Source organism: Onychomys torridus, chromosome 14 (genome assembly GCF_903995425.1).
Source record: "Onychomys torridus chromosome 14, mOncTor1.1, whole genome shotgun sequence".
NCBI classification, from domain to species: Eukaryota; Metazoa; Chordata; class Mammalia; order Rodentia; family Cricetidae; genus Onychomys; species Onychomys torridus.
The window spans coordinates 23,155,827-23,227,645 of record NC_050456.1 but is presented as its reverse complement, the minus strand read 5'-3'; the positions used below and the strand labels follow the sequence as shown (position 1 = coordinate 23,227,645).

The 71,819-nt window shown below is 46.8% G+C and overlaps 1 protein-coding gene across 1 annotated transcript; it reads left to right on the top strand.

The window, feature by feature from the left end:
* The first annotated feature begins 22,821 nt into the window (after positions 1–22,821).
* Positions 22,822–49,640, top strand: Egln3 (egl-9 family hypoxia inducible factor 3). Its single transcript, XM_036206012.1, is given in 6 exon segments — positions 22,822–23,076; positions 23,079–23,531; positions 43,962–44,081; positions 45,525–45,661; positions 47,621–47,694; positions 48,782–49,640. Coding segments are annotated over 6 exon segments (1,056 nt in total). The 3' UTR covers positions 48,799–49,640.
* The last annotated feature ends 22,179 nt before the right edge of the window (positions 49,641–71,819 follow it).

Below are 71,819 nucleotides of genomic sequence, written 5' to 3'. Positions count from 1 at the left end.
CTAACCAAACACTCAACAGAGGTTAGAAAACAGAAAAACCAGTGGGGAGGGCTTTGTAATGAAACCCAGACTCACAGGTAAGTAGGCTGACACACAACCTGTGACTTCAGAAACAAGGCCACCAATGCGCGGTTAATGACCCCGTTCAGCCAGCTTCCCAGTCTTCTATCTTTCCCACTCTCGCTTTCAAGAGAACCCAGACAGAAATTTGTAAAAGAAAGATGTACTGATTATGGATTGGAATCCCAATCGCAGAATGTGTTAGCATAAGAATATTTCATTCCACACTTCTCAAATACGCCATAATGTATTCACCCAAAGCAATAAATCCTGCGCTGCACGAGCGAATTATAAACAAATGATAGATGCCGGTGCTTGGCTCTCTAAAGAGGCAAAGAGCAGATAATTCAAAAAGAACAGATTTTATTGGAATGTCAATAGTTTTCATGACACAGATACTTAAACTACTCATTTCCAACATACCCATATAAAGAAAGTGATGAAAAGTTTTGTTTTTTAAGGAAAAGATAATTTGACAGATGGAGTCTTTTTATGGGATCAGTAGAAGTGATAAAATTGAATAAATTACCAAGATTTTATCTCCATTCCTGTAATTCTCCCCCAAGATTTAGTGATGGCAGATTGAATCAACTAGGAAATAAATTTTCAAGTTTATAATGTATCTAAAACAGAAATTAAAGACCAACTTCTAGCCTTTTCCAGAGTGTCTCACCTTTCAGAGACCCTCCAGAGTTCATCAGAGGGCCTCACACCACGGTCACCAGGGATGTTGCAGAAATCCTGCAGATGGCTCACTGTCTATGTTATCATTGGTGTCGACGAATAATTACAAATGATTGTGGACTTTAAAAACAGGACAACTTAAAAAACGAAGACCCAAACTCTAGATGATTTTCACATGAAATGATTTATCATAAGGCTGGATTAGATTTTTAATCAAATTGAGCCACAGTCTTCTGGTTAACAACATGACTTTTTGTTTGTTTGTTTGTTTGTTTGTTTGTTTGTTTGTTTTTTGAGACAGGGTTTCTCTGTGTAGCTTTGCACCTTTCCTGGAACTCACTTGGTAGCCCAGGCTGGCCTCGAACTCACAAAGATCAGCCTGCCTCTGCCTCCCAAGTGCTGGGATTAAAGGTGTGCGCCACCATCGCCCAGCACAACATGACTTTTATGATATTAACAGATCTTGTTCCATGGCAGTGTTTGTGCTGGTGAGGTGAAGGACGGGAGTTAGAGACTTCTTGATAGGCAGACAGCTGTGGGGTCAAGCTGTGTAATCAAGATGGTGAACCCCCACTGACACTGGCTCCTGCCTCATCCTCAGACTCCAGACAAAAGCCAGGCAGCTTAAGACAAAGGCTTTGTATGTTTTCCCAGCAATGGGCCTGATGGACTCACAAGTTGAAGGTAGGACCAGAACATGTCACACAACAGTGTGGGCCCGTCAGCCATCCTGTCTTTCTTGAAACCGACCAACCCTAAATGATGGAGAAGACCCTTCAGTGACTTTAGAAAGGGCCAACCTTAGCCCCCGCTGAGTCCTGCTCTGCTTATTGGCGGGTCTTTATCCCTGTGTGTCTGCAGCATGCATGTGTTTGCTTAAAACAAACAAACAAACAAACAAACAAACAAATAAATAAAAAGCCTTTCTTCAATTGCTGACTCGGTCTGCTCCTGCGTGCTGTTTGCAATTCCTCTGGCTGTTACCTGTGTCCTCAAGATTGGGCGACAGTGGACTATCTTATTGGCAGGGCATGTGTGCCTTACTTTGAGAGAAAGCACCAAGAGAACAGTTGTACTTTCTTACATACAATATTGTAGCCCTGCCACCTCAGTCCATTTTCTGTTGCCGTAACAAAGTGCTGGAAGCTGGGGATCTTATGAAGGAAAGAGTATTTCACTCACAGTTTTGGAGGTTAAATGTCGAAGGCTGGGGAGCCCCATTTAGCTTCTGGTGAGGACCTCATTGGCAGGTTGAATCACAATAGCTGGGGTGCATATCAAGAGGGCATATGATGAGACAGGAAGCCCGAGAGACGGAAGGGGAAGGCCGTCTCTTTATACAGTGATGCTTGAGGGCTCTAACTTGAGTTCTCGAGAACATTAGCACTTCAAAGGCAGCTTCTGCCATAATCTCCCACTGTACGTCACGTCTTCAAGCTTCTATTACCTCCACACTGCCGCACTGAGAACCGAACTTCCAGCCTGTGAGACTTTGATAAGACATCTACATCGAAATAGCTACGCTCAGCAGAAACGGGGCAGGGTGGGGGTGAGGCGGGGTGTAAAATTTGCAAAGAACCACCAGCAGTATTAGACAGATCCTGTACCCAGAATCACAGAGAGGAGAAATGATGTCACACTGTGCTCACCAAACTGAGTGGCAGGGCTGGAGTCACATTGATTAGCAGGGAATGAACAAAGGCTGGCATTCAAAACTGTAGAAAACAGAACCTTCAAGGGCTGGGCACAAGTCAGCCTGCACTGCTGTTTCTATATTGGCTTTCACTGTGCTCTAAATTCAGATTTATGCAGGGCATGGAGGCGCATGCCTTTAATCCCAGCACTCGGGAGGCAGAGGCTGGTGGATCTCTGCGAGTTTGAAACCAGCCTGGTCTACAGAGCGAGTTCCAGGCAAGATCCTGTGTTGAAAAGAAAAGGGGGAAAATAGATTTACATTGGCAATGTTTACTATGCTGTGTGATTTTTCTCTTGTGTTAGATCATGTTCAACAGCCACAGCTTTGTATGTCTGCTCCACTGATACTGTACCTGTTGATAAACATGATGAGCGGAGGTATAAAATGAGAGTCAGCTGCTGTGTGGAATGAATGCATCCATTTTTTTAAAATAAAAGAAAAACCAACGTTTGTTCCCTGCTATAATTTTTTTTAATAAGTTTTGGTTGTTAGCCTCTCTCCTCATTTGCAAATGTTTCTCTTTGTTCGTATATGCAAACTATATAATTGGTGAGAAAATCATGAGATTAAGCTTCTTGAATTGTGCAGCCGTGTATTTGAAGCAGGTCCACTTTCATCTCTAAATTGCCGTAGATTATTGTTATGCACAGATCTCGAGGACCCCCAAATGACCACCATAGAGACTGAGTCCCATGTAAAAGCAAAGAGCCTTTATTCTCAAGCTCTGAGCTTGGTCTCTCTGTCTGTCCGACACAGCGGTGAGAGCAGAGAGCCCTGAGCTCAGGTGGGGTAGAGTTTTTATCATAGCAGAGGTTGGGGTGAGGGGATTTCCAGGGTTCAGGACCCTGATTGGCTGACATTTGTCTAGGGGTATCTGTAAAACAGAAATAAGTGTGTGCTAGACTCAGGGACATCTGGCCACCTTACCTAACCTTATCTAATAGTTGGAATGTTTGGGATGTCAGGTACTTCCCCTTAGACGCAGGCATCCCTGGGCGGGGTCAGTTTATGGCTTTTCCTGGGTCCAGGTGTTGCCTGTCACAGAAGCTGTGTCTGGGCCTCTAAGCCTGTCATGGCAGCTGTGTAGTCAAGCTATTTTGGCCTGCCCTCCCACACACAATTATGTTGTGATTACTGTTATTGTTGTTGGTGGTGTTTTTGTTTTTTGTTTTTTGTTTTATTTTTTTATTTTTTATTTTTTGGCTTTTTGAGACAGGGTTTCTCTGTAGCTTTGGAGCCTGTCCTGGACTAGCTCTGTAGCCCAGGCTGGCCTCGAACTCACAGAGATCCACCTGCCTCTGCTTTCTGAGTGCTGGGATTATAGGCGTGCGCCACCCCTGCCTGACGTTTTGTTTCTTTATGAGATAGGGCTTCACTGTGTAGCCTTGGCTAACCCAGAACTCAATATTTAACCCAGGCTGGCCTCTGATTTACAACAATCCTCCTGCCTCTACCTTCTAAGCTGTCCTAGTTAGTTTTTTTGTCAACTTGACACAAGCTAGAGTCGTCTGAAAAAAAGGACCCTCCATTGAGAAAATGCCTCTACCAAACTGGTCTGTACGCAAGTCTTTGGAGGCATTTTCTCGGATTAATGATTGATGTGGGAAGGCCTAGACTACTGGGGTTGGTGCTCACCCTGGGAAGGTGGTCCTGGGTGTTATAAGAAAGCAGGCTGGGTTGGGGATTTAGCTCAGTGGTAGAGCACTTGCCTAGCAAGTGCAAGGCTCTGGGTTTGATCCTCAGCTCAAAAAAGAGAAAGAAAGGAAGGAAGGAAGGAAGGAAGGAAGGAAGGAAGGAAGGAAGGAAGGAAGGAAGGAAGGAAGGAAGGAAGGAAGGAAAGAAAGAAAGAAAGAAAGAGAGAAGGAGAGAAAGAAAGAAAAGGCTGAGCAGCCATGAGGAGTAAGCCAGTAAGCACCATGGTCTCTGCATCCACCCCTGCTTTTGGGTTCCTGTCTTGAGTGCCTGCCCTGAGTTTCTGATGGATTACAGAGTGGTGGGAGCTGAAGTAAGTCCTCTCTTCCTCAGGTTGCTTTTGGTCAGGGACACAGGTGCTGGGCAAACTGACATGTACCACCACGGCCTTATGGTAGGCCTTGTGTAGGATTTCAGATCCCTGAGTGAGAACAGTTTTGTATAGAAGAGACATAGCTGCAGATAATTAGGAAATTGCAAAGACATTGCATGTCAATAACTTCCTTCGAGGAACCCAGGAGATCACAGGATAAATTATGACGTTAGAACAAGCAACTCACCTTGGCTAGGGGCCGGGAGAGCGGAGAAGCTGTCGTGAGTACGGTTTTCCTTCCTTCTTTCTGAGTGCGGAGCATCTTTCCTGATGCAGTTCGTGTGCCTGAGACCACACTGTCCAGGACATCCCAGGCTCTCTGTGCTGCCAGCCAGTGGTTTGTGATAACGGGGACACTTCTTTTCTTTTCTGAGGAAGCAGAGGAGTGATACTGTGGAGTCAGATGGGCCTAAATCCCAGTTCTGTTATGCCTTAGAAGCCACTTGAATTCACAGCTGTAAAACTAGGATGATAACTGTATGTATGTATGTACATATGTATGTATATGTATGGTATATGTATACATGTGTACAGAGGCATGCACCTATAGGCAAGCATGTGAAGACCAGAGGAGGCCATCGTGTGCCCTGATCCATTACTCTGTCTACCTTATTCCCTTAAGACGCTGTTTTCACTGAATCAGGCTCAGCAAGCCTGGGAAATCTTTGTCTCTCCATCTCCCATAGTGCTGGGTTACAGGGTTATGCAGTCATGCCTAGCTTTTATTTTTATTTTTATTTATTTTTTTTTTCAGAGCTGGGGACCAAACCCAGGGCCTTGTGCTTGCTAGGCAAGCACTCTACCATTGAGCTAAATCCCCAACCCCCCATGGCTAGCTTTTAATGTAAGAACTGGGAATAGAACCCAGGTGTGTTCATGCTTGTCAATTGTGAGAAAACCCCCCCCCTTTTTTTTTTTTCTAATCAAAGGTGGTTATCCACCAAGAATCAATATTCTGTATCTCTCTCACATCTTGTGAAACTTTTGTTTATGCAAAGACTCTGCTGCATTTCGAGAATTCAACAGCCAGTAGGCAGACTGACCCCTCTTGGCTTCCTCCTTAGCCAATCCTGAGTAGACTATAAGGTTGCAACTCAGTTAAGGAGGAGCAGCCAAGCTCCCCTTGTGTAGCTGGGGTCATAGTGTAACCTTTTAACAAAAAGAAATTGCCTGGCCAGGTTGCTTTTGTTTTGTTCATATGTTTCTTTGTACAACATCAAGAATATTCTTTCCCAACAGTAGCTAGTGCTCTTACCCACTGAGCCATTTCACTAGCCCCTGGGATCATTTCTTACCTTGCAGGGGTGCTTTCAAATGAAATGAGACAAACGTGTGTAACACTCTTGGTTCTGGCCTTGGAAAGGTGCTCTGTGCATGTCTCCCCTTTGCTACCTCTTGCCCCAAGTCCTTGACTTGACTGCTTCAGCTCCAGTCCACAGCTCTGTCAGTGGTCTGTCCTGACCTCTTTTTCTTCTTTCCATTCTTCTTCCCACCTCAGTGTCAGATCCTACCTGATTTCTCCCTAACTCTGGTAATAGGTGACGGTTTTTCAGCGTTCCTAAGCTAACGACTGCACAGACATCGTATTTTCATGGCCCTTAACACCATCCCTGCTGCACTCGGCCTTCAAGATCCCACTGATAAATATGGATTTAACTTGCTGAGAGGAGAGGCTCCCAAATAATTCTGATTTTGAGCAGACTGGTCTTTTGCTCCATCTAGACCACAACTGACGATTAGCCATTAGTCTTGCCTGTATATGAGGGCCTTACAGATCTGTGGCTGTGTATCAAGATATAGTCCATGAGGGAAAAGAGGTAGCCCATGTCCTCAAAAATTTTTCTAGGTCAAAGAGAGCTCATGGTCAGGTGCATGTAAGTGCTAGGTAGAAACAGGAAACATATATTACGCAAACACTATGTAGCTAATGTCTCTAATGCAATCAGTGGAACCAAGAATAAATCATTGGCAGAGTTGTCAAATTCAGAAATCCCAGTCTGGGTCCCTGCCAAGTTTGGCACCCACACTCCATAAACCAATTAAAGGAGCCAAATTAATAGTGAAAAGCAGGGAAAAAAAATGAGATTTACGTGTGGCCTCACTAGGAAGAGGAAGAGAGAAAGCCAGCAACTTCCAATCCATCTCGGGGTGGGGCAGGTGAGGATGAAAGGTTGAGGGTCCAAATAGAAGGCAAGAAACCTGAGCAACCAAACAGTCAGGCAAGCGGGGTCTCCTGCCCACCACTGTACAAGCTCCTAGCTCCTCATCCAAGGGCAGTCTGTCCTGCAAGGCCATCTAACACGTCGTAGGTCTTTGTCCGGGAGACAGTCTCCTCGTGTGGCCCGGTTTTCCTGCTGGCATTTAGCTTTGGCCATTTCCTCTTCCCAGAGGAGATTCCTGGGGAAATTCTAATTTCTTGGGGTTCATCCTTTTGAGAGGCTGGTAGCCAAGAGAGAGCACACGCCTGTCGGAATGAATATATTCATTTCTGCTAGACGGGCCCAGTGACAGCACACCAGCGAGTGGGAGAGGATGGGGGGAGAGAGAGAGAGAGAGAGAGAGAGAGAGAGAGAGAGAGAGAGAGAGAGAGAGAGGAGAATACTTGAGAACAGAGAAGGGAGGCCCCGTGAGAAAAGCAAGACTCAGAATCTTGATATGCCAGAAGGGTGATGGATGTCAGCCCAACCCTCACTGACGGTTTAGTCTCCTGTCGGTGTCTGCCCAAGCTGTGTGGCGCATCTGTCTGGAAACACCAGAGCTCATTCCTGCCCTGGACTAGGAACAACCACTATACTAATATTTAAAATCTCCAAAGGCTTTCTTTTTTAGAGCCTGGTCTTCCAAGCCCTTCCTGATGTGGCCTGTCTAGACCCATGGCCTTTTCTTTTGGGTTTGCACCAAGGGCTTCTTTGAACGCCTCCCATACATCCGGCACATCCCAGCCTTGCACCTTCTGAATACAGTGTTTGTTTCTGCTCTTTGCATGAAATTCAGGTTTCCATGGCAGAGAAGTTTCTTTAGAGGAACTTTCATGGATGACCATAGGGACAGCAGCCCATTCTTTTTTTTTTTTTTTTTCTTTCAGAGATCAGAGAGCAGTAGCCAAGAGCTGAGACCACCTTCTTACCACAGCAGCAGCCCATTCTTAAAAGAGTAAAATTTGATGCAATTTAAAGCTTGCATCAGCCAGGCAGTGGTGGCACATGCCTTTAATCCCAGTACTTGGGAGGCAGAGGCAGGCGGATCTCTGTGAGTTCGAGGCCAGCCTGGTCTACAGAGTGAGTTCCAGGACAGCCAGGGCTACACAGAGAAACTGTCTCGGGGAAAAAAAGCTTGTGTCTACATGGGAAAGTCTCCCTGTTTTCGTCAGCCCAGTTCTTATATTTTTGGTTGTGAGCCTAGCCTTTAACGGCTGAGCTATCCCTCCAGCCCCACCAGGCCGGTTCTTAATGTGGGGAGAAGCAAGGCTAGCCAGCCTAGCCCCTGCCTCAGTTTCTCTCCCTTGCTTCTGACCTCTCATGGGCCCATGGCCACTTCTCATCTTACCAAGATGGCAGCTGTATTTGGAACACATGCCCGAGTCCTTCCCTAAGCTCCCAGGTCTACTTAGAGTCTAACAGTGGGTCTCAGCTTTTAAAAATTACCTGAGTCTGAACTTCTGGTATGCTTCTTTTTTTACCATTTGCCAGACAAAGCCAACGCTGTTGCTGGGGAGGTTCGAGGAGATTTCTGAGGAGGCTGAGGAGACAGCTGGACCAGAAGTAAAGATTGTGAGCATGCAAATCAAGGGAGGTTAGGGGTGTCTGTTTGAATTGTTTTCCTTGTTTTTCTTTTTTAAAGGAGCCAGGGAGCCAGGTCTTGTGGCCCACACTCTGGAAGGAGAGTGAGAGTTAAAAGCCAGTCTAGATTACTTGAGACTTTTTCTCCACAACAATCATCCATGCATACACACATACATACATATATGTGTGCACACATACTACATGCATGCAAACATGCATAGATATGCACATACATGCATGCATAAATATGTGGATACATAAATACTTGGAGGCAGAACATTTGAGAAACAGAGGAGCAGGCTCAGGAGAGGCAGCTATCCATATAAAACATGATTCTAGCTACTTCCCTAATCTCCCCTCCTGTATCCTTCCCTCCTCTCCTTTGAACAAAGATCATTAAAAATACTCCATAAAATTTTGCCTTGTCTTACTAATATCATCTCGTGGTACCTAGTCTCTGCCTCCATCTATTTGCCTGCAGACTTACAAAGTGGTAAGATTCCTTGTACCTTACTTTGTACCTTGTTCATAATTTCAACCCAAATCCATTATGACAGGGGGGGGGGCAACTTATTGTTGTTATTAATTGGTTCCTTTTTTAAAAAAAGGATTTATTTATTTATTATGTATAGTGTTATGCCTGCATGTATGTCTGCAGGCCAGAAGAGGGCACCAGATCTCATTACAGGTGGTTGTGAGCCACCATATGGTTGCTGGGAATTGAACTCAGGACCTGTGGATAAGCAGTCAGTGCTCTTAACCTCTGAGCCATCTCTCCAGCCCCCTGGATTGGTTCTTGAACACTACTAGCAAACAGGGACAGGAAAGCAGAAAGAGTAAGCAGCAGAAACGGGAGCTGCTGGAAGGATACACCATGTGGCATGGGTTCAAGTGAGAGCCTGGGCTATGCTCTTGTGGGTCTCAAAAAGGGAGCAACTTGCCCTGGACCAACCTATGGTTCTTAGTGCAGTGCTGACTGAGCCAGGGCCAAGAGACTGAGCTCCTGTACCCTGGCATGAGGAGCATGGGACAGAAGGAAGGCCTGACCTGAGTACCACTGAGTTTAGCCTTATGGTGATATTTTATTTGTGCTGAAATGTGATTTTGTTTGTATCTTAATAAATAAAAGTGCCTGGGGCTCAGAGCTAATAGCAAGCCATTTAGCAGAAGTCTGGCAGTGGTAGCACATGCCCTTAATCCGATCACATGGCAGGCAGATCTCTGTGTGTTCAAGGATACCACCAGCATGGAGACACACGCCTTTCATTTCAATACCAACCATAGAGACCTGGAAGTCTGTATAGGCGGCAGTCATGGAGGTCATGTGGTTGGGTTTACAAACAATGAGAAGGCAGAACAGAAAGTCAATAAAAAGACAGACACACAGGAAGTAGGTCTCTTTCTCAGGGGAAGGACGGCAGCAGCAGCAGGTGGTAAGAAGATGGTCTTGGTTTCAGGTCTCAGCTACTGCTCTCTGACCTCTTGGTCTTTTAACTCTGCATTTGGCTCTGTGTTTCTTATTTAATAAAACCATTCAGAATTACATCTACATAGTGTCCCAGGGTTTTCATCAGTTTGCTCCTAGCAGAAGCTGTGGGCTCCCAGCAGCCTGGCTTGTGACAGACAGAGGTCCAGGTGTGGTAGGCAGCCAGGTGTACAGGAAGTTTCCAAATCTTGATTGTGCAGGGCCTCTGGAGACGTCCCAGGTAAGTAATTCACCGGCAGAGACAAGGCATATGGTGGTTGGAATGAGAATGGCCTCCATAGGTTCATATGTTTGGACGCTTATTCCCCATTGGTGGAACTGTTTGGGGAGGATTTGGAGGTGTGGCCTTGTTGGAAGAGGTGTGTCCCTAGGGGTGTGCTTTGAGGTTTCAAAGATTCTGGCCATTCCCACATTCCCTGTCACACCTCTCTCTCTCTCTCTCTCTCTCACTCTCTCTCTCTCTCTCTCTCTCACTCTCTCTCTCTCTCTCTGTGTGTGTGTCTGTCTGTCTGTCTCCCTCTCCCTGCCTCATGGTTATGTCTCAAGATGTGAGCTCTCAGATACTGCTCCAACCCCATGCCACTCTGCCTGCTGCCACGCTCCCTGCCATGATGATTACAGACTCTCACCCCCTGAAACCATGAGACTCGAATAAACTCTTCAGTTTATGAGGTGCCTGGGTCATGGTGTTTTATCACGGCAAGAGAGAAGTCACTAGGACAGTGCAGTAGGTTTGGTCTTTGTTCCTGGTTTCTGTCATCAGCTTCTTAAACCCTGGGAATGTCTGTTGTCACTCCCAAGAAGTCCATCGGCTGACACTTGAATTTATGCTAATACACTGCGCTAGCATCAGCTGATTTAGGACCCACCTACAACCTGCAGGAATGGGAAGAGGCATGATGGAGATTCAAGTCTATGGAAATCCTGGAGACACCAGACCGTGGCAGCACACACCTTTAATCCTAGCAGAGGCAGAGACAGGTGGATCTCTATGAGTTCGAGACCAGCCTGGTCTACAGAGAGAGTTCCGAAACAGCCAGGGCTACACAGAGAAACCCTGTCTCAAAAAAAAAAAAAAAAGTCCTGGAGGAGCTCTCCTGTCACTGAACACATAGAGCTGCTGAGAGTTGCCACTGCCTCGCCCTAGCTGTCTCTGCAGCTGGAGGCTCACAAGTGTTTCTCGGGGTGCCATGAGTCATCCTGGCCAATTACAAGGAAAGCATAGTGGGAACCTGACTTATAGCCAGTCTAACAGTGGAGCAACAATTTAGTTCTTGCGATTGATGTCTGCAGTGGAGGTAATCTGCAAAGCTGGTCCCTCACTGTTCCGAAGGACACCAAGGACCCTTTCAGGAGGAAAAGAAGCCAGGTTGTAACCACAGTGAGAGCAGCACTGTCATTTATTTACTGTGCTGTTGTACCCCACTGACGAGGGGCACCGCTTTCAAAGACATGCAGATAGGAAAGTAGCCATACATGGGATGTGTAAGAACACGCCTGATGGTCCCAATGAAACTCTTTGTACCATGGGCTTTAGGCACCAGCTTTCATGTTAGAGACCACACACACCCCAGCCCCATCCTGGAATGCTCTTTCCTCAGATATTTGCATGAGCCCTGAACAAAAGGATTATAGAAAATCAGCAGAGAAAAGCCTAAAACTGAGAAGACTATTAGGAAAGAATTTGATTTTCAGTTCCCATAAAGATATTCAGATACTTGCCACTAAGGGGAAACCTGGATTTTGTTGACCTTTGTACTTATTTTAAGGTTTTGTGTTGTTTTAATTGCTTAGGGTGCATTGACTGCTCTTCTGGAGGACCCAGGTTCGATTCCCAGCATCCACATGGCAGTTCATACCTATCTGCAACTCTGGTTCCAGGGCATCTGGCATCCTCATGCATACATGCAGGCAAAACACCAATGCACATAAAATAAAAATAAAATTTAATTGCTTAGGGTGGGAAGGAAGGAGAGACCATAACTTCATCATTCCTCCTGGGAAACTCTTGCCTCAGGGCAAAGGTAGCCTTCTCAAGGAAAACTTTGAAGATACTACCAGCTTGACACATCCTCCACCCTCTCCATACTCACCTGCCTTTATTCTCCTGCCACATCCAGTAGCCACCCACAGTCCTGTGCTTGTTCAGGGACTTCCCAGGGTACAGTCTTCATTTTCACAGGTAGCCCTCAGAAGCACAGGAATCCTGTTATCTTTGGCTCTCCTTCTGGGACCCATCACAGTGCCTGACACACTGAGGCATGCAAGAAAATACTTACCAAGTGGGTGGATGGATGGATGGATGGATGGATGGGTGGGTGGGTGGGTGGATGGATGAATGGATGGATGGATGGGGTGGGTGGGTGGGTGGATGGATGGATGGATGGATGGATGGATGGATGCCTAACTGAAAGGACTCAAGAAAATAAGAGCTAAAGGTGTTGATGCCTGTGCATGAATATGGAAACAGTAAAATATACAAAACATTTACCAGCTCATAGCAAACAGCTGTTTTGTGTCAAGCTCAGTAGGAATATTGTGACTGGCATGTTTCTGTCCCCATAGTCCTGGATGAGATAGAAATGAGGTTGATCCATAAAAACAGACTAATAATAAAATGTTGGTTGTTTCTTGTTCTTTGAAACAGGGTCTCACCATGCTGGCCAGGCTGATCTCAAACTTTTGAGCTTCAGGCTCCTGAGTGCTGAGATCACAAACACTCAGGCTTCTACAGGGCAGGGAGGAGGAGGTAAGCATCTCAAAGGTGGCAGGAGGCTTGGCTTGCCCGGACAAGTGAGAGACCAAGTGAGACTTGATGGTGCTGAATGAAGAAGGCATAGGGACAGAGCTGAGCCCAGGCTAATCCATCTTCATGAGCTTCAATTTTATTTTATTTTGCTCAGTGTGTGTTCACATGCATACATGCACAAGCATTCATATTCATGTTCATGAGTGTTGGCACCAGTATGTATGTGTGCTTATGGTATTCAGAGGTCAACGGAGTCTTTTTAAATTGGTTTTCCACCTTATATTTTGAAACAGAGTCTCTCACTGAACCCAGAGTTAGACAAGCCAGCCAGAAAGCCCCAAGGACTTTTCACCTGTCTGCCCAGTGCTGGGATTATACACTCATAACTGCCAGGCTTCCTATGTGGGTGCCAGGCTTTAGAACTCAGGCCTTCATACCTTGGCACGTTAATGAATGACCCATCTCCTCAGCCCCTACTATGGCTTCTGGTGACTGTAGCCCAGGTGAGCCTCACACGCACCTCATGTCAAGGGCTGAAATTACCTACCATATCTGGCCTTGGATTTTAACTTCAGGGATTTGACCCATCCCACCGGTGCCCTGGGAAGGAGGCTGGGGTTTCTGGGAATTGTGTGGTGAGTGTGTGGAGGTGGCCCAGGTGTGGAATCTGGGGGGGTCTGAAGGGGTCTGTGGTCCTCACTGTGGGATGTGGTGATGGACGTAGATTGGCAAAGACAGTGGAAACAGGGAGAAGGGAGGGGCTGGGGTGCAGTGGCAGATTCTCTGTGACCTGGAAGGGTATTCGGGTATATCAGTGGGCGTTTAGCTGAAATAACAGAACCCTCAGAAGGTATTTTGAAGAGAGGGAACTGATCACAAGGAACCAGTCATAAAGATGTTGGACCACTGGAGGATCTTGAGGGCCCAGCTGTGGTAACCTAGGGGATAAATATCTTCAGGAAATCGCTGTTACTTCCACAGCTGGAGGAAAAATGGAAGGCATGCTATCAGGACCCTGACAATGTGGGAAGCCACTGGTACAGTTGGAGCTGGCCTGGCCGTGATGTCTTTGGAGCTGCTAAAAAGCCACAGTAACCTGACTACTGCTAGCGTTGCCTACCCTAGCCACTTCCAGAAGTTTAAGGTAAGGGGGACATTGCTCCCTCATTGCATGCAGTTTCTGACTACTGGCAGCAGCATGCGCCCCACAGCTAGCTGGCAAAGGCCTCTGGGAAATGCAATTTGCAGGATTTTAGGCTCTGTCAACACAGCAGTGCCATCGGAAAGGACTCAGTGCAGAGAGGCCCAGGGCCAGCACAGGAGAAGAAAGATTGGTTTTTAAGCTGGACAAAGGAAAGCACATCCTTAAGTCTCACCCCAAACCCCCTGCTTCCCCACAATCATTGATAACATCTAGAGTCTGCATCTCCTCTCCCTCTCCCTACCCGATAGTCTGTAATCTAGTACACTAAATGTATGCAATAAACCATTTGACAGGCATTTCTTTTGCTCTATCTCCCAGTGTTGAGTGGTATGCACTACCACATTTTCTGACTGTAAATACTTTGAAAAAAGAATTATTGCTTAAAAATAAACTTCAATTCAAGAAAACCATTCATGCAGAATACAATCAGAACATAACCTCCTATTGGACTAGCATTTAGTATTTACTCAGGAAGAAGCAGAAACTGAGTTGTTATAAACACACAGGGAAGCCAGGTCTTGGCCTGTTCTGTTCATTTTCTCTGGCGGGGAGAAGCTGAGTGCAGGTGAGGAGGAACTCTGCCTTTGGCCTGCCTTAGGCCCACCCCACCCTTGCATTAGACCTGTCCCTGATACCAGTCTGTCTGGCCTCTCCTCAGTCACATTTCTGCAGAGTATATGAGGCAGAGACTCAAGTGAGGGAGTTCAAGAGTAGATGTTTAGCCAGGCATGGTGGCATATACCTTTAATCTCAGCACTTGGGAGGCAGAGGCAGATAGATTTCTGGGAGTTCAAGGCTAGCCTGGTCTACATAGTGAGTTCCAAGCCAGTCAGGGCTACACAGTGAGACCTTGTCTCAACAAACAAACAAATAAATAAATAAAAGTAATTAAAATAAAAATAAATAGTTTGTATATATTTATTCGAGACTGGGTCTCACCATGAAGTCCTGGCTGGCCTGGAATTCTCTGTAGACCAGGCTTACAGAGATCCACATGCTTTCTCCCAAGCACTGGGATTAAAAGCATGCATCACTACACCCACTCTTTAAACTAGACACTGTTTTTCAGGATTACAGGGTGACCATATTTCTCAGTATCTGTTAGGATGATCTTGAAGGCTGCTTGCTAAGAATTATGACACACATGGACTTAAAGAATGAGGAAGACCAGGCGGTGGTGGCGCACACCTTTAATCCCAGCACTCAGGAGGCAGAGCCAGGCAAATCTCTGTGAGTTCGAGGTCAGCCTGGTTTACAGAGTGAGATCCAGGATAGCACCAAATCTACACAAAGAACCTCTGTCTCGAAAAACCAAAAAGAAGAAGAAGGAGGAGGAGGAGGAGGAGGAGGAGGAGGAGGAGGAGGAGGAGGAAGAGGAGGAGGAGAAGGAGGAGGAAGAAGGGAAGAAGAACAAGAACAAGAAGAAGAAGGAGGAGAAGGAGAAGGAGAAGGAGAAGGAGAAGGAGAAGAACAAGAAACAAGAACAAGAACAAGAAGAAACACATTATCTCCCCTAACCGGAAGTCCCAGGGCAGAACAGGCTCTGAGTACTGAGGGATGAGCATCTCTATGATGTCACTAAGTTCTCCCTGTTCCTCAGCACTCTGCCTTGCTCTGTGTGGGTTCCATCCTGAGATGAGGCTCCTCTGATGGGACCCGGCTGGCTGCCGCAGGGTTGTGTCGCATTTAACCGGACAGCAGAAAAGGACAGTTGACCCCTCCCATGTAAATTGTCTTCTCCAGCAGGCTGGTTCTTGCTACCACAAGAAAGCTTTACGATTTGCTTATTGTCATTGTGTACATGTAGTGACTTATGATATAACATCATTTATTGAAACTTTTAAAAAGCTGCCCATCCCCAGCTCTTTCAAAGCTCTTGGGTAATTCTGCTGCATCCTCAGGGTGCTGAGCCACTGGATTTGGCTGGTGGTATCACTTGCTCACCACAGACCAGTAGCAGTCCCTCACTAGGGTAATGGTGTTCTGATTGGATGGGAATGGTGGCTCAAAGCATCATTCTGGACCAGCAGAAGCAGCTTCTGGGAAATGGTCAGAAAGACACGCCGGGAGTTCACCGGCTGAAGCTCCAGGGATGGGGACTGGCAGGGATACCATTGGAGCAAGTTCGCCAAGGACTCTGAGGGACGCTCAAGTCTGAGAGTCTCTGTCGTGGACCATGAAATGCTTTCCCTGTACAAGGGAAAAGAAAGAGGACAAGTAGGGCAAGGGTCTGGTAGTAAAGCCAAGGGCTGCTGGCCAGGGGAAAGACTGGCAAAGTCAGCTACCTGAGTCCTAGAGACCTTGCAACAGTTCCGCAAGGGAGCGAGCACATTGGAAGAAAACAGGCACGTCTTGTGGCCCTCTCTAACTGCTCTCCACCCCAGGGGTCTTCAAACTGGTTTATACAGGAGTTCCAGGGCTGGGGGATGTGCAGGACTTCTTTAGCCCTTACACAGTGTCAACGGGAGCCTGGGAGAGGCAATGGTCACTGTATGAAAGTCAAGACAATCTGGGCAAAATTAGGACTTTAGTTGTTAAAAATATACCAGTACCATTCACAAGTTACCACAGCTCTACCAAGCAACACAAGATGTTAACTGTGGGGGAACAGCCTGTGAGGTGTTTGGAGACTCTGCATAAGTCTTCACAGCTTTCCTGTACATCTAAGATTATTTTAGGATACGCTTATTTTTTTTAAAAAAATATACAGCATGGTGTAAAATTCTAATGAATAGAAGCACTTTTGGAAAACCTTTCGTGAAATTAGGCAAAAAGGCTCTTTAAAAAGCACCCCATCTTAAAATTTGACACAGCTGTATTTTTGTGACTAATGCAAAAGCTTTTTAGGCACTTAAAGCCTAAGCAAGAGAACACTGGAAAATAGTAATATTTTTAATGTCACGTTTCCCAGAACTAGACCCTGACAGAGTAGTCAGAGAACAAACGAGATGGACTGAATGAAATGTGCCTGTGTGCTGAGAAGTAATTATGGGTTGACACAGGTCACCTTCCTGGCTCTTCTCTTAGACCTGGGGAAGACCAGGAGGGATTAGGTCCACAGGGGAAACGATGTAATCAAACTCCCTTCTTTGAACCCAATTTATACCCATGAGCTTACAACCATAAATTCACTTTGGTCTTGTTTCGCTAGCTGCATTAAAATGAACTCACTTCCTGTGTCCTGTGAACGCACACGCCGTGCATGGACTAAAACGGAGCTCATGACTCGGGATTGTTCTCAACAGGCCGACTCATCACTGAAATTTACGGTTTGCACCCTGGAACCCTGGGCTGTAATCAGGATGGAGTAAGAAGCAGGTCCTAGTTTGCGGTTTGAAAAGTGACTGTCCTCAAAACAGTGTATGTTATGTTTTGCTTATGTCCCATCGGCAGAAAGTATTAGTAAGGAAGCAAAAATTTAAAATGTCATCTCACACAAAAGTGTCCCAACTAAGAACAACAGTGAAAAAGCCGTGCTCAGGAGTAAGGCATCACTACGCCCAGCGTGTGGCTTAGCATTTCCTGCAGCCTCGATAGACTGGAAGGCTGTACATGGTCGTGTTATTTACCATCTCTGTGCCCCATTTTTTGTTTGTGTTCACGATGGGGACTCATAACAGAAGTCAAGTCTTAACATTGTAAATATGAACTGAAGTAGTGGCTATAAAACCTATGACACCATATCAAATGTTAGGAGAATATTTTAGTCACCAGATATCATTTGTACAAAAGTCACTCAGTATAAAGTCATTCAATATGATGATAAACCTCAATGACATAACACACACACACACACACACACACACACACACACACACACGCACGCACGCACGCGCACACACACACACACACACTCACTATTCAGGCATCTACTAGGATGGAAGGAAACTCAGACATGGCGGGACTTTGATAGGAGATGATAGATTACATGAGGATTAAAAAAGAATTTGAGGGGCTATAGCTACAGTCCAGCAGTTAAGAGTGGACCAAAGGACCCACCCAGCACCCACACAGGGGCCCACAACAGTCTGTAACTCTAGTTCCAGGATCTCCAACTCCCTCTTCTGACCTCTGTGGGCAACAGAACACACATGTTGCACAGAAATACATGCAGGCCAAACCCTGCTGCTACACATAAAATAAAACGAGGAATTGGAGATGAACATGGTGGCCTATACCTGTAATTCTAGCACTTGAGAGGCAGACAGGTCTCTATTTGCCAATAGTGTGGTCTTCTAATGAATTCCAGACCAGCCAGGACTATAAAGTGAGACCCTTCCTTGAAAAAAAAAATTGATAGAGCCCTTCCTTGTTAGTGGTGGGAATGCAAATGCAGAATGGTAAACTGTTGCAGAAAATAGTTTGGTGGCACTTCAAAATGTGACTCTAACATTTCCCCCCTAGGTACATACCCTCACCGCCCATATTGAAAAATGGATACTCAAATTCTTAGTTCACAACAATACTACAAAGAGTGGTTCAAAGATGGAAAGAACCTAATACCCATTGTACTGGCTTGTCTTGTATCAACTTAACACCCCAACTAGAGTTATCTGAAAAAAGGGGAACCTCAATCAAGAAAATGTCTCCATAAGATCAGGCTGTAGGGCATTTTCTTAATTAGTAATTGATGGGGGAGAGCCTAACTCATGGTGGGTGGTACTACTCAGGGTTGGTGGTCCTGGGTTCTATAAGAAAGTAGGCTGAGCAAGCCAGGGGAAGCAAGCCAGTAAGCAACACTCCTCCATGGCCTCTGCATCAGCTCCTGTGTCCAGGATCCTGCCCTGCTTGAGTTCCTGTTCCGACTTCCTCCAGTGATGAATAGCAACATGGAAGTGTAAGCCAAATAAACCCTTTCCTCCCCAACTTGCTTTTTGGTCATGGTGTTTTGTCACAGCAATAGACACCCATCAACTGATAAGTAGACAGATGATGGTATATCCACAATGCAATATTAGTCAGCCATAAAAAATGAAGCACCAATAGGTGATACAATGTGGGTGAGCCTGAAAAACAACCTTATGTGGAAGGAAAGAAGCCAGTTGGAAGAAGTCTCAGACAGCATGACTCACCTACAGGAAATGTCTGGTGTAAGCAAATTCGTGGGAACAGAACCAGATCAGTGGATTCCAGGGACTGGGAAAGGTGGGAACAGAAAAGTATTGCCTAAGGGCTTTAGAATTTTCTTTTGGGGCAGTGGAAATGTTTTTGAACTAGAGAGAGGTGGTGGTTGTAACACACTATGGATGTACTAAATGCCATTGAAGTTTTCACTTTGAAGTAGTGTGATGGAATCCCGGTGCTCTGGAAGAGAAGCAAGTGTTCTTAACGCTGTTCCATCTCTCTAGTCCCTCGGTGATGAATCACATAGGCAGGTTGGCCTGTGAGGAGTCTCTGGTGGGGGGTATTACATTGGTTAAATTAACTGAGTGGAAAGACCTGCCCACTCTGAGTGGCACCATTCCCAATGCAGGGGATCCTGCATGTGTAAGAGTGGAGATGGAGAAACACCCGTGTATTTACTCATTGCTCTCTACCCTTTCTACTCATTGTTACATCTACATGTGTATGGAACGTGACCTGCTGCTTTACATCCCTGACACTTCGACCTCCCTGCAATGATGGACTGTGACTTTTGAGCTAAAACAAGTCCTTTCTCCTCTGTGCTGATTTTGTCAGGGAATTTCATCACAACAGAATCAAAAAAATAAGAAAGTTTTATGTTTTGTTTTTGTTTTTGTTTTGTTTTGTTTTTTAAGTTGTTTTGATACTTGCTGTGGTTTGGCTCTTAAATATCTGCTGTAGGCTCGTATGTTAGGATTTGATTGGCAGCCCACAGCACCACTGTGAAACAGTAGAACCTCTAGGAGAGCCGGGCGGTGGTGGCACACACCTTTAATCCCAGCGGATCTCTGTGAGTTCCAGGCCAGCCTGGGCTACCGAGTGAGTTCCAGGACAGACTCCAAAGCTACACAGAGAAACCCTGTCTCGGGAAAGAAAAAAAAAAAAAAAAAAAGAACCTCTAGGAGAGTGATCTGGAAGAAAAAAGTTAGGTTACTGAGGTTACCCTGTATCCTCTCCTGGAAACCTGGCCTCCATCGCTCTTCCTGGCTTTCCCTGACACGATAGGCCTTGCCACAGTCCCTAAAGACTGTGGAGTGACGCCTCAAACACTCTGAGCCCCAATACACCTTTGTTCCTTTTAAGTGATTGCTTTGGGTACTTTATCATCTCTGTGGGAAGCTCAGTGATATAACAATGATTTTTAAAACGATACAAGTTAGCGGACAAACGTCTGAAAGAAAAGTACTTACAAAGTAATTTGGGTTTTGCCTGCCTGACGTTCAGCCTCAGAGCCCGTTTGGCTCCTGCTTGTCTCTGCCCTCTACATAATCATGAACTTTGATTTCTGCCAGCTACGGTATCTCAAACTCCCTTCCTATACTCAGGACTGGCAGCCCTGAGTTGATTGGCTGGTCTGCGGTTGGTTAGTAAACGCCCTTGTCGAGCAGGGATGGTGCTGCAGGGCTGACTCCCTTAACAGCCCACATTTGGGAACCAAAGGAATCTAGAACAGCTTCAGGCTTGAACCTGCTTGAGCCATTGTTCTAGTTGTGACTACACTAGAAGCCACTGTGCTCTGAAATTATGGAAATATTATTTGAATACTAAGTTAAATGACTTAGCCCTGGGATTTAAAGTTACAGGCAAACACGGTCACCCCGGGAATGTGGATGTATAATTTTCTGTGTCTTATTAACCAACCCCTCCACAAAGACTATAGGTTTTCAGGCCTTTGTAAATGCCCTTTTATCAGCCCCAGGCATATGGGTGCTGTGGGATAATCCTTTTGTACACTGGGAAGATGTGTTGTTCTCGTCGTTCATAAAGAGCTGACTGGTCAATAGCTAGACAGGAAGAGGTTAGGCAGGAGAGCCAAACTGAGAGAATGCTGGGAAGAAGGAGTGTAGAGTCGCCAGCTGGATGTAGAGGAAGCAGGAGATGAATAAACTGTGCTGAAAAAAAGGGTTTGTCACATGGTAGAGTACAGATGAGAAATACGGGGTTAATTTAAGTTGTAAGAGCTAGCTAGTAATAAGGCTAAGCTATTGGCTGAGCATTTATAATTAATAAAAATGTTCCATGTCTGTTATTGGGGAGATGGCAGACCTGACCAAAAAAGTCTGCCTACATATGGGTTGGACCTACAAGGAACCATAGGCTAGAAAAATTTTGGCCAGCTTCCATGAACTGTCTGTTACTCTGACCCTTCTTCAGTGCTGTCTACTCTCTGTCTCCAAGCTGCAAAAGCCCCAAGGCACTCCCTAGCCGACCTGGCTACCCCATGGTGTCCCCGCATACAAAGCTCATAGAGACAGAGGGTGCAGACAACAGTGAGCAGATGGTCCTACCTCCTCTTGGAATTCATTTCCCTCCTGCTCCCAGTGGAGATGAATGACTCTCTAGCCTTTGCTTTATTTGCTACTGCTGGGACAGGGCAGGGCCAGCTGGTGAGACAAATGTCCTGCAGAGGTTCTCACTGTCCCCCTCCAGTGGCCGATGAGGTCTGGTTCTTCACACTCTGTCCCAGTGAATACCCTGAGAGGCTCCCCAGTCCCTTTTGCTGTTCTGTCCTGCTGGCTCCCTGTTTAAAATCCCAAGTGGAGGTTGCAGGGCCCAGGTTCAGGGTCTCAAGAAACTATTTTCCAACCATCTATCATGTGCTGGCATCACCGTTCCAAAGACAGGGGCTCCTATCACCCTAGGGCTGATGTGGGCTTTTTGTTGACAATTTCTTGAGCTCAGGGCAATTTGAACCTTTTCCCTAAGGACAAACACCTCTTCCATGGGCAGACATACCCATGAGGCCAACTGAGCACTGACAGGGCCCCTGTTCTCCACAGAGCTAGCTAGGTTTCATCAAAGCTGCCTGGATCCTCCACAGTGGACTGCCACTCCCCAGGGGCCTGCTTGCCCTCACCTGCCTCAGGCTTCGTCCCTCCTGTGAGCAGCCTTTCTCCTTCTGCTTCTCTTTCTTGGCATGAACTGCATGGACCCCACTTCTCTCCTGGGAAGAGGAGAGGAGAGGGGTGATTGGAAAGAGAAAAAAAGCGAAAAGGCTGTAGAGACTTTATGTCCAAAATAAATGATGCCCAAAAGACCGGTGCAGTTTCTCATTCAACTTAAATGGAAATCCAAATGTACAAAGATGTGGAATTCAGAAAATGGAAATGGCTTTGCATGCCACCTTCAGCCCCTCCCTCCCTCCCTCCTCCTCCCCCCCTCCCCCCCCACCTCGCTGGCTCCCTCCCTTCCTGCTGATCCCTAGTATTTGGGAGGAAAGGGCGTCAGATATCTATACAGCCACCAGCTTATTGGTTGATATTTAAAGTCTTTTAGGTAGGGTCTTGCACTCCCTCTGGAGTCTAGTTGTTTGTGGCAAAAGTCAGAGAGACCTAGAACACAAGTGTTTCTTTTGGTGGAGCATGTAAGTGATTTGAGGTAGACTTTCAGAGCCTTTTAGTAAGAAACTTGAGTAGTAAGTGGGGAAGGAACATTTCCTGCAGGGCAAAATGCAAAACTTTGCAGGGTTTGGCAACGCCCCTCCCTTCCCGTAATGCCTCTCCCCTCCCCTCGGCTATGTACACCAGCCTTGCACACAGCTGGGGGTAGAGGGGAACAATTGTTAATGTATCAATTTCGGTTAAAACTGGATTCATCTCACTCTCTCAGGCTTTGGAACTGCCAGACCCGAGTCAAACAGAAGAGGAAAAGGGAGGATGGAAAGTCACCAGGTAAAGCTAGCTCGAGGTCAACGATTAAGAAATAGTCACCAGAGAGGTGCCTCTCCCAGAAAAGTGCCTGTAAACTACGCGGTTCATGTATATCTCAGATGTGGGATCCAGGTTTTCAAGTTTGTTAGGGGATTTTATGCAAAACAATATGCAAATCAAGAGCATTAAAATAAAAATAAAATAATAAAATCCAGCCCTGGTCTTGGGTCACGCACAAGTTAGCGCAAAGCTCGCCCGGATGCTCCGCAGCACCAGTCCAGGAGGAAGGGCCCGGAGGAGGGCTGTGCCGGGGGCGGGACCATGACGTTGAGGTCAAGGCGGGGCCTCCTCCCGTTCCTCCCCCGGCTGCGGCCGCCGCGGCGGTGGCTTTGCATCTCCAAAAGGGGCCCTCTGACTTCTCACTGGGCCAGTCCGGCGCTGGGTGGCGGAGTCCCACACTGCTCCCGCCGGTCTCAGAGCGGGACTCCCTTCTCCCCAGAGTTGTGAGCAACTTTCCCCGCCCCTGGCGCTAAAGTGGCTCGGGGACCGTGGCCGCCGCAGGTGGCTGAGCCCGGGGCCCGGCGGCTCTCTCCACATCTCGGCTGTGCGCTCGCGCAGGTCAAGCCCTCGGCGCGTGCACCGTGGGGGTCCCCGGCGTCGGCTCTGCGGGCGAGATGCCTCTGGGACACATCATGAGGCTGGATCTGGAGAAGATCGCCTTGGAGTACATCGTGCCCTGTCTGCACGAGGTCGGCTTCTGCTACCTAGACAACTTCCTAGGCGAGGTGGTGGGCGACTGCGTGCTGGAGCGGGTCAAGCAGCTGCACTACAACGGGGCCCTGCGCGACGGCCAGCTGGCGGGGCCGCGCGACGGCGTCTCCAAGCGGCACCTGCGGGGCGACCAGATCACGTGGATCGGGGGCAATGAGGAGGGCTGCGAGGCCATCAACTTCCTCCTGTCCCTCATCGACAGGCTGGTCCTGTACTGCGGGAGCCGGCTGGGCAAATACTATGTCAAGGAGAGGTCCAAGGTAGGATGCGTGCGGGCGCCCAGCCTCAGCTACCGCTGCCGGGGACGGGAAACCTTCATCCGGAGTGTTGTGCCTCCTTCGCTGGGCTGCAGCGAACTTTGATTTTTTTTAACCGAGAAGTCAGCTTGCCTTATCTGCCCCCTTGCGTCCCCTCCACCTCCCGGCCCACCTCCTTAGGCAAAAGTCCACGTTAAGGGGCTCAGGTGTGGCATGATGATGAGCTTCTGCTGACTCGGAGAGAAATGCCCTGGTTTTGGTGATGACCGCAGGACAACTGACTTGTGCAGGGAAAAGATATTCCCAACACTGCGACACACATGTCCATGATCCGAAGTGCCTGCTTTAAAGCCACACGGTACTGACCTTCACTGTAGCGAAGGGACACTCTTAACCCTACTAGAGGCAAGTGCAATTTTTGCCTTGTGTTAGATGGCTTGTAGAGTCTGGTAGGGTGGGAAGGAAGAGTCTGATATGTGAAAAGGTAAGACTCCACTTCTGCGTGCAGCCTTTGACCCCTGGCGCCCACAATTTTCTTAGACCCATCAGCCCAACTGAAAATTCTCACCTGGTGCCGAGCCCTACGTCGGTTGGTTGCCTTTCTTTTCCTATACACTCATGGCAAAGTCCACTCAAACTACTTGATAAGGTCCGTGGAGAGAGTGGTGAAGCACCTCTAGGTAGAAACCTCGTTTCTGTTCACAGAGCCGGAAATGGTGCAGTGGGTGGATATGATTTATCTTGGAAATGTTTCCAGGTGTAGATTGGCAGGCAGGCCAATGGGAGGTGGAGACGCCGAGATGGTGCATATACATTGCTTTGGATTAGTTACTCTTGGCTGGGCTGGCTGACTTGGCCTCTTCTTGCTTTAACGATAGTCAAACCCTCTTCCCGGAGCGATTCAGAGTGACTTGCCCTTATGTTGCTGTCTGGTCAAGGGACTCTCAGAATCATTAAAACTTGTTAAGTGCAGCGAGACAGAGCATCCCAGCAGCTGAGGGACCATGAGCATTCACCAATGTGCCACTCTTTGATAATAAATGTATGGTTTCTCAGTGTAGGCTTGGTCTGGGGATAAACTCTTGTAGTCTTCTTTGTCCCCAAAGCTGGAAAGAGCATGCTTATAAAAAAGCAAATGGTCAACTAGAAATATCTGGAAGTGAGGGGCTGGGATGGATGAGTAGCGTGGGGAGCTGCAGACTGCCTGACAAGTGTCCTCATGGATGGACAAAGGGAAGCTTAGGAGAAAGTGCTGGATTCTACATTTGCGTTTGATATGGGAATAGTTCAGTTAGCTGCACTCTGCTGGAGCATGATGGTAGAGGTGTTTTTTTTTTTTTTTTTTTTTTTTTTTTTTTTTTCCATCAGTTCAGTGGTAGACTCGAAGGTCGTCTGCGTTTTGATCAGAGTTCTTTCTGCATTAAATAACCTTGTGATAGCCCTGGGGTTAGCCTCAGTATTGGGAGGTACCTGGAGCTCTAACCTGAAAGGGCACGTGGTTCCTTATCAGTTCTATAAAGTTTCTGACAAGCTTGGGTGTTAAAGAATTTTCTCTCAGTGATTTAGGGATAAGTTCCCCCCTCCGAGGGAGACTGAAATTAATTGATAAGTCATGTCTCTAGCAGAGTTTTAAAATTTATATTCTGATTTAGCTTTGACTTAATGGATGATAGGGGAATCCCAAGCTAGAGTTTAATTCAAAGGGAATGAAAAGAACACTTAGTTGCCAAGGATAAGGAAGCAAGCGCTGTAGAGTTTTCAATCCTAGGTTCTCTTCTGGGCGGACTAAATAACTTTTCAGTTAACTGCATCAGAAGGCGCCTATGGATTGAAAAGAGAAATCTGTCTTACCCACTGAAGAGGCATCTGTCCTTATCCAGATTCTGGCTTTCTCGGCTCTTCCTGCCACAAAGCTCTCATACCCTTTAGAGAGTCCACCTCTAGATTGGGCTATTCCCTGGCTAATTAGAACACACACAGACACAAAACAAAACAAAACCAAAAGAACAGAAAAACACCAAACAAACAAACACCAAGCTTCAACAAACAAACAATGTAGGTTTTTAAAACTGTAACACTTTGGTTGACTTCTGTGAAGACCCGCAGTCCTCCGGCCCTTGCTCTGAGTTGGCTAGGGATACATTGTCAGACACATCCTGTCTATAGGGGCTCCTCGCGTTTCCTTTCTCTTGGCCTGTTGTCTTCCTTACGTGACTTTCCTCCCTGGGTATCCTCATTTTGTGCTGCTTCCCACAGTACTGATATAGATAGACCTAGTTTCCTGCTTAGACTTTCGGGGGAATTTTTTTATTTTCATAAGAGAGAATTGGTACAGATTTTAAACTTACTTATGACTTTTGATTGAGGGAATTTCAAACATACACAAATGTAGATGAACTCCTGCTAGGCGGTTTTAGCAACTGCCAGTTTGTACGTTTAGTTTCGACTGTTTTTTGTTTTAAAATACACTTTAAATTTCTGTGCATTATGCTTATGAATGCATACATCCTTGTTACTTTTTTTTTTTTTTTGACTTGTAAAGGTCATTAAATAATGTGAGTGGAATTGCAAAGATAGTGGGAATAAATTAGAGTATTTACTGGCCCTAAAATTGAAACTGTAGAACTATTAGGTGGTACCTTTTCCTGTCCAAAAAAAGTTGTTATTGGTTAGAATTTGTCTGCTTCTTCTTTGTAGCAAAGTGGGGTTTGGGGTCCCCCTGGGGAAAGCGGTGCCCGTTGTGCCGAGGAGTGTGGCATGGCGCCCCCTAGCCTCAAGTGTGGTCATTGCTTTCCAGCTAGTGCGGGTTATCTGTTACTCCCTTCTGGAGATCTAGACCGTATCCAAGATAAATACTGCTTATAATTTGCTCCTTTTTCTTTGGCTGCCTAGAGCTTGCAAATGGCTGTTTTCCAGAGAACGTGTAATTTTATAGAACCGAATGTCCCTTTGCCTGAAGCATTCAGTGTAGACTCAGAGTTGGGAACTCTAGCAATAATAAATACGTTTTAGTGAGCAGTTGGCACTGCCTGGTCCTCTGCTCAGCCTGTGCTAACGTGCCGATTTCACTCACTGCTCTATGCCACAATCCCAAAGGAACCGAGCACCTAAATAATAGACTGGGAGTCTCTCACAGTCAGGGGCAGAGTGAGGATTGGCATTACTAAGCCTGTTTGAGAAGTCACTTAGATCTTATCCAGTGTAAAATAATAATAATACAAAGGCTTTGGGAGAAAAGACTTTATAATCCATGTAAAATTCTTAGAATTCCCAGCCTCTGTCCTTGTTTAAAGGCTCCGAGTAAAGTCCAAGATTCTATTCCAGGTTTATCTGACTCTGCCTGTGTTCTTAACCATTAGGCTTTCCAGTTTAACGCCCCAAATATGCATGTGTGTCTGTGGGTTTCTGTACAGGACTCCTGTGAGCCAGCTTACACTCACAAATACAGATGAATTGTAGGAGAGTCTAGTTTATAGTTAACTATGTCTCAAGCTATAACACACACACACACACACACACACACACACACACACACACACACTATTGAAGAGGGTCAGTTGAGTGCGTTTGAAGGAATGAAGTGCTGGGTTAGTTTTTCCAGTATTGCTTTTAGGAAAGTATTGCTAGGCCGGTTATTAGGACCCTGACCAGAGCATCTGTGGACAGTGGGGTGACCGGGTTGTATCGTGCGCAGACAGGTCAGTCCTTCCCTGACAATACAGAGGCCTGATGCAACAGGCGGAAGCTGAGGAATAAGAGAAAGGGTGTTGCACGGTGGTGGGCTTGCTCCTCGTGTGGAGCAGCTGTTTGGCCCAGCCTCTGGTCGTGTCCAGAATGCCTGTTACTTAATGGAACTTATCCTGGTTGGAAGTGACTCTAAGCAAAAGTGGGGTGAGGTGCTGAGCCGATCAGATATCTCTCGGGACACAAGCGCAGGAAATGCACTCAGGAGTCTCAGAGGACTGGGGCCGTGAACATGCAGACTTCATATCCAGCGGGTGCTAGCTCTCTGAGTGTTAGGGCCTTTCTCTTTGCTCCTTTGCTTGTGTTCTGTGTTTTTTCCTCTCTCTTCTTCTGTCTGGCGTTCGCTGCTGTTCCACACGTGGTACGAGATGAATTCTTCCAGTGGCTCTTCAGGCTTTAGGTCATGATGGACGGAGACTTGAACACCAGCCCAGAATCTAAGTTTCCATTGCCCTGGAGAAAGCCCAGTTGACTTCACCTTAGCTAGCTTTGGGGCCCTGTGAGCCCTGGTTTGGGGTGCTGGAAGCATTTCGAATCATATGTCACAAATATGGTTGCCAGGGCCTGTGACAGGTGTGATCCTTAGGGAGCAGAGGTTTGTCTGTAGTGTGTCTGCATTAAAGTCTTCAACTGTTGAAGGAAATCATTCCTAGAACACAGCCTGAGTGTGAGGGAAGCCTGTCTTCGGTGAGGGAGAATTCGTCGTGGTCTATGAAGAAACATGCTGTGTAACTACTCAGGAGTCTTCCCTGCTCATGGTGAAGCTAGAAATCAGTGGGCATTAGGTTAGTTTTTCCTTCAGAGGGTAGCTGGTGTCTGGTTGCTCTGTGGCAGACCTTAGCATGGACGGCTGGAGGAAGGAAGAGTGGTGTGTTCATAAGGCCCAAGGAGTGATGTGAGCTTGGGGGGCTGGTCAGCACCAGAGTGGTTGATGTCTCCCCCGACCCCCTTTAGTTTGGTTTTGCTGGTTGAAAAGCCCTCTCTTGCATTCTTCATTCTTTTCTTTGGGTTGTTCTCCCAGCACTCAGGAGGCAGAGGCAGGTGGATCTCGGCGAATTTAAGGCCTCCCTAGTCTACAGAGTGAGTTCCAGAATAGCCAGCGCTGCCCAGTGAGATGTCTCAAAAGTATTTTTTTTTTTATTATTTTTCATTACGTGTATGTGTGTGTAACTGTGTGGGTGTGTGCAGCTGCCTGTAGGTTAGGAGTGTCATGATCTCCTGGAGCTGGAGTTACAGGTAGTTGTAAGCTGTCTTATGTGGCTGATGGAAACTGATCTTGGGTCCTCTGCAAGAGCAGTGTATGCTCATAACAGCTGTGCCATCTCTCCAGCTGTGTGTGTGTATGTGTGTGTGTGTGTGTGTGTGTGTGTGTGTGTGTGTGTGTGTGCAAGAAAGGTTTCTTCCAGGAGAGGACACCTTGAGCAGCTCCTTCACAAGGGACTTGGGGGAACACAAGGTGCCTCCACAGAGAGGCCTTAGCTAGTTGGGGCTGGATCATGTGGCCCAGGACGAGCTGGTGAATTCAGTATTTTATGTGAGATTTGTCAATACAGTTCATACCGAAAACGATAAGCCCCCGTAAGGTGGAATTCTGTTGCTTATCTCTGTGATTGGCTTGGATGACAGGAGCAGTTTCTCTTTCTGTCAGCTGAAACGAAGTTGGTAAATTCTCTTCCGATTCCTGACTCTGGTTAGGAAAACTAGTTTTTTTTTTTTTTTTTTTTTTTTTCAGAATAACAAAGATAGTTTTGCACCCTAGAACTGTATCCTGTGAGCACACCATATATGGGAGACAGTGCCGTGAGCTTTGGAGACTTGCCCTGAGCAGAGCTGTCTGGTGAGCATCTTGACGCCCCTCGGGAGAAGGCTGCTCCACCTGGGCTTTGCTTGCTCAGCCAGGCAGCTTTTGGCTGAACTATCCAGTGCTGGGTAAACCAATGACATTTGACTTATGCCCCTTGAAGAATGAAGCGTCGTGAATGGGTTAGTGCTGTGGGCAAGGCTGTTCGTGTTTCTAAAGTTATCTTAGCCACAGATGTGATGGTCCCCTTGTAGCGGTTCTTGGTGGCTGTTAACTAATGCTGCTCTGTGAGATCCGTGTCTCTTCTGTCTGGTGTTTGCCAAATGCACATGTTCTGACAGTAATGATCGTTCTGATGTCTTCTGCTGGGTATCTGCCAGGGGTGCCCAGTGGGTGGCTGTATCCAGAAGCACTGGAATTGTAAATACAACAGACAGATCATTTGATGATGCCAGACTAAGGAATTCAGCGCTGGCAGATGGCCAGGAACCATTGATTTGGGCATGGATTCCCGGCTCTGTGAGTGCTTGCCAAGTAAGATTAGTGAGCTCGGTTAATTATACATAGGATTTGTACCCCCTTTCTCTCAGTTATTTCTGTCTTAAGCTGGGACAGCACTTTCTTCAGTATCTTGTGATACTGATGTGTGGATGAGTTCCTGCCCACAGTTTTGGTGAACAGGGAGTTTACTTCTGTAAGTCTCTTTTACACCCCCCCTTCCCCCCCTCCCAACCCACCTCAGCCTTACCAACCTGCTGTGCCACACTGTAAAATGTAGCCTCTTGGGTGTTGAATTGGGATTTATTTGGCACCTTGCCCCATGTTCCCTACCTTCAGAACAGTGTTGATACATCCTTGTTCAGTCAAGCCAAGTTTTGATTCTTTAGAAAGCACATTGGTAACGTTTAGAGTAAACGTGTGGTGTGGCTTTGAACTGGGGGCCCCTCCATGGGCGCAGCAGTTTGAGCACTCGGTCCTGAGTTGGCACTGTTTTGTGAAGCAGAGCCTTTAGGAAGGGAGGGGGTCACTGGAGGAGGGTCTTGGAAGTTGGCAGCCCAGCCTCAAATCCTATGTGCTACCAGCTTCCTGGCTGCGGGCAATGGAGCAGCAGCCTCACAGGCCTGCCTTAGCTGACCAGGCTGGACCAAATCCCCTCAAATTTTAATCCAAAAGAAACCCTCCCTACTTTAAGTTGCTTCTTATCAGGTACTGGGTCACATCAACAAGAAAAATAACTAATCAGGGCATCTTTCTCATTATTGTTTTTGCCTTTCAAAACAAAAACAATCCCCAAATATGTATAACTGAAGGATGGGAAAACTCAGTTCTGAGTGTCACTACAATCCGGTTTTGATTTTCACGGCCAAACTTGAGGGTTTTCAGGAGGCTCCTTGGAAGTGTAGTTTGTATATGGTCCTAAGCTTGCCTCTGCTGTTCGATGGTGAGCAATAAAGATGGCATCTTAGCACCCCTGTTCATCTCCCCTGCCTTACACATCCTCCAAACCTCAGGGACTGTGTGCAAAACCAACCCCTCCCCTTGACAATCTGATAGCTTTTTAAAAACCACACAAACCAGCCCCCCCCCCTCCGAACTTTCATATTCATGTTGTTTTATGGGATAATTTGCGTGATTTGAATGGTCCATCACACCCCTTTTTAACCACACAGGCAGGGGCACACAAGATCGTCGGTCGAAACTGGGCTCATTGCGCCTGTTTTATATCTCAGCGGTGGAACCTCAAGTTCTGTGATTTCCTTTCCAACTAGAGTTCTCTTTCTTCACTAGACATCTTTAAGGAAGCAAATCAGGCTGCCTTTGGGTCTCACCTTCTCCGTAACCCCTCTTCCTTGTTTTTGCTAGTAGCTAAAACCCCCACTAATGGTGTTCTCCATTCTTAGAAGCATGGTAGTAACCAGCGCTGTCCCCCTCTCCCTCCCCCTCCCTCTTGTCCACTGTAATAACCCTTTGAACCTCTTGCTGAGACATGCAGGCCTTTTCTGTCTGACCTCAGCTGACCTTTTCACACTTAATCTCCCCGACTGCCTTCATTCCTACACCCTGACAAAGGGATTTGCCAGGCACAGCCAGCTAGCCTCTGCATTGTCTTACACTCCTTACCGCCATGTCCACTAGTGCCTGTCTTGGGAAGTCAGTTTTCTGTCCCCTGGAACTCAATGGGTGGCACAGTCTAGATCACCCCAGGACGTTTATTTGGTTGCCTCTCTTCCATTTAGAAGTTCCTGAATTCAGAGGCCACCGCACTTTGTATATACAGTTCCTTAGGGTTCTAGGTGGTTGGCTTCATTTCATCTTTGAAAGGAATTTTGAATTCAGTGAACGTCAGAGTGTTTAAAAAAAAAAAAAAAGGAGCACATATATTTGCTAGGAGAAAAAGGAGTTTGTATCAGTCTCTCATGGGATGAGCTATGCAGGGCCATTCCAAAGGAGGACCTTAGCCTTGCGAGTTATTTTCTCTCATTGGGAAATTCTGTGCCACACCTCGATCCTGGCGGCTTCCCACAGATCTGCCTCAGAGTAGTAAGACACCAAAACCACACATAGATTCCTCAAGTTCTGGTTCTAGCTCGGCCCCTGGCGAGGCGAGGTCTCTCAGAACATCTCCCACTCCTTTACGAGTGAGTTAGGTATTTGTACATTTTAAATTAAATTTGGGTGCTGTCACTAGGCACCATAATGGAAACCTTCCACTTTATTTCATCTCACCGTGATCTTGGGCAAGCCAATTCTCTTGAGCCCATTCTGTACATCTGTAAAATGGGTACAACATGATATCTGCTCCTCAAATATAAGGAGTCAGATGAAAACGGAGTCTAGATTTCCTACGGAGAAGGAAAATAGTGGATTCGTGAGGCCAGACCACTTGTTCCTAGAGTCAGACTGCAGGTCTGCCTGACAGTTGTCCTCAGAGGAAGAGCCCAGCACAAGACAGCATGCTGGAGAGAAACACCTAGGTGTTTCCTGCACGCTGTAGGACCGGCAGAGCAAAGCCTGTGCAGAAACACCCTAAGAGTCCCTCACTTCCTGCCCTCCACCCCGGCTCCCTAAATTGACTAGTGCACAGCTGACTCCCTTTCACCTTTGAACACTTAGAGTGAGACTTTACACACTCAAGGTTCTGGCATAGAATAGTTGTGGCTCTCAGAGGTTCAGGGCCGGGAGTGCCATTGGCTCTAAGCACACATTCTTGTGTTTCTCTAAACCTACTGAATCAGAAATGCCACGCTCTCTGAGTGATTGACGTGCAGAAGTTTGAGAGCTACCGTGGGAAGTTTATGAGGCATGGTGTTGGGATTTTCCTAGTCCTATTGTTAGCAAGAAAATTAGAGTTCCGTTGATGAAACGCAAGCATATTTATTTGTTGCTAAGGCTAATAGACCAAGCATTTTTAATTTACTTGTGAGATTTTGGGGGAACATCCATGCCTTACACGTCTCTAGCTTTTCTATTACTTGTGCTGATAAACTTCATTTTCCGGAACTATAGTGGGGGTGAAGCTTGGAGTTGATGGTTTCCTCCTTTTCTTGTGAGTCAAGGGGAGAGTAAATCTTCGTGACCACAGGTTAGGAGAACTGAGCAAGAAGAAGGATTCATGGTCACTTTGATGATTGCAAGTCTGAAATAGTGTCTTGTAAAATGTTGAGTCTCCGAAAAATGAGCATCCAACTTTGGACACCACTTAGGAGCCTGGGATCCCTGCCCCCCAACTCTCCCAGTAAGATGCCTAGCTATAGAGGGCAAGAGGAAGCCGAAGTTTGGGACTCACTGCCCTGAAATCTCTTGACTGGAATCAAAGGTACAATTCAGTAGAAATTAGGGTGTGGCTGCCATTTTTCTCCTTCCTGCTTAGGTGTAGAGGTCCTCAATTTTTCCTTTCGGGGCTTGGAGGCTGTGTTTGGTAATTCTGAAGAACTGGGAATCCTTTTTTTTTTTTTTTTAATTGCTTTTTTGTTTGTTTTGTTTGTTTGGGGACAGTCTGGTTGCCTAGGCTGCCTTGAACTCACTATTAGCTAGGAAGGCTGCTGTTGAACTCCGGATCCTGTCCACTTCCCAAGTGCTAAGATTACAGGCTTGGCCCACCATACCCTGCTTCTTCATTGCTTGTCTTGGAGTGGAAGGAAGGTAGTTTCATTCCAGGACCCTCTAGAAAGAACAGCACTGATTTCAGATAACACTTTTCCTCATGTTTTAGAAGTGGTGTTGAGTGGTGTAGAGACCATGCTTTGGAACACTGGCTCACCTACTAAGTCTGACAAACTCAGCACCACTGGCTCACCTACTAAGCTTCGACACATTCAGTACCTTCCTACACTGTCTCTGACTCTCAATTCTCACATTTGTGTTGGTTTTTGCCGTTTTAAGACAGATCTTGCTATGACGCCCAGGTTGGCCTTGAACTGCTGACCGTGGATCTCAGGCTTCTGCTAAATACCAGGATTACAAGTGTGTGGGGTCATACCTGGCAGTTCCCCCCCTGGTCAGATGGAGCCCAGAGCCAGCTCTGAGGAGTTTCAGGGCAATTGAAGTAATGGCTTGATGTGGAGCCAGGCACACTTAACCATGTGGAGCCAGGCACACTTACCTCTAGTTCCCTCACTCAAAACCATGGCGGCATCTCTCCTCCTCTTCCTACCCCTGCCACAGATCCTCCGGATGTCCATCTCTCTCAGAAACCCCCGCCACCCTTTCTACCCCAGTTGGACATCTTCTGGATGTCCGCCCTCCTTTAAGGCAGCAGTCTGCATTGAGTGAATTCTAATTAACGTGACTGTAGCCGGTCTGCGTCTTGTGAATTCTAATGAATGTACTAGTAGTAGCAGAGTTCAGATGTCTCCCCAACTCGCTGGGTGCCTGAGTAGGGAAAATTGGTCTCGTCTCTGGGATTCTTTTACCAGGTGTTTCTCGTTTTCTTTCCAGGGGGAAATGAACTTTTATATTTCCTTAAACATTTTTTTTCTTTTTTTTTTTTTTTCTGAATTGGCCATCTATTATCTGACTTTGAAGCTGGTCTGGGAACCATAGCTTGTACTGATGTGACCCGATAAAGGAAGGTGCTAGAGAGAAGGCTCCAACCTTACAGAATGTGGAAGGAAGGCTAGCTGGCAGTGGACTGGCCCTGGGATAGATGAGTGCTGGGGCGTTCTGAGAGGAGGGAGGGTGTGTGTGGGGGGCTGGCATGGAGGAGGTTGAGGGGCGGCAGCGACCTGATGGTGAGGTTGGCTCTGCCGGAAGGGTGACACAAGCCGAGACAGCAGCCTGGCCACTGTTGCTTTGCCACAGGCTTTAGGCAATTCCCTTTGCCTCCAACTCTGTCCTCAGCTTGTAGTTCACAGACAGCTTCAAGCACACTCGTTTCTTGGTATCTTTTGTAAATTTTTTTTTTAATTGTTTGGATGTTGCCTCTTATGACTTTCTTTCTCTGTGGAAAAGGGTGAAACAAGTATAGTCAGCTCCTTGGTATCTTTAGATTCCATCACTGGGACTGGAAATATTTGAAAGAGATCGGTTCTGCACTAAACATGTCTAGCTCTTTCTGTCCCATCCTACGCCATGCTGTGTCGTCAGCCCTTTGCATAGCATCTACGTTCTATCAGGTGTACGCGAGGGTTTGGGACAGCCATATATATGCAAACACACTGCCATTTTACATGGAGGACTTCGGGGTCCTGAGACTCTAAAGGACGGCTGGCTGTACTTTATATAGAACCGAAGACTTTAGTTCTCTTCAAAAGCATGGGGACAGGCTAGTCAGTCTTTCGCCCTAGAGAGGATTCTTGTTCAGCTTTGGACTTCAGCTTTACTGTCTTCAGCCAGACTGACCTGGTTCAAACACAAGTTACTAAACTCCCGTGTGCCTCCGTTTCTTCTTCTGTGAGGGTGAGTACCCTCCTGATGGGTTCACAGCGAGAATGCAGCCACACTTGGGACACACCCATTGCTGGCAGGGACCTGGTGAGCACTGTATGAGCATTTGTGCCATGACTGAATGTGAGCACTGAGCTTCCTGACTCCACTGCCTTTTGGGTGTGTGTGTGTGTGTGTGTGTGTGTGTGTGTGTGTGTGTGTGTGGTGTCCTTAACTTAGCAGATGCATTTTCCTAAGCACTGACATGCAAATGTAGGTCTCTCCTGTCTAATAAATGTCTTAAAGGCATTTTTGATTGGTAGTTGTGCTATTCTGTGTTAGCTGTTAATAAAGTCTTTTCTTACATTTAAATCACCGTGAATTCCTTCACAGACATTGGGATTAATACAATACAGAAGCATAAAGAGACCCACATACAATTTTCTGGGCAGTCGGCGGTCACAGGTTCCCCTATTGTGTGTGGTCTTTGGGGTCTTGATGTTTGCTTTTTCCGATAAGTCTGTTTTCTCCCGTTAAGGAAGTTGAATGCTGTGAGTTCCATGCCCCACCCCCCCCCCCACATTGCCTTAAGGATGACTAATGTATTTGTTCTCCAGGGATACGTGGTAAACTCTAGGTCCATATGATAACCAGGGTTAATGACTCCCTCTGAGTACGCGTGAGCAGCGTGACTGAGACACAGCTTCTGCTCACCTTCCCAGGAGCCAGGCAGTGAAACAGGTCCTGTGGAAGTGTCACCCGGAAGTGGCAGCTGCAAACATCTGGGCAAAGGCCTTGGGAAGGAGATGGTTAACTGCTTGTCATATTTGTCCTCAAGCTGGAGACTGGCTGATTTTGTCATTGCCAGGAGGAAGCCCCAGCTGAAAGCCTCTTGGTGGCTGGAGATCGATGGGGGAGGAGCCAGGGCTCCCCAGAGTCTGTTCCCTCCTCTGGCTGCCTGGCGGTGTGCTCTCGGGTGTGGGCTGGCTGCCACCCTCACGAAGTGCACGTAGCCCTGTCACTCAGTCATCTCCCAGCTGGCCTTGCGCCAGGCCTCCACGGGAAGGGCTGCTTTCCCAAACCCAAACAGCCTGCATTGATATGTGGATGTTGCCAGGCCTGTTTACTGTGCCTAATTGCAGGACTTAGATGAATCCCCTTCAAGCCAAGGAATTAGCTACAGCTGAGAAAGGAATGATAATTGTCTCTTAAAGTGCTGGTCTTCTGAGAAGTTTCATTGGCTTCTTGGGGAGAGTGACTCCCTCAAAAAATGTCCTGCATGACTTGGGGACGCCCCCTGGAATGGAATCTTGACCAAACACTGTTAGCTTTTACAGTCCTGTGGTCTTCTGTGGTTTTGTGCAAACTTGTGGGCGTATGTGTGTTGTGTGGTGGATGTCTAATGCTCCTGTGAATGGTTTCTCTCAGGGCATGGGATAGGAGTCTATCTCTTTACCATAAAGATCTCAAAAGACTATGGTACCTGGTCCCTGGTCCTCCATCATCAGTAACTCAGAACAAGTAAATAGACGGTTGGTTGCCCAGTTTCCTTTTGCGTAATTGCTGGTGTTTGTTCGTATGATCTGGAAGCGGGGGCCATGTTCACTGAGGGGTGAGTGGCTGGAAAGTGAAGATGGTGAATTATCTGCCTTACCCAGAACAGGAAGGGCAGGCAGACCCACTTCGCCAAAGTGACTCCGCCATTTAGAAATCCCATTTGCAGAAGTCCTGAAGTCCCTTCCTGGTTGCACAGTTCATGTGTAAGGGCACGCACACCATCACGCCGCATTGGCAGTGAGGTTAAGGTGTAGCACAGTGCCCTGGGTGTGTGAGTGCAGGGATGGTGTTGGTTTTAGTGTGAACTTTTGTTCCCCCCTCGGTCTGGCACTTTGGTCTCTAACCAGAGGCACCTGAAGGGAGAAAATGGAAGAGCTTGATCTTAACATCGAACGGATAACAAGCGAGATGTTGAGGTAACTCAGGATGGGTTTGAGCCTTTGCCCGCCTTTGTTCTCTGGGTGCTTGAATCATCGTCTACAGCTCCTTTCTTTACTCATTAGGTGGTTGGGATAAATGTGTAAAAATTCAGAAGCTGGCCCAGTGAGATGGCCTCACCGGGTAAAGGCACTTGCTGTCGCCGCGCTTGACCGGCTGAGTTCCGTCCTTGGGAACCCACGCGGTGGAAGGAGAAAAACCATTCCCACAGGTTGTCCTCTGGCCTGGGTGTGTAGATGTAGGGAATGGCATGTGTCTACACACACACACACACACACACACACACACACACACACACACACACACAAATAAATAAGTTTAAAACCCCATCCTTCAATTCTAAGAATACAAAAAAATATTTCTAAAACCCTTTGGCTGCTCTTTCTTCTTCCCACCCAGACTTTGCTTTCCCATTCAGTGTCATGTGCTGGCTCAGCTGGCACCTACTGTGGACTTTGAATTGGTGACATTTTCTTGAACTTAGGACAAGTTTTGTGTGACTGTTGACATCTTATGAGGAGGCCTTTACATTTCTCTCTCTGTCTCTCTCTCTCTCCTGTCTCTGTCTCTCTCTGTCTCTCTCTTTCTCATGCCTGTTGGCACATTCATGCCATGATGTGCATTGTGGAGGTCAGAGGACAGTTTTTGAGAGTTTGATTTCTCCATACTCCATGTGAGTCCCAAGGACAGAGAGCTTGGGTAGCCTGTCTTGGTGGCAGGCGCCTCTTCCCACCGCCTCCTCTCCTTGGTCTTGAGCCATTTATGTTGTGGGAACTTAATCCTGGTGTCCTTGAGGATTGCAAACCCTTGATGGAGGAGGAAGGGAACAGGGTGGGGATGGGGGTGGAGGAGTGGGGGGAAGGGCGAGAGCTCAGTTCCAGGCCGCTTTGTCATGCCTCTGCATTTAATTTGCGACGGCATTTGGGGTTCTACTCACTGTCAGAGCCAAACAGAGACTGTAATTTGACATGCTGGCTTCAGTTGTCTTTACCTTAAAGAGATGTTTAAAAAGAGAAGTCACAAAAGACTGTGGCTCTCCTGGTTGGTTTTTCTCCCCCTCACTCTGGTCTCTGTGGCGAGATGTTTGCAGAAGGCATTTGGATAGCTGGAGATTTTAATTTTCCTTTTCTAATGGGAGAAATTCCGGCCTAGAGCTGTTGCTAGGCCATGTAGGCCTCTGCACGGTCACTTGCCACCCTTCCCCTGCCTCCGTGTGTCACCTCGTGGGCCCTGCCTAAGCAGGGTGCCTTTACCAGCGCAGGACATGAAGTGTTCAAAGGGTGGCTGGCCCTGCTCACTGTCCACATTCGTTAAAATACGTGCTGAACATAAACCGCTCCAAACCATTCTCTCCAAGTATGGACTTCCGTTCCTCCACCCACAGACCCTACGAACACTGTCACCTCATGTCACCTAGGCCCTTGCCACCTGAATGCCAAAGAGATTGTTTCAAGCCAGGAAACTCAGCTGGGACTTTCACCCACTGGCCTTTTTTTCCCAGGCTAATGAAGGTGTGTGCTCACCTGTATTTTCTCCTGACTCTTGACACATCTAATTCTTGTGGCTGTGCCTTAGGGGAGAGACAGAAAGAGAGAAAGGGTCTCCGTTGGCCCCAATGCAAATGAAAGCAATCCCAGACCTTGCCCTATGACTTTTACAGGGTTTGTTTACTTCAGTCTGCTTTTTTACAGTCCGTTTTTACAGATGTGATAGCCAAGGTACAAAGATATTTAAGCGCTGGTTGACCCTAAACCTGGGCTGTGCTGCGTCCTCGGTATTCTGTGTGCACAATCCGTTTCTTCTCACCCCACATTGTCGCCCTCCTCTTTTCCTCCTCCTCCTTTCAGACAAGGTCTCCTTAACAAAACCATTCTGAATTAAGCAAGTCCTAGGGCCAGAGAGATGGTGCTCAGGGGTTCAGGGTGTGTGGTCCTCTTGCAGGGGACCTGCATCCGATTGCTAGCACCCAGGTCAGGCTGCTGTAAGTCAGTCAGTCCAGCTTCAGTGGGATCTGATGCCTCCTGGCCTCCAACACTGGTCCCTTCACACCCATGTATACATAATTAAACAATAATGTTAAATCTCCCAGAGAGAAAAATTAAAAGAAGCGAATTCTTAAAAAGTTTTCTAATATTTCTGTTTAGCAACTAAGGGGTCTAATTGCGTTAAAGGCTGCAACCAGCTATTGTTAAAGTTCTGCTGTCCTTGGCTCGGCCTTTTGTTCTTAAGATCGTATCTCCTTTTGTTGTCCTGGCTAATCTAAAATTTGTGATCCTTCTCCTGCTTCAGCCTCCTTAGAAACGGAGTAGCAAGTATGAGATACCATGTCAGGCTTCTTGACTAATTGAAAACAATATCTGTGCACTGATTATAAATTTCATAAACAAAATGAGCAATGTTTTAAAATTTGCATAAGACACCACTTTGCATTTTGTGAAGATCAAGCTATACTAAGGAGTCTGACTCTAAAGTGCTCAGCAATAAACTACGTTTTCCTGAAATACATGCTGTGGCTTCTTTTGTTTTCTTTTTGAGGGGCTGGGCATCAGTCCTAGGCGGTCATGCCTGCTGGGTGTGGCTCTATTGCCAGGCTGCACCCCGGGTCTGCGGTGTGATCTACAGAGAAATGCTAAGTTCTCTGTCTGAAAAATCATCGACAGACAGGCTGTTGATGCTGGTTATAACAGTGGCCTGCATCTACAGTCAGGTTGTGGTTCAAGCTTGATAGAGCATCCATTTGGGCCATGGGAGTGGAACTCCAAGGCTTGACCTCTAACCTTGGTTTCTTGTTTTTATAGCTCCCCCTCAGCCCCGAATACCAGCACCATTTTTCTTTTCCGCTAGTGGCATTTATGAAGTAGATTTCATACTTGGATTCTGCTATAGTCTTTCTGTTTGTTCGCTTCTTCTTGCTTGAACGTGACCAGGGAGGGGTCTGAAGCACATATCTCTGGTGCAGAGCCAGCTCGGGAACACCTGGTTCGTTCCTCTCATTTCCTGTTGCTACAGAGCTATGGAGAGGCCTCTGGGGATGGGGGTTTGTGCAGGGGGCCAGAGCAGGGAACAGTGATACATCAGAGAACGTGCAGAATCAGAGAGCGTGCTGATTCATCTGCAAGTGCACATAGGCTTCAGTGATTGTGCCACCGTAGGGACACGGGTGTGCTTTGAAACTGCTGTAGATTTCAAGGATTGGTCAAGTCAGGAAGTTTTTGCCAATAAAAAGCCTATAATAAGTGAGATGCCTTCCTGGTGAATGTCAGTGTTGATCATCATTAAAATGCTCCAGCTCTGTTCCCATAAAACAATAAAGTCTTGCGGCGTTTCCCTCCACTCTGCACTCTGGATCCTTCTCCAGACTTGATGAGGCTTAGATAACAGATCCGATAAACCCATTAGTTTCCGGAGTCTGTTGCTGCCCCGTGCACAAATTGGCACAGACTTGATGACCCATCACTGAGGTTCGCCTCTCAGCGCATCCTTAGCTTCGTAATTTGAGATCCTGGAGAGGACCAGCAGACAGTTGGGAACATGTCCGAGCCAAAACCCGTCTCCTGTCCCCTCTGGCACTCAGCCAGAAACCTCAGTGGTACAATTGGTTAGCAAGGTTGCGGCAGGACCTTTGAGCTTCCTGGGGTTTCCTTCCATTGTTCCAAACGTGATTCACATGACTTCTGGAATCAGAGAGAGGGTGAATTTCACTCTGGCCAGAAAAATGATCTCTTCCTTCCCTAAAACACACGTATACTCACAGTCAAAGGGGTGTCCTAATGGTAAGTCCTTAAGGGATTGTGCCAGCATGTTCTCTCTGTGTGTTTCAGACCTGTAGCAATCAGGGGAGGAGGCATTCATGGGAGTTGTCATTATTTCCTGCTTGTACTTTAATTCAAGCTGAGCTCTGGAGCCTGTTAGTGCTCTGGAAGACACTGCTGTTCTGGGTGTTGAGCTCAGATCTGGTCGTCGCTCTTCTTGGACATCGGAGGACTGTGTTAATCACTTGTCTCACGGCTGTGACAAAATGCCCGACGAAGGCAACACAAGGAAGGAAGGATTTATTTTGGCTCAAGTCCCAGGGCACAGTCCATCTTGGCAGCAGTAGCTCAAAGCAGCTGGTCACATTCCATCCACAGGCAGGAAGCAGAGGGAGCAGAGAGCTGATGCTCAGCTCCTTTGCTCCTTCTGAGTTTGCCAGGCAGTTCGGACAGGTCTTCCCACCTCAACTAACCTAATCTACAAAATCCATCACAGCCATGCCCGGAGATTTGTCTCCGAAGTGATCCTGCATCCTGTCAAATCGACAATCAATATAAACCATGGAACCCGTGCTCCTCCTTACAGGAAAGAGCCTGGGATCACACAGTCGGTTGTAGATGAAGTAGATGGCAGGCATCCAGAGCCCTGACCTTTGCTGGGAGCAGAGCTGTTGTGGAATATAGAGCTATAGCAGGGGCTGACAGCAAGCTTTCTGTTCTTTCTTTTTTCTTTTTCTTTTCTCTGGGATGGTGGGGAAATCAGCAAGTAATTGTGCCCGAATGGCTTTCAGGGTTGGCCCTTACCCTTCTGCCAGCTGCTTCCGGGAACAGGTAATTCCCCATGTGTTGTAGGTGAGTTCATCTGTCTTCTCTCCAGCCAGGCCAGTCACTCCTGTCTGCTCCCAATCAACCTTCCTCAAGTCACCATCTGTCTGGTGCTGCCATCATTGGTCAGATCCTTATTACAGTCACCTCAAAATCCCCCTTTCGGGGAGATGTTCAGGCTAACGGACTAACGTCAGCTCTGCACATGACATCACAGTGGCACTTTCAAGTTTCACAGGCAGGCTGTTGGATTGCTAGCTGTGCAGAAAAGTGAAGTGTGGGACATCTTCTGATTTCAACTTCAAGTTCATTGCAAAGCCAGGCCACTTCTCAGCCATCCAGCATGCAGTGTGCTTGAGGCCCAGCTCTGCTCCGTGTTTTCAGTTGGGAATCAGCTCACCCACTGAACCATCAGTGGCTTAGTTTGGGGCTGTCCTTGACTAGTCGTTTTACTCATGACATAACCTCAGGGAATGTTAAACCAGATCCCCCCAAGTATGTGTGAAGGTAGGCTTTCAAAGAGGAAGAAAGAGCTATTTATCTAGGTAGTATGGGATCAACAAAGAACCATTCATAAGTTCATTGATACACTTGTCAACTTTTAAGTGGACAATGTCTATGTGTCGCGTATTCCTTAGGCGCTAAGATCACACTGGTAAACAAAATAGGGAAAAGCTTTCAGCACCCATTTTCTATTACCAGTTCCAATATTTTCCCTAGATATCCTGAGTCCCTATAAACTATTTTTAAATTACAGTGGTGTCTTGTAATGAGAACAGTTTTATAGATTGTATTTCCCCCTGTAATCGTAATTCTCAGTGGGATTGTTCTATGTGATTTTCTTCTTTTATCGTGTGGGCACACAGGCTGTGTTTGGACAAAGGAGGAGAACCTCAGGTTATCACCCGGTCTGATAATCGTCTAGAACAGCATAAGAGGGGGCTGGAGAGGTGGCTCGGTGGTCAAGAGCACTGGCTGCTCTTCCAGAGGTCCTGAGTTCAATTCCCAACAACCACATGGTGGCTCCCAACCATCTCTAGTGGGATCTGATGGCCTCTTTTGGCATAAAGGCATACATGCAGATAGAGCACTCATAAATACTTTTTGTTTGTTTGTTTGTTTTTGTTTTTTGTTTTTCGAGACAGGGATTCTCTGTGTGGTTTTGGTGCCTGACCTGGATCTCGGGCTGTAGACCAGGCTGGCCTTGAACTCACAGAGATCCACCTGGCTGAGCCTCCCGAGTGCTGGGATTAAATATATTATGCCAGCGCTGCCCAGCAAATAAATAAATCTTTAACAACAGAAAAAAAAAAGAGCATAAGAATTGAGAAATACACTTAATACTTGTATGTATCTTTCCCCCTCAAAGAGGTCTCCCTGTGTCATCTGTGCTGATTGGTTAAGGTCTAACTTTCCACTGACCCTTTACTCCTTTTGGAATTAGACGTGCTCTTTTTGTAAGAAAGTTAAGCATGGTGCATGGTTCCACAGTTGAGGGCACCACTAAACAAGCACAGTTGCTAAGCCCCGCCCCGAGGAGTCTTTCTCTTCTCTTTCCCCTCTAACCTTCCTGCTTCAGCTTCTGAGTGCTGAGATCACATGCATGTGTCCACTATGTCTCCCCCCCCCCATCCCAGGATGCTGATCTTGTGGGGCTCAGATGGGAGCCTGGAACCTGCTTTTTCAAAAAGGAGTATGAAAGAAAGGCAGGCATCTTGTTGATGCCGTGGATGGGTTTCTTTAGAAGGTTCTCAATGTTCTAGACCATGGGAATATTAATGGACCACTTACCCTGCACCAAGCCCTAAGGCATGGCCTGTCTTTTAAGCTTTCATACCAAAACATGGTGGTAGTGTGTTCCCCAAAATATTGTGTACCCTAGTAAACTTATCTGGGGTCAGAGAACAGAACAGCCACTAGATACAGAGGCTAGAAAATGGTGGCACACACGCCTTTAATCCTAGCATTCCAGAGGCAGAAATCCCTCTGGACCTCTGTGAGTTCAATGTCACATTGGAAACAGCCAGGCATGGTGACTCAGGCCTTAAATCCCAGGAAGTGAGGGCAGAAAGCAGAAAGGTATATAAGGCATGAAAAACCAGGAACAAGGCTGGTTAAGCTTTCAGGCTTTTGAGCAGCGGTTCAGCTGAGATCCATTCTGGATGAGGTCTCAGAGGCTTCCAGTCTGAGGAAACAGGATCAGCTGAGGAATTGGCGAGGTGAGGCAGCTGTGGCTCGTTCTGCTTCTCTGATCTTCCAGCATTCACCGCAATACCTGGCTCCAGGTTTGTTTTTATTAATACGACCTTTTAAGATTCGTGCTACACCAAAGGTTACCTCACGCTAACTTTATGTTCTGATAATAATCCAAATTTGTGTACTGTGCATGTCTGCTGTAGGATGAGGCTCTCTAAGCTTTTTCTAAACAGCATCCTTGGGATGTCTCTACAGGCAATGGTGGCTTGCTATCCAGGAAATGGGACAGGTTATGTCCGGCATGTGGACAACCCCAATGGTGACGGCCGCTGTATCACCTGTATCTACTACCTGAATAAGAATTGGGACGCCAAGGTACTGTGCTATAATGGGGGAGGGTGTTGGAGTGGGTTATATAAGCCATAAAAAGTGCAGATCGGGGTGTACTGACAGGAGCATGCCATATCCAATTAGATAAAACATTCAGGCAAACTTTAGGAGAGTCATAGTTTCTAATAGCCCATCTCCACTGTTTTATTTTTTACCTTTCCCATTTGTGGAATTAGTACCAAAGTTGATGAGATTAAAGGCAGTGGCTATAACGTTAATTTGGTGGGGGCGGAGGGAGGGTGATTGTGAAGGTCGGGGGGTTAATGAGGGAGGTAATTCAACATTGGGAGGCAGAGCTGATGTGATTCTCAGCTCAGCATGTAATGTACCCCTTTCCCTCCCAGCAGCAACACTGATAGAATTCCACAAAAAGAGAACTGTGGGACATCAAACGGTCCCTGAGAAGGATTTCCCACATAGTCCTCTTTCTCAGGATGATACAGGGAGCTTTTGTCATTTAGCCTGTGAGTGGCAGAGGTTGTGTGGCAAATTGGTGGATGGTAGTTGGTAGAGATGGAATGGATAGAGAGGTGAGGTTCATGGAACATGGTTTGATCCTTGCATACTGTCTGAAAGTTCAGAATGATGTAGGAGTCTGGGAAATCAGAGAACTTTAGAAGCTTGTTTAGCTTGTGAATTCTGTGCATCTCTGTTGGTTCATAAGTGCAGGCTCTGGCAGGGTAAGGTAACATTGTATCTCTCCTCTCTATTTGGTAGCAAGACTGGAACAGTTCCTTTAGGGAAAAGTGTCTGCTGAGATGCTATGTGAGCAGTTATTGGGCCAACAATAGTAAAGGAGGGAGCATGAAACCAACAGATATTTGAGTTTCTGCCAGTGTTAGATGAGTGTTGTATAGAAACATTGATGTGTGGAGCCTGATTTCTCCCCAGATGATTGTCCCAGCGGGACAAGTAGGTTGTACATATGAAAAGGGAAAAAAGCAGGTGAAGAGAGCGAGAGGTATAGACAGTGTTGTGTACGAGTTCATGGAAGCATCCAGCCAAGGAGGTCAGATGGGCATTTGAAGAACTCAGAGGAATTATTATTGCAGGGGCAGCTGGATGTGGTGAGTGCTTAGACTTAGTATTTGATGGAGCTATGCGATTGCTCAGGATTTGTCTGCTTGCTGTTTTGGCTTGAAGCATTCTGACACGGACAGTTTTGTGTGACGCCCTCTGACTGTGTGCTCTTTTGTGTCTGTGGCCTTCACGGCTGTGGGAGTGGGAAGATGCTGGTCTGAAGTGGATGAGGAGCTGTCGATAGCGAAGTCTGAGATAAGTTTAGCTGAAAGGTATGAGGGGAGAAAATATTCAAACCCACTTAAAGCTGAGGTAGAGGTGGCGTTTCTCTTCGATGGAGCTAACATACCCTTGCTGATAAACTTCGTGTGAGACCAGGAAATAACTAATTCTCTTCTTGGTCTTCAGTTACATGGAGGAGTTCTGCGGATATTTCCAGAAGGGAAATCATTCGTAGCAGATGTGGAACCCATTTTTGATAGACTCCTGTTCTTCTGGTCAGACCGCAGGAACCCACATGAAGTTCAGCCCTCCTATGCGACCAGGTAAGAGCTGGGGCCACAGTTCCTCTTTCAGAACATGTATGAATCCTAGTTCCCTGAGAACTCTTAGAACTCACCTCCTATACTTGGAGGTGCTGGTTGTACCCCAAAACTGATAGGTAAACCTGTTTGGGGTGGTAGAAATTGCAGGGGCTCTTTAGGATTCAGTAATATACAAACCTAACTTCAGTTTAAAGTAACTATTAACTTATTTTCTGTGAGTTGTGCATACTGGTCTCAGTTCCTTAGAATGCTTTTCCCCCTTTACTTCTGTCCCTAACTCTTTCCCTTTAAGGAAAAAAAAAAGAAGCTAACGTTGCTTGGGTGCACTCTAGTGATACCAGCAGTCAGGGGTGTAAGCAGGAAGATTGAGAGTTCAACACGAGCTAAGTGAGACCTAGAGTCAGAACGGTCGAGGAGCAGACAGCAGGGCAAAAACCTAATGGTGGACTAGCCCTGGTTATCACCTGTCAAAAGTTCTGCTCCTCCCAGTGGATTTGCAGTTTGTCAAGCAAATGAAGACCCTTGGGAAAGGAAAGGGTAATTTGTTCTGAATTCATTTCCTTTTGACTCCGGTTGCCCCGGCTGACTTTATCCACGCCATGACAGTTGGATGTTAGAGTTTGCTTGCTCCGTCTGTCCATCCATTCATTCATTCATTTGTGAGACAGAGTTCAGGCTGGCCTGGAACTCACTGTGTAGCAGAGGATGACCTTGAGTATCTGATCCTCCTGCCTCCACCTCCTGAGTGCTGAGATACAGGCATGTGCCGTTGCACACCGTTTTTGTAATGCCAGGACATTATGCACACTATGCAAGCACTCTAGGTTACAATTGAATGTTTTAAAATCCTGTTCTTTCTTTTCTCCCTTCCTTCCTTTCTCTCCTCCTCCTTAGCACGTGGATGTACAGATTTCTAGAGTCAGTGAACATCTTAGAATGGTCTCATCTTAATCTAGAAAGCTCTGATAAAAATATTTATGTCTGCTTCTGCCTCCACTTCTCCGGTATCTCCCAGCAAGCGCTGAGGGCCAGGCAGAGCATAGAGCAATGTAGAGCGGGGCTTGTAGTTGGAGTAGCAGTGAGGTAGGGGACAGCTGAGAAGGGGGCAGTGCTAAACCTTAGCAAGCTTAACTCAAAGCCATATACACAGCCTTCTAGACATCTCCAGTCCCCAGAGACACAGATTTGGTCACACTGTAATGTGCTCTGCACACACAGGCCATTAGTTCTTACCACTGAAGTCCTCTTGTGGCTCGTTTTGTGGGGCTCAATAATAGGACCTTGTTTTGTGGCAGGGTGCTCTTGGTATTTCCTAGTCCCACTGGGACCCATATCATAGGGAAAATATCAGCAAAAGTGTTTAGAAGCTCTTGGGGTTTTTCCTGAAAACTTTAATGAAAACTATTATGGCTAATAATAAAATTTTAAAAATCCAAGCATGAGATAGCTCTAGTTACTGTCTGTTCTGTGGATAGGAAAAAGCAAGTAACAGGACGGTGGAAAGAGCAAAGGCATCAGTACTGAACTGTATCTTTTCACCCATGTCTGAAACGAAAGAGAGCAGGCCTCAAGTTAGAAAGATTCTGTGACTTGTTATCTCCCCTTCTCTGTTCCCTTCCCGTGAGCCTCCGTTCTTTAGCAGGACGAGTCTCCTGCAGTCTTTCCTGTCCAGATAGTATTTCCCACTGCGTCCTTCCCCGTAGACTCACCCGCTGGAGCCCGAGAGCTTCGAGAGCAGGTTCTAATGGGAGTGTTATTGAAGTTCCAATGCCTGCGCTGGCCCGGAACTCATGTGTTACAGGCCGTTTGTACAGACTTGAACCCAAGGGAATGATTTTAAGTGAAAGTGGGAGTGGGCGTCTGATAAGAGGCGGGTTTACAAATGATTCTAATGTGAGCTTCACAGAGTAAACGTAAAGACTTCGGGGTGCTCTAATAGCCTGTGCTTGTCTTTCACAGGTACGCTATGACTGTCTGGTACTTTGATGCTGAAGAAAGAGCGGAAGCCAAAAAGAAATTCAGGAATTTAACTAGTATGTGTCTGATCATTTTCTGTGACTTTAGTTTTTTATATATTACAATACACTGTTTAACCTCAGTTGTAATTTAGCTTCATATATAATGATATCTTGGCTTTCATGCTCCTAAAAAAAAAAAAAAAATCAGAAGGAAATGCAAGGGGCATTCTCCCTTAGGATGCTCACTGATCCTGGTGATGGTTTATAATAGATGGAAATAGCTCATTGTGAATGTTGATGAGTCATGGGCAATATAAAGTTTTGTCCGTGAATTTGGCATTTATACAGAAAATATAGTGGATCCTGGCTGGTTCCAGCAGCTAATTTATGTTGATGTGGGATTTGACTCAGTATAAAATATAAGTATATATAAAGTGGGCTCTTACCAAACCAATGTGACAACATCATTCCTGTCGCCTCCAGCCAGTATTTACAAACCACACTTCTCAGTATCAGTTGCACTAAGTTGAGCATGGTGGAACTAGCACTTTAGAGGCTGAGGCAGGAGGATCATGAGTTTGAGGTCAGCCTGATCTCTACACTAAGACCAGGTCTCCGACTCTCCCATGTCCTGCCTTCCCAGAAAGTTGTACAGATATAGTACTTCTGCCAGACTGGTTTATGAAAAGGTAGATTCCTGGTCCTCCGAATGCAGGAGATTCTGTGTCAGTATCCTTCTTTCTGGTGTCTGCACACCTAAGAACCTTCCAGTGAGAGCTGGAGATGTAGCTCGGAGGTAGAGAGCCTATCTAACACATGGAATGTCCTGGGTGCACTTTTCTGCACTGCCAAATAAATAAATGTATGTTTGTATGAAGAAATGAGTGTAACTTTACCTAACTCATGACATGTTTGACCTCTATGCCTATCAAATGCCAAGGAAGACACCTTTGCAAAGTTCTATCAGGAATCTCAATTTGCTTTATAAAATAGGATGTTGTTTAATAGAGGAGTGTGTGTGTGTGTGTGTGTGTGTGTGTGTGTGTGTGTGTGTGTATGAGAGAGAGAGAGAGAGAGAGAGAGAGATGTGGTGACATAATTCATCAAATTTGACTTCCCTTCCTGACTTCTTCTTTTTTTTTTTCTCCTGTCACCAACCTAGGGAAAACTGAAGACTGACTATGGTATCAACTCCGCTGGCCCCGTTCATAGTAATGGTTCCTGAAATTTTAAGAGTCAAGAGCCAAAGAGTTTCTAAAATCCCCCCTACCGCCTCCATCATTCACATCCCTGTCTTGTTTGTGGTACTTCATGTTTTCTTGCCAGGACTGCGTTGACCTTCAGACACTCTCTTTGCCAGATGAACTCATCAGCTAACTCTAGAAATACCTGCCAACATCTTTATTGGCCAGCGGTTTAACTGATAGATTTGTGGGTACGGCTGTTGAGACAAGACCCCAGGAGCCAAGGAGTGACTCTTATTTGCACTTTATATATACTTCTTGATTTGAAAGGAGGAGTTTTGCAAAACCAACTCATTGGTGACAGATGCCATAAAGAGGCACCCTGAAACCCTAGCAGCAAGAAATGGAAATACATATCATCTCAACAATTTCCAGATATTAACCCAAGACTGGACAGTTACAACAACCTAATGACATTATTACCTCTAGAAAGGGCTGCTGTCACCATGATCAGTGTAGAAGTGTCCCATGGTGGACACGCCTTTTTCCTGGCCCTACCACCTGGACTTTCTAAATCAATGACTTGCTTGTTGAAGATGACACCACCATTATTCTCTATTTTTACTTCTTACTTGGAGAACCTAATTATACAGAGAATAAAACTGGCCATGTAGTTTGGGTTGTTTTTCTGGCATTGAAATTGGAAGTTAAAGGACAGAAATCTTGCTGGTAATTCAGCATTAGCTTCTGCTAACTGTGTGGGCAGAGCAAAGCCTAGTGCTGTGCAATACCCGTGTGTGTGTGTGTGTGTGTGTGTGTGTGTGTGTGTGTGTGTGTGTGTGTTGCACAAGTTGAGAAGAGAGACATGATGGGAAGCATGGGCAATCCCTTCCGTCAGTGTTCCTGTTAACCATTCATGATTAGCAACGACAAAGAGCAGTGTGCTGTGTTCTTGAAAAAGATTGGAAATAAAAAGATCTCAAAGCTGTCAGAGCTCTGCCACATGCCTGCCCCCACCAGCCTTCCCTTAGCTGCCTAGACCCTTGAGAGCAACTGGTTGGTAGTGTGGCTGGACTTGTGAAATTTGCTAGAACTGTGGAAGGTTCTACTCTTGCAGGAAGCAGATGCCACATCCTCTAGAACTCTGCACTTGGCACCTATTTTGTAAAAAAAAAATCCATCCTAGTTTTTGCTTTTACCTCCCCGTTTTTCAAACCTCTTTAATTTCTTGCTAGAATCCCACAAGCAGCACAGACCGGGAAATGTTTTGTGTCATCATGTTCAGATGTACAGACTTTCCAAGAAAGAAGTTGATATTTTTCCTTTAATCATGTTGGAAAGCGCCCAGAAAGACCTTCCATTCCTTCCCACCATGGCTCTGTTTTATTTTATTTAGTATTTTCCACCTCTTCTAACTTACAATGTCATTTCCTTATTTATTATGTTTATTGTCTTGTAGCCTACGATGTCTAGAGTGTTAAGTACAACGAAGACAGGGATTTTGTACATTTCTGATCAATGCAACATATTCCCAGCACCCAACCCAATGCCTGGCATATAGCAAGGACTTAGTAAATACATGCCCAATAAACTCAGTCTCCTCTGTAATGGTTTGATTCACTTTCTTAGTCTTGGGCAAGAAAGGCTTGCTCGATTTTATATCTATGTTTCTAGCATTTAGACTGTTTGCATTTCTTTCTTTCTTGGATCTAGGACAATCTGTGGGTCATGGGGGTCAAACTACCATTTCACAGGGGTTGCATATCAGATATTTACATTACAAGTCATAGCAGCAGCAAAATTACAGTTGTGAAGGAACAATGAAAACAATTGTATGGTTTGGGGGTCACCACAACACGAGGAACTGTATTAAAGGGTCGCAGCTTTAGGAAGGTTGAGGACCACTCATCTAGGGCCTCGTACCGCCCTGGCAAGCACTCTTCCACTGAGTTGTACCATCACGGCCCCTATTTATAGTCATTACTATAAACTGAGACTGACGGCTTTAGAGAGCTCTGGTTGGTCCCAGTGTCATTCACAAGGGCTGTGTCCCACACAGCTGGGACTTGATCTGACTGGGATTGGGAAGAGAAAAACAGACAGACAGACAGATAGACTGGGATCAGGCGGGCTGGGCTCATGCTGACTGAGCACTATTACCTACACAACTGAGAAACCTTATGTACAGCACAGGAGGGGTTAGCTGGTCCCAGGAGGAGACCTCAGCTGTCTCAGGCTGCAGTCCTCTGAGAAGAAGCTGTACATACTGTCGACATGAGGGCTTTGGCATCCTCCGGAGCCTTACCCATACAGGGCAGGCTTTGCCATCCTGTGGGTCTGAGGCACTGGGTCCTTGATGTGGCCGTGCCCATAGCAACAGTACACCTTCACTCAGGACTTCACCCGTGCTATATACATGTACCCAGGGCTGCCTCCCACCCCACCCCACCACGCCCTGCAGCCTGGAGTAATGTTTCCTTTGCAGTTTAGGGGCTGTGAAATACCTGCCGAGACAGTTTTTAAAAATTCAATGGTGGAGGAAGGTAGATAGCATTTCAGGCTCTGTAAAATCGCAAATAGCTTCTCAGGGTTACTAACATCTTAGACTGATAGTGACGGTATTCTGAAGGAAAGTCACATCATCTAATCCCACACTATGAACTGCTGACCCCTCCTGTCTGTACTCACCCCTGAAGAACACAAAAACTGATCATTGCCATGTCCTCTCCTTTACCAAATACCTTCTCACCTCCTTTGAGTTCCTGCCTACTGTGCAGCTGAACTCAAAAGACTAGGGGCAGCCAGCTCTAGCTTGTACTCTCCGGTGTGAGCATGTGTTTCCCGAGATCCCTGTTGAAGCTTCAACCCCAATGCAACAGTACTAAGGTGGGCCATCGGCCATGTAGGTGAGAAGGCCTTGTGGTTCACAGTCAGGAAGAAAGGTGTTGCCTTTAGAGAAGAACTCTAAGGACTGGGTTCAGTCCTTCCCTCGGGCACGTCAGAGATTGACAGTGAGCCTTCCCTCCACCCCGCGGCTCTCGGCACCTTAGCCTGAACTGGCCAAGTTCCTTCAGTACAAGAAGTCAATTTCTGAGATTTATAAACGACTCAAAACAAGGCATTTTGTTAGAGAACAAGAAGATGGGCGCTATCTCCAGTGGCCACAGGAAGGACGTCTCTTGTGTCTGTGGGTCTCTGGACTCAGGTGTTTCTTGATCCGTTTGAGCACGTCAACACTGTCCAGGATTCTGATGAGGGTCTCAGGGAAGCTGTGGTGCATTTGTCTCCCTCTGGGGCTGATACATGTTCATCACGTGCTCAGGATATCTTGGAAACAGCATGGTGTTAGGCACTCACAGTGAGAGGCCCCCCTCCTTTAAGACTCACAGCTTAAAGCAAAGGGATTTGAATACCCTTGTGTACACATGATGAAGTCTGTAAAAGCCAATGTTACAGATTTTAGGGCCTAAGTCATAAGGGCACTGAAGCACATGTCCCGTTCCCAGCAGGTGCCAGTGTGTATCATCAACGGAAACACAAAGTCTCCAGACACTTACTGTCACTGTTATGGTTGCTTTTATTATTATTATTATTATTATTAGTATTATTATTATTAGTTAGTTTTAGTTTTAGTTTTTCAAGACAGGGTTTCTCTGTAGTTTTGGAGCCTGTCCTGGAACTCGCTTTGTAGACCAGGCTGGCCTCGAACTCACAGAGATCCACCTGCCTCTGCCTCCCGAGTGCTGGGATTATAGGCGTGTGCCACCACACCCGGCTGCATTCATTTTTATAAAGTGGGAAAGGTCTTTGTTATGGGGTGAATGTGAAGTGTCCTACGTTGTCTCATGAACCTTCGCTCCCTGTGCTGGCTGGTTTCCTGTCAACTTGACACAAGCTAGAGTCCTCTGAGAGGAGGGGGCCTCAATTTAAAAAAAAACGCCTCCGTAAGATCAAGCTGTTGGTGCGCATGTGGAGCATTTTCTTGTTAGTGACTAATGGGTGGGGGCAGCCTACTGTGGGTGATGGCCTCCGCCCCTTGGCTGGTGGTCCTGGGTGCTGTAATATAAGAAAGCAGGCCGAGCAAGCCAGTCAGCAGCATTCCACCTCGGCCTCTGCTTCCAAACCTATTCCAGGTTCCTGGCCTGCTTGAGCTCCCGCCCTTGCTTCTTTCAGTAATGGAAGTGTAATAGAAATAACCCTTTCCTCCCCAAGGTGCTTTTGATCATGGTGTTTTGCCATAGCAATAGAACCCTAACTCAGACTGTCTGCTTAGGCAACAGAGTTTTGAGAAGTTGGGGAACCCTTGGATGTGGGGCCCAGCTGGAGGTGTTTGGACCCCGGGAGGCCCAGGAAATTGTCCATACATTGAAAGCAGTTCCTTACACCCCTGTTGAGCCCACCACCACATCTTCATCTTCTGAAAGCCCAGGCTCACATCAACCCGTTTTCTTAAGTTGCTTCTTCTCCGGGGTTAGGGAACAGCCACAAGAAAAGAGCTAGAAAGTCATTATGGGTTGTGACCAGCTGTGGTGAATGACCATCATGTGACCATGTGTGACCTCACAAGGAACCATTGTGAGGACTGGGAGCTGTCCACCCATATCAGGCACGGGCTGGGTGGAGCTGGGCCTTACACTGAGGAGAAGCTGTTGGTCGGTTGGCAAGCTGCTGGACTTTCTCCAGGTCTGACAGAGGTGGGTTTTGTTAATCTTCTGAAAGACACTGGTGTTCTGTTTTGAACGGAATGAGCATGGTGAGTGTTCCCCGATTCACTGGTTTGGGATTGTCAATTTTGACTTATATTTTGAGTTATAAAATTTGGCCTTAAATTTAATTTGTGCTTTTACTTCAGTCTAGTTTTTTTATTACACATTTTTCAGTTCTTAACTATTGATTTCCTTTCGTATTTTAATTTTTTTCCCTATCTTAAAACTTCTGTTTGTAGCCGGATGATGACAGCACACACCTTTAATCCCAGCACTGGGGAGGCAGAGGCAGGCAGATCTCTGTGAGTTTAAGGCCAGCCTGGGCTACAGAGTGAGTTCTAGAATGGCCAAGGCTACTACACAGAGAAACCCGTCTCGAAACACAAAACAACCAAAAGAGCTTCCACTAGTTAATATTAACTGCACAGTATAAGGCATTTCATGACAGCACACACCTTGATCATATCCACTTTTAATGTTTTTCCCTCCCTCGGTCTTCATTGGCTTAAATGTCCCCCATCATGTTAGGCACCTCCCTCTCTACCATGTCACTTATAGGACAAAAAATGCCCTGGGAACTAAAGGGCTAGCACAGCTTGTCACATCGCAGTGTTAGGGAGGAGCTGCCGTACTTTCGGTGCCCACAAGTAGGAGTTGAAGAAAAAAAAAAATTATGTGTGCAGATGATGAGGTCTGTAGTAATCAAAGTTATTAGAGATTTTAGGGCCAATGCATTCACTCTAACCAGTCAGTGCCCATGTCTTCCTTGTTCCTACTCCTCGTAGTAAAGTCAAAACGGCCTTAGGTTTGAACGTGAAAGGCTCCATACCACCTCATGCGTTTGAACGCGGGTCAGTTAGAGGAAATGGGGGCCTGCCCAATCCATGTAGCCAGCTGCTTCAGACCCATCCTGGAGCCAGGAGTTCTTCCACCTACCTACCATACTTTGCCCATCGTCTGAAAGCCCAAGCCGAAGCAAATCCTCCCTCCCGAGGCTTCTTGTCAGAACTGAGCACCGCCATGAGAAAAGTAACTAATACCGTCTTTGGGGACCGATGGTGACAGAAACCACTTTGGGTTCTTCCCCTGCTCCTCTTGGTCCACCCCTTGCTGTGACAGAACCACCGAGAGGAACATAGACAAGGGTCATAGTCAAGGGTTGAAAATCAGCTTTGTGGCGTTGAACCACAAGAGGGAGCCAGGCTTGAACTCCAGGCAGCTGTGCACAGGAACACCTGTTGTCTGTTGGACGCCAAAGAGGGCAAACTGCCCCTCAAAAAGCAGAGTGGGAGTCTGCAGGGCACAGCCAGCCATGAGGAGAAGAGCCTGTTCCCAGAAGACGCTGGCTTGTGCCAAGGTGCACAAGGTATGCCTCAACCTATCTCCCATGGCGTGAGCCAACACACAGCCAACAAACACGCTACTCCTCTGTATGTGGTACCCACATCAGGGCCAAGAATAGCAGGAAGCCGTGATGACCACAGAGGGCGGAGGGGATGCAGCTCTCAGCAGTAGGGTCTTTGATGGACCCTGCTAGGGGAGGTGTCTGTAGGGCATCTTCCAGGCTGAGAGCCGCTCCCTGGAACGAGCAGCCCTTACACCGTGTGCTGAACGGAGGGGGCTAATCTCTGGCTGCACTTCTGAGGGTGACATCGAATCCATAAGCATGGCCTGTGGTAGAAGAAAGTCTCTGACACCTCACAACGGTCTGAGATGAAAGAAGAGACACATAAGGCAGCTGAAACGAGCCTCCCAAACCCCCAGGTGTCATTGCTGAAGGTCAAAAGATGCTTGAGAGACTGCAGAGATGTGACTCAAGAGGGCTCCTAGTCTCTGTTTTAACGGATAGCAGGTCTGCACTCCGACATTCTGTCCCCAGACCGTTGTGGAGCACCAGATTTTAGTGACCAAATAATGGGAGTGGCCAAATCATTGTCTACCAGCATAGCATCAAGTCCCCGCTGTCTCAGACCTGCCGCGGCACCACATCATGCTCCCAAACCATGACCACCAGGTAAGGGCTGCGTGGTCCCACATGGGAAAGAGGGCCAGAGACACCAAGCCGCTTGCTTGTAGAGCCAGAGCAAGTGTGGGCAAGCAGTGACAACTAAGCCAGTCCTTTGATTTGTAAAGCCAGCATGTGGGGAAGGGGTTTGCATTGTCAGGGAGGGAGTCAGTAGGGAGAAGGCAAGCAAATCAGTGGATCTGACTGGGTGTGGCTGTCTGAGAGACAATGAGTCTTTGGGAGGCACAGAGGCGCTAACCAAGAGGCTGCTGGCTTTCCTGTGGAGGGCTGTTGGGGAATATTGTTTTAATGTGTGTTACTTTTGTTTATGTTGCATTTGTTTAACTCTGTGAAGCTGTGTTACTTTGCCTGTCTAAAACACCTGGTGGTCTAATAAAGAACTAGCCAATAACAAGGCAGGAGAAAGGATGGGCGGGGCTGGCAGGCAAAAAAGGATATATAGGTGAACTCTGGGAGAAAGAAGAAAAAGCAGCAGCCAGAAAAGGAGGAGAATAAGAGGCCCAGCCACCCAGCTACACAGCAAGCCACAGAGAAAGAAATAATGAAAGGTGTACAGGAATGGAAAAAGTAAAAGCCCAAGGGCAAAAGCTAGGTGGGATAAGTTAAGAAAAGCTGGCAAGAAATAAGCCAAGCTAAGGCCAGGCATTCATAATTAAGACTAAGTCTCCATGTGTGATTTACTTGGGAGCTGGGTGTCAGGCCCCCCAAGAGAGTAAAACCCCCCCAAAACAGAGGGCCACATCCATGCTGTTCAGGAGACACTGCCAGATCCTTTGAACTCTTACTCAAGAGAAATGGGTGTCAAGCTGACAAAGCCATCCTGCTCACCCATTGCTTGCATAAACTGTCCCTTACCTTTTCAGTGGGGAAAGGATTCTGTCGCTAGGAGCTACTGTGTACCAGGCTTTTAATACATTTTCATGCAGCCCACAGACATTGACCTTAGAGGACACATTGTGGATTTTCTAAGAGATGCTAAGTAGTTGTTATTGGGCACAGAACGTTTGATCAAGGAATCTTAAAGCTTCATAGTCAGACTTTTGGTTTTAGGCATAATGCCCTTTGTGGTCAGAGGCTGGGAACTTAGAGTTCAGAGGTCAAGTCTAGAACTCTGAGGAGCCATCTTTTCTTTCCTTGATTTTGTGGAACCGTGTGTTCTGTGTGGAGGCTTCTCCTGAGAGAAGAAGGGAGATGGAGGGCAGAGTATGCAGGACCAGGCATGTTGGTGAGGAGCTGTTTAGGCAGTGTGTGCCCAGAGCTGCAGAGCAGCCAACTCATCCCTGCAAACAAAGTCCACTGAGTAGGCCCTGTTGCTCTCTACCTGGGCACATCTCAGGAGAAGGAGACAGTTACTGTACTGCCTCGTTGGCCCTGGAACTCCAGCAGAGCTGTAGGCCTTGGACATAAGGAATAGGAAATTTGTATCTGATTATCCATTTGTCTAGAATGCTCTTCCTCTCTCCTCATCTAAGTGGATAGTCTCTCCTTCATTCAGCCTGAAGGGCTTTCTCTCCCGAAGGGAGCCATAGCCACGTTAGGTCTCCCATCTGAAGTTAGTTGCTGATAGTCAGAATGCATTGCTCATGCCTGTTGTGTTTAGAAGACACTGTAAGCATCAAGGGTTGTCATGTTGGAGAGTACAAAGCCAAGATAAGCAGAGATGGGACATAAAGATTGGAGAATAATTACTTCTTGCAGCAGGTTAGGAGAGCATGGTCTTCATTCTGAAGGCGCCGTCCTCCTTGAATATAGAAAGCACGGTATTCAGGGAGCTTCCTTGTGTAAATGGATGGGTAGGTCCATTCTTGAGCATGCTCAGTGAAAGGATATGCCACAGCCCTGAGCATGCTCAGTGGAGGAAGCCATCACAGTCTTGAGCATGCTCAGTTTAAGGTCATGAAGCTCATGCTTAAAAGATTAAAATGATGGAAATGCTTGTGGCTATGGCCGTGCTCAGTCTCCAGTGTAACTCCAAAGCTGAAACCAGAGGAGGGGACACTTGGGAGGCACACTGACACGGGAATCTGTCCAAGAAGATGCCTGCTTTGGTTCACGGCTGACAGCACCTCCACGGATGTGCGGCCCGTACTGCCACCTCGAGCACACACGACTCAGGGAGTGGTTTGAACCTGGGCAGCCACCTCTATTGGGCCCCACATTCCAAAACAGCTGGTGAGCCGTGTCCACACCCTGGAAGTGGAAGTGGAACACAGTCATGACATGTCAGGAAGGCGCGAATGCAAAGTCTGTGTCCCGTCTGGCCCTTGTGTCTGGTCTCTCTATTCCTCTGCAGGGCTTGCAGGGATGTTGCTGTACGCCTGAACATTCCTTTTGTGATCTATTTGTTCTTCACCCTCCAGTGTCAGGGAAGTTTGCCCCTCCTCTGGCTTGTTCATGGCTCTGCCCCAGTCCTGGAGTGAAGTGTGGGTACCCTGTTCACAGACGTAAGGCTCAGTGAGCCCTCAGTCTCCATGATGGACCAAAGGCAGATTGCAGTGTGATGGTGTGTGTTTACTCATAACCATGTATGGCTTATTTCTGTTCACGGACCTCCACGCTTGCAGAGCACAGATGGTGTCTAGCTGGCACTAACCAGACAAGAGACGCCACAGGCTCCTTTCTGCTATTATTGTCAGACATTGTACTTACATTAGGCAGGAGGCTAGCTCCAGGAGGAACTGTCAGATCGGCCTTCCAGTATAAGGCATAAAGAAGATCATGGGCCTGCTCGGGGACCTGAAACAGAATGGAAAGATGGTGGTAGTTGATTGATGGTCCATGTGGTAGTGGTCACTCCATCTCAAACCCGGATGCAAAGATGGTGGTGGTCCATAAACTAGGGCTGTAGAACAGCGGGTGGTATTGGTTGGTGAGCTGGAGCAGTTTCAGCTCTCACCAGTGACTTGCAGCCCAGGGATCATGTGAAGAATGCGGCTACTCTTTTCTCATGAAAACTATTGAACTTTGGGGGTGCTTAATCACTACCTATAGCTGGATGTGGCAACACCCACCTTTAATCCCAGCACTTAGAAGGCAGAGGCAGGTGGATGTCTGTTAGCTCAAGGCCAACCGTCAATAATCAGACAGCTCCACAGTCCTAATATTCTTTCTACAGTTTGACTGGCCAGCATTGCCACACCCAGCAATGTTTACTCCTCTATATAAGGCTGGGTGAGGTCCCTCAAGAATCTTTCAAGTTTCTGTTCTCCTGGACATGTGACCGTTCATCACAGTTGCGCTGGATGGAACCTCAAGGGCAGGTTAGTGAGATTATGCATCAAGAAGCTCCTGAGCCCATTTCCAGGTGGATGAGAACATGCCAGTCTATACAGCCTAGAAGAGACAGGACAGGGAGCTGAGATCAAGGGGGGCCGGTTGACATCTCTGTGTTGACTCTGGCTTTGCAAACTCTGAGCTGCAGCAATGTGTCCCCATAAGTCCCCTGGGCCTGGAGTATTTCCTCAACCTATGGCTTGGCCATCTTCATAATGCGCTCATATTCAGGCTGAGTGGAAATAGCACACATCGCCAGCGGTCTTCAGAGCCCTGCTGAGAGGTACCAGAGTGGGAAAACCCTTCAGGCAGGTCACCCTATGGGAAAAGCCGGTGCACGATGGTAACCACACCAGCTCAGGAGGCTGAACCCTGCAGAGCTGGCGATGACATTGCAGTCCAGACACCTGGGCCCTGGCTGTACCACCCTGCTTCAGGCTCACTATTTTCCCTTTCCGAGTCTCAGTTCCCCATCTATGACAACGAAGTCCACTGTTTAACAGTGAGCTTTATATGCCTGATAAAGAGTTCCCATAAGAAGCCACAGAAACGAGACATCACAGAAGACAGCTGATGGCGAAGACCATACACAACACAGTGAAGGGGACACAGAGAGACACGCCTGGACACTGGCGGTCAAATGTGTCAGCAGAGGAACCAGAGGAACGTTCATCAAACTACTATAGAAAACCACAATCCAACACGCACTCGCCAAAGTGGTCCAGTGAGGGAAAATTGAGCACATTAAATGTTGGTGAGGATGAAACCTCTTATCTACTGTGTGAGGGTTGCTAAGTGCTACACACACACACACACACACACACACACACACACACACAAGTCCTTTTGATTCAGCAATTGTATCCATGGGCTTCTATGAAGTCAAACATAGCAAATAATGGCAGAGAGCTAAATCACAAACTGCTAAGCACTGCTTCTCACAACACCTCCAACGACAGCACTCAGACGCCTACCAAGCCCGGAACTGGCTGGGGAAGTCGATCTATACAACAGCGTACTACAAGCCAATGTTCACCACAGGCTAGGGGAGCTCACGAAGATACAGGCTGGAGAGAGGCATCAGGGCATAAAGTGTGAGAGCGTGAATACGTGCGTTCACATGCAGTGTACCCACATAAAAGCTAGTCACAGTAGGAGAGATGGAGAATGTCAGGCCCTCTGCCAGCCAGTTTACCTAAAAATGATCATCTCTAGGCTGGAGAGATGGCTTAGCAGTTAAGAGCTCTGGCTGCTCTCCTGAAGGAGCTGGGTTTAATTCCCAGTAACCACATGGCAGCTCACACCTGTCTGTAACTCCAGTTCCAAAGGATCCAGTACCCTCACACAGACATACACGCAGGCAAAACACCAATGCACATAAAAGTGAAAATTTAAAATCTTCCTCCTCCTCCTCCTTCTCAAGTCAAATTTATCAAGTTTTTCATGTTTTTTTTTCATTTCATATTTAAGAGTTTCATAAAGATTTTCTTCTGCATTTTCTTTGAGAATTTCATCTTACAGCTACCAAGGATTGAACTTAGGACCCCCATGCCTGACAGTCCCATGCTCTACCACTGACGTGAAGCCCTAGCCATTTTTTGAAAAAGTTTAAGGCTCTTACATTCAGGTATATAATTAACTATGCATTCGTGTTTAAAAAGCATTGAATAAGGTAACTGATTTTTATTATGTGTGTACATTTGTCTTAGCATCGTTTATTGGTGAAATTAAAAGAAATGAAGACAGAAGGTGGGGGAGAGTTTGGAGGAGGAAATTAGCTATTCTCACATGGAGTTAGGTTGGCACTTTGCTTAAAAACAAATGGACAATGGTATAGGGATTTAATTTGAACACTTTTTCCACGTACTGTCCAATGCCTAGACTCGTTGATGCAAAAGGCACAACTTATGAGGAGAATGCGAGATGAAATGTGTAAAATTAAGGAATTTTAGAGAGCCCAAATGTCAAATCACTGGTGGACAGACCAACATGAACTCTAGAAAGTGCCTCTGAGCCTGAGCTCTTCAGTCTAAGAGGTCTTCAGGTCGGCAGGGATCACTCTGATGCTGTCGTTAGGCGTCAAGTCACTAGAGCTGGCAGCAGCCAAGCGTCCCAGCAAGGGTTGGAGTCCAGTGGCCTAAGCTAGAGAGCTGTCTGGAGAAAGGCTGTACTGGCACCTAGTCCTGGTCCTGGCCTGGTGGTTTTCTACTCATTCAGGCCAAAGGCTTTCTTTACACAGGTTCTGAGCCAGCATGGAGCCCTCACTCTCTAAGTAGGGCACCACCCACTGCTCTGCTGGTCCAAAGAGGAGGATAATTCAAAACATCATCTTAGGAGTCTCCTTGGAGAACCTGGTTTCCAAGTAGGTCATGTAAGAGGCATCTTGGATCAGGAGATTTGGAAGCAGCATGGGGTCGCAGTCAAAAGCTTTGGGAAAGTCACCAGACAGCCTGGGGTCGCACAACAGGTGTTTCATCCAGTTCATGAGCTCATGGCTCTTCCTGCACAGGGCATGGTTCTCTTTGGGGAGTTCCTTCATTATCTGGAACAGCGCATCAATCCTTGCTACTGCACCGTGAGCTGCAATCCCCAAACCCACCCTGCCAGGCTGAGTTAGTTCATTTTAGTTGTTGACTGGATTAGGGGCGCAGAGAAGTTGCAAAGCACTGTTTGAGGTATGTCTATTGAGGGTGATTCTACAGGTTATCATGGGACTGAGTGGATAAGCCCAACTTGGTATGTGAACATAGGGTAGGACACAGAACAAACACAGAAAGTGACTTAAGTCCCACCAAGCAGAGGAGCTAAAATGTCTAGGATGCAATAAAATCCACTAGTTAGATGCTGTAAAATATGGAAATTATAGAACAGAAAAAAAAATACAAGTAAAATGTAAAAGCTCAGTGGACAGGGGCTGAGGAGATGCTCAGTGGTTAGCAGTCCTTGTTGCTCTTGCAGAGAACTCAGGTTCAGTTCCCAGCGCCCACAGGATGTCCATAACTTCAGTCCCATATATTTTGGCACCTTCTGGTTTCCTCAGGCACCAAGCATGCCCACAGTACACATACATGCAAGCAAAACACTCATACACATAAAATTAAAAAAAAAAAAAATCTTAAGGAAAAACCAAAACCAAAAACAAAACAACAACAACAAACCCAAACTCCTCATTGGACAGACTCAGAACTACAATGAGGACTACAGAACCTGAGGATGTAATGATATCAGGGTTCATCAACCTGGAAACCAGAGGTAAATAAATGAAAACAAATAGAACACTCAGAGCCTTAGTAACCTGTGAGAAGCATTCACCTGAACAGCCAAGTAGCTAAGATTCCTATCATCTGTGTTCCAGAAGTTAATGGGAAAAGAGAGTGGGCCCCAAAGTCCTCAAATAGTATCTGTCAATCTCCCCAATCAAGCCAGAGACAAAACAAACAAACAAACAAACAAAACCCTCAAAATCCTAAAGGTAACTGTAGCTAAAGGTTAAGCCAAAGCATATTAATAGTAAAACACATAGTAATTAAACTTCCAAAAAAAAAAAGTAAAGAGAAAAAATTGCTGAGACAAAAACTGTACCCGTTCAGAAGATGAGTGATTGACAGCAGATCTGAAGTCAGGACCGGAAGTTAGTGGCACATCTGTCAAGTGATAACGGAGGGTGAGGAGTCGGGGGGAGGGGAAGGAGGAGAAGGAAGGAGGGGAAGATCTATTAACCATGAGTCCAAAATCTGAGAAAACAATCCTGCAGAGATGGAGGGTGTGCAGTGAGTTGGCTTACTGGATTAAGGGGCTGGCTGTCAAGTCTGATGTTCTGGATTTGTTCCTCAGGTCCTGCATGGTAGAGGGGGAGATAGACATATAGACATGGTAGAGGGGAGACAGATCTCCTCTTTTTTTTTTTGAGACAGGGTTTCTCTGTAGCTTTAGAGCCTGTCCTGGATCTCGCTCTGTAGCCCAGGCTGGCCTCGAACTCAGAGATCCGCCTGGCTCTGCCTCCCACGTGCTGGGATTAAAGGTGTGCGCCACCACCACCCGGTTCAGAGAAAGAGAGAGACAGAGAGACAGAGAGACAGAGAGAGAAAGAGAGGAGAGAGTTGTCCTCTGTCCTCCACACACCAATGTGATGACAAGTGTGCCCACAGAGAATAAATGAATCTTATAAAAACAAAAGTAGAGGACTGGAGAGATGGCTCAACAGGTAAAGCACTTGCTGTGCAAGTTTGAAGACCCAAGTTCAAATCCCCAGGACCCCTGTAAAGCCAGATGCAGTGGAATGCATTTATAGTCTCGGTTTCTATAGAGACACGGGAAGTAGTCTACCTCTGAGAGGGTAGATTCTCAGAAGTGTGCTGACCAGGTAGCCTGTGTAATAAAGACGTTCAACCTTGATCAAGGGGCAAGTCAGGGACGGAAGGGCGTCCTCTGCTCCGCTCACCAGCGCTCACATCACACACACACAAAGGAGGTGCATAAGACCCTCTCAGAAGAAAGAAAACTAAGAATGTACTGTTCAGTCACCTCCCTTAAAGACTGGTCTCGGGTTGGGGATTTAGCTCATGGTAGAGCGCTTGCCTAGCAAGTGCAAGGCCCTGGGTTCGATCCTCAGCTCAAAAAAAAAAAAAAAAAAAAGGACTGGTCTCTGAGCCTAGTGGCCAAGTGTGATACAGATGCCCCCTCTGTCACTGAGCACTCCTCAGACACTTATTCTCTATGCTTTGATCAGTTTTGAATTAGAAAATTAAATTTTCACACATACGAACGTGAATGACTGTCCGTACACACCTTGTAACCTTAACAACGATAAAGGGGGTAAGGGGGCCGAGACGGCTCAGTCCTCAAAGTGCCGGCTGTGCCAGCAGGGTGGCCAGTTTTCCAAGCCCAGGACCCAGGTGAAAGCAAACCAACCTGGGACGCTGAGGCAGCATTGTCTTGGAGGCCCCTCTGGAGAGAGGAGCCAGGGCCTGGGGATTAAACTTGGGTGGCCATGGTTTGCAGCAAACACCTTACCTCCGGACCATCTCCCAGTCCCTATTCGGATGTTTCAAGAGAACACACATCTCTTGTGTAATTAAAAACAAAAATGTAAAGAAAAATCTAAGGCTGCTCATCCCCAGGAAAGACTAAGGACCTTGCAGGTCAGATGGCCACACATAGGTACCAGGTGATAAGACAGATGAAGGAATGGCAGCCTAGTTACAAGTCCTTCACCTAATGTCGACTCTGGGGCAGTCAAGGGTTGTCTTCTCTGGAACAGAAAAGACAGGTGATAGCCACTACCCCTGGGCCCCAAACCCTGAGGGCTTAGGTGCTGTTGTGACTCAGAGTCACTCAGCAGGGGTCCAGCATGCCTCCCTGGAGATGACTTGGTTGTAGGCTGTACGTGGAGGCCATGCCTCAGACTTTGCTGCAGTGCCATGGGCTGAGGCACCAATGTAACCCTGATTTTTCTGGAAGAAGTTGGAGTCTGGGCCTGCCTTCCACTTCCCCAGAGGATGGGGGTCACCCTTACAGAAGAGGCTGTTGGAAATTTTCTCAGAACTGGGTCTCAGAAGGTGACTCCCATCAGCTGGCACCTGGAGTCTGTTCTATTTCAGCTCCTCTGGGTGGGGACTGTTGGAAGGCATGGCCAGAGCATCCAGGCTTCTCGGCGCAGCTTCCAGGAAGCTGCCGAGGCTGGTGTAGAAGGTCAGCCCTTCCCTGGGAAGACTGTTTGTGGGTTCTGCAAGACAGCCCTGGTAGGATTTCACTCAGTCTCCAGGCCCTGCTGGAGCAGAGAAACAGCCTATGGCTCAAGGGGGATGTGGGCCTGTGCTCTGGCCTGGGCCTGCTGTCTGTATAATAGCGTCCACACACTTACGGCCTGCCCGGTGCAAGTGGTATACACCTTGTCTAATTCTCCCAGCAGCCCTGGGACGGAGGGCATAACAACTGTTTATTGCTCTCTCATCTCTGGATTTTGTTGTTTTCATTTTAGCATTATTTTGACCCCACAAGGGACATGACTCTTTAGCCTTTGCGTATTCTTTCCAGACAAAGGTCCCCTAAACTAATGGACCACACAAAAAATCTCTTTTCATGCACACTAATTTTTCCTGGCTGATCTGAGGCCTGCAAGACCACACTGGAAAATGCGATTCTCAGTGTCTGCTCGCTGGTCCCTTGCTTTCACAGCCCACTTAGGGGAGGACTTGGTCCTGCTGAGGGAACATTATTTGGCAAATAATCTGATCAATTTCATTTATATTCCTGGCAATGAAATGTTAAGAGCCTACCTCACCGTTACATCATCTGGATAGAGCGGAGTCCGCAGGAGGAGATTAAATTTTGGAGCAAAGATCCAATTTCATGGAAATAAAATGCCTTACCTAAGTACATTTTAAAACTCTTTAGTAGAGTAGTTAATACCAATTAAATTGTGGGCTGTCTGAATCATGAATTATCAATTCGGACATGATTTTGTTTTTCTTCTGTAAGTAACTCAGGGTTGTTGTTTTTTTTTTTTTTTTCAACCTGGATTCAGCCATTCAGTCTTGAAATTTCCTGTGTTGCTTAGAAAGCAGTGATGGGAAATGCCACACCAAGTCAATCCTTTGTGTAAGACAGGAGCTGGCATGCCAGGTACATCTAGGCTTGATCAAGTGCAAGGGTTATACTCAACAAAGCTATTTCAAATAAAAGGAATAAAAAATGCACTTGGCTTCTGCCCTGAAGTTTTTGAGTGGCGTGGAAACAACATTGGCCAGCCAGTAGGGTGGTTAGAGACCTAACAAACGAGCAGAAACCGAGAGTTTCCTTCAAGCTGAAGCCGTCTACCCTTGGACTCAGTTGAGTAATAATGCGCTGGTTTGCATTCAAGGGCCAGGCTGGTCTTGTCCCATCCAAGCATGACTTTTAATATGTTGCTTCTCACTGTGTCCATGGGTGGGTCCTCTGAAAGGCACCCTTCACTGCGGGTCAGGGTCATTGCCTTTACCTACAACAATGGGTAAGCTGGAGTCCTCAGAGGAGACCCGTGCATGCAGGGTCTGCGCTACGTGCACACATGGGTGTTCTTTGCAACCACGGTGCGGCAGCTCTTCCTCTTTCCCAGCTGAGGAAACTCCTCAGAACAGTTAGGTGGCTTTGCCAAGGTCACCGCGATGGCGCAGCACAGCAGAATTGGACCCCAGACCTCCAGGTCCTTGGCGTTTCTTTTCCTTCCTGCAGGACAGAGGGTAAACAAAGCAGGAGTGAATGGGGTTGGAGGAGGCGGGATTTAAATGCTCAATGCCTTTTCTTTTTTTCTCTCCCCGTAACGGGGGATAACGGGTTATTCATGAGAGTTCCAGGCCTAGCCTCCTAAAGGAGTGCTTATTCAGTAAAAAGCACGCAGGCAGAAGCATCATTCTTGAATTCTTCTTGCTTCTTAAATAAGATCTCCTTTGCCTGCCTCATAAGACAGTGGAAGGTGGGGTGGGGCTTTGGGTTTCTAGCCAACACTGGCCTCTTGGGCATGAGCTGTTTAGGGTCCATCCTCACCAGGAAGATAGAGTTAAGCAACACTGGCCATTTGGAATGGAGAACACGAGGGTGCAGTTTGGAGCATTTGGGCAGTGTGCCTGCTGCCTCCCTTATGTTCCTATGTCAGATATGCTTTCCAGGGAGGCAAGGAAGCATTACCTTTTCTTCTTGACAGCCTTTCTGGAAAGAGTTGCTTCTTACACTCCTGAGTGCCAACTCTTTTTGGAAATCTCATTATCTCTCTCTCTCTTTCTTCCTTTTAGACAGGGTCTCTCTATGTAGCTCTGGCTGTCCCAGAACTCACTTTGTAGACCAGGCTGGCCTAGAACTCACAGAGATAACCCTGCCTCTGCCTCCCAAATGCTGTGATTAAAGGTGTGCCACTACACCTGGCTCTTTGTGGGAAATTTATAGAGGTCATTTTGTGGCTCTTCTTAAAAAGACATCTGAGATATTTAGGAAATAGTGTTGTATCTTATTGGCAACGTTTTACCAACGTATAAAAGCAGTTGAGAGGCATTGCTTTAGAAGTGGATAAATACTGAGTTGATTAAGACACTCCATGTGTCAGGAAGTCTCAGTTTTGTGTCTGTTTCTTGAGGGGAACCTTGTGACGTTAAAAGGTGACTTGGGATTAAGGAGTAGAGGCCTTTTGTCTCTTGAGGACTTCTGAGAAACAGGACATAAGAGGTGAGTGTCTGGACTTGGTGTACTGGTATTTCAGCACGTTGGAGTAGACGCCTGGTAGCTCTGGAAGCCTCTGGTCTTCAGAGCTGGGGGTGGCCAAGAAAGGACCAGGGGCTTGGGGAAAGACCTGAAGATTCACCAACTATCTGGATTCTGCAAATGTTACTGGGTGTGTGCCATAAAATGCTGGAAGTAGGAATTTCCCACTAAACGTTCTCCATAGACGTTTCTTTTTGCAAACAGAGGGAATGCCACGATTCTGAAAAGGTGGAGGACAAAGTGTTTCCCTCCCCATACACAGTGGCTGCCAGTATATTACTGATGGGGACTTATGCCTCAGAGAATTCTCTGATGCCGGGCTTCTGAGTGTGCTGTCTCAGCCAGCACCCCAGCAGCCCCCCAGCACGCACGCCCTGTGTGTTTGCATGGTCATTTCCTCCTATTTTTCTGCTTATTCATCCCCTGGCCTGTGTTCCTCTTGACAGCCACCCCCCTCCTGTGGTGAGAGATAACATTCTCAGTACTTAAACCCATCTGATAAGTTCTAATTTTAGCCAAGCCCCATGGCCTTTCCTCCTGGCTTCTTACTTTCTTAGGCCCTGTGTGGCTTTCTTGGCTGCTGGCTGACACCTTCGTGCCAGGGTTTTCCTAACTGGCTGTGTTGAGCAGGACCTGGGAAGGTGGCATGACTTCCAGGGTGGGAACACTTTCTCTTGGGTGTGGGGTGCTGTTTTTAGCAGGGCCATTCGCTCTTACCTCCTGCTTCCCCTGCATGGTGTCTGTGAATTTCCTTCTGTTGGTAAATCTATGTTATCTTGATGAAGGACACCCACTTAAAAAAAAAAAAATCAAGACATCTGTGACTTCTGATGATTAGCAAGGCTGCCTGGCAGCAACAATGCCCCGTTGCCACTAAGACTTCCACAGTCTGACAACTTACCCTTCAGTCTTCAAATTGAGATTTAATTAAAGCATCCCGCTGTTCCCCCAAATGAAGGGAGAGGGTTCCGTTTTGGGGTTTGGTGTTCCATGATGTCTGTCTATTGCTTTCCCAGATAGTATGTGGGAAATAAACTTATCTCAGTACTTAATATACACACGTTCTTTTTCCCTTTATAAGCCTTTGGCCCAGCATGCCCCTTCCTCAAATATAACCAAATATGGGTCCAACCAAAGCTCTTCTGACTGCAGAAGATTGCAGTAAAGAGTTTGGAAGAGAGGACAGGGCCTGCCTGGCAGCATTCCCTGGAGGGGGTGTACATGGGAACACTGCTGCCTAGAGACTTGAACTTGGAGGCCTCTGACTTCATTTAGCTCTCAATGGACCAGTTCTCTCACTCAGCTCTGTCATCCATCATGCATGTGATCACTATAGCATTGTAAGCAGTGTTGGGACATGGGTTAGCTTCATTAGGTGGAACACTCTTTCCAAATGACTTACTACTGATGAAATCTGTGTAACTTATGGTGTGATGGACTCGATGGCATGGTTTCGGCTGTTTGGTTGTTTCAGTGGGGGCTGTGGGCAGGTCAAACAATTGGAGCTATTCCTTTCCTAGAGCTAGACCAAGGCAGAACAGATAAGTAAGAAATTTCTAGGTCAGAGAATTATACCTCAGAGTATGCAGAAGGTCCTGGGTTGGCGCCTCAACTCTGCTGAGGTATAGAGGTAGATTCCTATGTTTGTCCAAGGTCTCTAGAGTTATTAGTCGTTCAGGGTTCAGATCAGGATTTAGTATGTCAGTCTATCTTACCCACCTACATCCCACAGAGGTACTGTCTTAGCCCATTTTTCATTCTTATAATAAAATGCCTGAAGCAGGGTAACTTTATAAAGCAAGGAGGTTGATACAGCTCCCAGTCCAAGATCAGAGGGCTCTATGGGTTCTGCCTAATGGTAAAAACCATTGTGGTGGGAGTGAGTGTGAGAGCCAGTGAGTGACTCAGGAGCCATGACTACTCACCCTCCAGCAGATCAGCGCGTGCTTCAGAGCAGAGCTCAGTGACCTCAGACACTCCTACCACCTCTGCATGGCCACATGGGGAGCAAGCTTGGACCAAGCAGATTGCAGGGTCACTTCTGCTCTTTGCTAGCAAGGACAGAAGCACGTCCCAGTGGCCTGCCTCCTGAGACAGATAGCCTGCTCTGCTGAAAATATGTTCATTACCTTACAAGTGTTACTCACTTTGCTGAAGACTCTGTTGCAGCAGCCTGAAGGACCAGAGTCCTTCAGCCCCTATCTTGCCACTGCACTCTAAAGCTGGCTGAGGTGTGGCCGCAGAATGCTGAGAGAAAATGTCTTAGTCAGGGTTTCCATCAGTGTGAAGAGACACCATGACCACAGCAACTCTTACCAAGGAAAACATTTAATTGTGGGCTGGCTTACAGTTTAGAGGTTGTCGTCATGGCAGGAAGCATGGCAGCATGCAGGCAGACATGGCGCTAGAGTAGTAGTTAGGAGCTCTACATCCAGATCTGAAGGCAGAGGGAAGAGAGAAATTCACACTGGTTTGGAGTTAAGCATCCTATGTTGTAGTGGATAGCCATCCCAGCATTGGCCTGGAAGTTCCAACCCCCATTGAGGCTTCAGTAATGATCACGCCCACAAGGCAGGGCAGAGGAGGGAGCGGAAGACCGAGGAGCAAGAGGAGGTGGCTCTCTTGGTTCCGGGACGCTGGACACTGGAGGTAGACCGAGCAGAGTTCTCCAGAGAACACCGCCGGACTGCCCTATACCTTTGCCAGACCCTGCAACCTACCCCTTCATTTGTAAGTTACCCCACAAAATAAACCTCCCTTTTAACTACGTGGAGTGGCCTTAATAATTTCACCAATATCTGGTGCCCCACGTTGGGTGCCATTTGTAGTTAGAGTTTTCCTGCCTGGCCCAGTCAGGACAAATCTCTCTTACCCGCCAGTCCCACAGTCGCTCAGACCCAACCAAGAAAGCACACAGAAACTTATATTGCTTATAAACTGTATGACCGTGGCAGGCTGCTTGTTATCTACTTCTTCTATCTTAAATTAACCCATTTCTTTTTGTCTATACTTTGCCACATGGCTTGTGGCTTACCAGTGTCTTTACATATTGCTTCTCATGGCAGCAGCTGGTGGTGTCTCCTCCCAGCCTTCCTCTTCCCAGCCTTCTCCTCTTCCTTGTCCCGCCTACATTATCCTTCCTGCCTGGCCACTGGCCAATCAGAACTTTATTTACACAGAGCGATATCCACGGCACTTCCCCTTTTCTTTTTTTTTTTAAGGAAGGTTTTAACTTTTACATAGCACAATTACATATAACAAAACAATTATCAAACAAGAATTATAGTTACAGTATTAAAGAAGATATCCTATCTATCTTATATTTGTGAGTCTAAAGTTTTATATCTAACTTATCTTGTATCATAACTGAGGAAATTATAACTATCTAGTCTTTAACCACATCAAAGACCTCAGAAGGATATAATATTATCTGAGAAATGGGAGAAGGACGCAAGCAACTTTCGGGAGTCTTGCAAGAGTAGACAGAGACAGCTAGCAGCCTGGACAGTCACCTAACATTTCTCAGTATCGTTGGTGCATTCAAATTGGCTACAGGCCTAGAGTATCTGACAGACCATTTTCAGAAGCAGGAATTCTGAAAGACCATCTTACCCTGTCTTGGCAAAGTATGGTGGTTGCTTACATTGTGTCCCACTTGTCCAGAAAGGACAGCATTTGTACTGTTAGTAGTTGAGGCAAGGGCAGTTCTTTGCCCAGTAGGCCATTTTGTGCCAAGAAGACAAACTTCCAAATGGAAATGTCTTAGAAGCCCAACATTCTCTTGGGATCAAATTGGTGCTGCCAGGAGCAATTGTGTCTCACGTCAACAGAATTCTAAATTATTTAAATGCCATATTCTCTAGGTCCATGAAGTGTTTGAAGATTACCTGTCCATCTGACCTATGTATTTATAAATCTGGATAACCTAACTAACATAATTATAGAGGTGACAAGCATAGGTGACAATAACTCTGTAAGTCTCATCTACCTAAACAACCTAAGGACTAAAGCTTCCTATAAATAAGGCAAAACTACGTGGAGTGGCCTTAATAATTTCACCAATACTATGTGGACCATTTTTATTCAAACCATCACAGATAAGGATCCCAGGGAGCAGGGCTCTGGCTGAGGAGGCCAGGCAGGCCCACAGACCTGAGCCTACAGTACTTCCTTCTCATCTCACTTCCAATCAGGTCTCTCATTGGAGCTGGAAGGATAACAGTGTTAGACACTGTCCTTCCCATCTTGCTCGTTATCAGCAGGAGGAGGTGGTGACACCAGATGGTGGCTGACTTTGGAAGAGTCTCAGATTGAATTCTGTCATTGCTGCTTTGGAACAAAAACAAGAGACTAGAAAGACCTTTGGCTGGTGAGATGGCCCACTGGGTAAACACCCAATCCTGAGGACCCAAACCCAGGTTTAAAAAGCCAGATGTGGTAGTTGGTGTCTGTAATTTTAGTATTACCTCTTTTATGGGGAGATGGGAGACAGAGACAAGAGAAGCAGGCAGAGACAGGAGAATGGGTCTGAAGTGTGGGTATACAACACAGTGCCACAAATAACAAGAGAGACCCTGCCTCAGAAACAAGGTGGAAGGAGAGACCCAACTCCCCAAATGATGTTCTCTGACCTATACATACAAGTCATGGCACACACACCTGCACACATACACATCTGCACACACACACACACCTGCACACACATACACACCTGCACACACACACACATACCTACACACACACACACACCTACACACACACACACACCTACACACACAC